The following is a 72,089-nucleotide window of genomic DNA, read 5'->3' on the forward strand; positions in this document are numbered from 1 at the left end:
AACTTACCCCACATGGATACCTTGCGATAACTACCAAAATTAGTCAAGTTGGCTTTGGCCTTGTGGAGTTAGACTTCAAGAGCTCATACATACACCCAAAAATAGTGAATATTGGATGGAGTTGAGAGGATTCTCGGCCTCAGAATGCAGAGTTTGATAGCTCTATGGAGAGCTCTTGGTAAGCACTTGTTCACAATGCAATGAGTTGAAACACAAATAAAGGTTAATTATGAAGCAAAACTTGCACAAAATTTATCACAAAAATGCAATGCAAAAGAAAATTAATTGATTATTAATGGAAGATGACTTAATGATGCTCCTAATCTAGCATGCCCTCTTTCTAAAAAACTTTTAGCAAGGGTAGTGGCTCGAGGTTCTTCACCAACAACATGCCCAATCACTAGAGCAATTAGCATAGAGGAAAATGCTAACCTAAATGCGTATGCATGGGAAATTGATTCAATCTTATGAGGGAGAGGAGAGCTCACAAGATCTAGCATAGAAAATAATGCCTAGGAGTGAACCGTCGGCTCTGATACCACATGAAAGGTATGATGGTTATGGCGGAAACGTAAACAAGCCATTCATGATGTGATTAGAGAATTAATTACAAGAGAGATTAGAGAGAGAAGTTGACACTAATACAATTGAAAAATCATGATATCAAACTAATATGCAAAGATGGATACAAAATAGCTAATGATGGCATTGAATGAGTAGGTGCAAAGTGTGTAACTTGGCTTCTTATATAGGCTAGAGGGAGAGCATTTGATGACCTACATAGTGATGTCAAATTTGTAGGCTTCCAAGGTAGAGGGTGTTCTCACTTGTGGTGGTGCAGATGTATCACACACCCCAACACTTATCCCCTTCTCGAGCAGAGTGAATGCTATCAATTCGTTTATGCTGTCATATATAGCTTTCACTGGTTTGTTGCTTAAGCTGGCTAAATGCAACTAGAAAGAGTTTTTGAAACCAGTAAAGATATTTCTTTGGAAGAACACACTAAAGACACAACACCCTAGCAGTGGGCAAAATGGGAGATGGTTGCGAGACCTGCTGAGCAGGGCGGGCTTGGGATCCTTAACCCTAGCACTCACGCAAAGGCTCAATGTGCCAAGTTTGTGGTAGCCCTCACTAAGCAAGACAAGGCATGGGCTATTATGGCCAAAGATATAATGAACAGCTCCAGAATACGCTCGCAAGGTGGTTAGTGGAAAGGGCTTGACGTGCATGATAAGTTGATGGCCCCGCAATGGGCCATTCTTAAAGTTGGGGGTATAGTAGGAGAGCTTATTTGAAAATGGAACAAAGAAGCGATGACTTTGGATTGGGGAGAGATTTTGAGATACTTCCACAACTCTATATCTCAATGGTCCCCTTGGCTATCCAAGGCTAGAGAAGTCCTTCTCACCCCTTTTTGGAGGAAAGTGGCAAGAAAGGTCAATAACAAAGGTATTTAGGCATATAGGTCAATTGTGGGACTACAACAGAGGCTATTGGACAGGAATAGATCAACTAGCCTTCGAATTTAGCCTCAATGGGTCAGAAAGATTGTTGACCAATAGAGTCTTGAACACCTCAATAGGTGGTACTTACCTAACTGTGAGTCCAAGCTCGAGTGGAAAGCTTGGCGTTGGCCTGTGAACATACATCATTTAAAACCCAAAACTAAGATCATGTATCTCGCCCTCATGGATTCATAGGATTGGTTCTCTCCACTTAATAAGAAATGGGAAAACTTTGGCGATGGTCAAGATGGGATACGGTCATGAGGAACATATGGTGCCAACAATGGCCGCTTGGGATGAAGATCTTTTTATGGAAGGTGTTATGGGGAGCAATGCCAACTAGTGTGAAGGTCCTTGCAACAAGAATTGGTCCAGATAGATGTGTGCAATGTATAATGGCTTGTGAAGACCTCTCTCACATGTTCAAGGAGTGTCCACCAATCTATGGTCTTGCAGGCAAGATTTGCAAATAAATCCCAAAAACTTGGAAAATAGGATTCTTCAAGAACGATCTCTTCTTGGGAGGGAAGACGTTCAAGAGTCAGACACTGCTCATTTCTAAATTGTGAGGTGTTTCTACCTCAAACACATTTGGAAGAAAAGGAAATGTCGGATCTTTGAGGACTCCTTAGAAGTAGCAAAGTTCATGGAGATAATCCAAGAAAGCAGGGTAACGATCATCGACATTGGTAAGCAAAGAAACTCAGAGGAGTGAAACAAGACCCTAGGTGCCATATTAAAGAACGTACAAAGGTGAAATTATGGACTCATCTATAGTCGTGGGGTGGCTCCCCTATTAGCCGATGTATCTATGATGTGCTGAAGTGGTCATGGCTCCTGACGAGCATGGCAGGAATTTGTAATTTTTGGATCTCTTAATATAATTCACTCACCATTGTGAGTTTTGAAAAAAAAAAGTAGAAGATCTTTAACGTTTTCACAATTTGACACTCAAAAGCCAAAACTAAAGGGTCTTTTTTTTTAATAAAAAAGCCCATGAAAAATCTTCCCTCGTCACTCTCTCTCCTAGGGTAAAGGGGCTCATTTTGTGTTTGCTAATCCATTTGAGGCATGGGGGGGTGCAATCGATAGTGGCAAGAAAAAGGTATTTGAAGCATAAGCCTTGATACAATGGTATTGCCCAATGATAGATCAATTGTAGAATTTATTGTCTCATGTATCAAAACGGAGGGCGAGTGGCATAATTGTACAGGGCTAGTTTTAATACTCTGTTGCCAGCAAGAATAAGATCAGCATTAGGATTTGCTAAGCACCCCTTATTTGCAATGGACAACTTCATTTTACGATTGCCATTCCGCATGGCATGGCAAATTTTCAAAAGGCTAGACACAAGCCACCATTCCAAAATTTTGCATGACAGAAACATTTTCATGACAATTATACTCTAGGATTAATTGCAAAAGATCAAAGTAGCAAAAAATTTTAAAATTTGACAAGACTTGATTAGATATGGCGTCATTGGTCAAGTAGTCCACATGTGACCCAAAAATTGAAAACAAAAAGCTAAAGGAAAGCGCTTGAACAACCTTGGCAACACCATGTAAGTGAGAAAACCATAATTTCACAACGAGAAAACCCAATAAAAAGATACATCATCTTCACATCATGTTGTCTTTACATATCCACTCCTCCTATTCTGCATGCCCTTCCAAGCCTCAAAGCACTCATCCCATAAGACATTTTCTAGATTTGTTATAGCCTATTATCCTTCAAATTAAAATTTGGGTGTAAGTAGGTTTCAAATTGATGTACGGACTTTGTAGCCAAGCCACAAGGCACCTTGGTCCTTGGCACTTTCCCCTAAATCGATTTTCCCTCTACTTTCCAAGTTTCCAAATTCCCTCTCGTCCCCATTTTGGGCCCAAACCCTATTGAGCTTTAGCCTTTGACTCTTTGAGGGACCACGAACCAAGGTTGGACATCTGAGCACTGGAGCACTGAGCTTTAACCCTAAAATTTGAAGTTTGTAGTGTCTTTTATAACTATTTAACATATATATAAATATATTTATCAAAATTTGTTTTGGACAAGCTATTTTTGTGGATGCCATTCCGTAGACAATATACTCAAAATCCTCCCAATCCACGTGGATGGGCGATTTTCCATTCCACCGTGCTGTGGACATCTTGGTTCCTTCTTTGCCGTTCCTATGACAATTTGAAAGCCTTTGGCATGGTAGATGGCCGTCAAATCCTAACGTTGAATAAGATCCAACCTCGGTTGAGCTAACCAATGAATCGCTCGCTTTTTGATATCCAAGAAGTGACACTTATGTATATAGTCCACACAAAGGGACTCGCCCCATTACTCGAACCCATTTCCTACATGCTTTTGGTCCAAGGTTTTCATAGCTTCCTTCACCTCATGTCTCGCACTTTTTGCACCAACCATTGGCACGCCCCATGCTCACCTAATGAACCTCAACAAATACTCGGCTAAAGATTTTCTATTATCAAAAATCGAGTAGGTGCCTTGTGAGAGAGTCCAGAGTGCATCACGCTATAGAGCACTTCACCTTGGTTGTCTACGAGCTAGGCTCTATGGAGTCTTGCAAGCTAGCCCAATCACTTGGGAGTTAGATTGAGGCAAGCCAATAGTGTGGCCACATTCTAGGGTGCCATAGGCATCTGTAGTGGCTCCAACCACCTACCCTAAATTTTAGCCTAAAATTTAGAAAACCCCATTTTTGCATCCATACATGCCTGTTAATTGCTCTAAGTCAAGTGGAGCACGTTTAAGAAGTCCTCTGAAGATTCATCACAGACGTCACTTGTATTGAGTTCCTTCTGCCACCTCGTATGCACCATTGCCTCTACCTTTGCCCAATCCTTGTACTCAAAAACAAAGGTCACCTTCACCATCTCCACCATCATCTCCCTCTCAAACCTCTTCTGTGAAACCACCTTCCACCTCTCTCATCAGGCTTGTGGCGGAGGAATTGACAACCCTTCTCTCGAGGGTCAGCATTATGTTTCCTACTTTTAAGGGACTATCTCCTAAAGATGGCGTGGACCAATTGAGGTGGTTCTTGTCACTCTCCCAAAGTCGTGGGCTCAATCAAGAAGATGCATATAAGGTGCTTTTTCCCTCCCTTCTGAAGGGACTGACCAACAAGTGGTATAGTCAGCTTTTAAAGGGCCACTTCACCAATTGGAATGCCCTCAAAGTGGCCTTCACTGTTGAGTTTTAATCGGATGACTCTAGGGAGAAGGCCTTGGACCAGCTGGAAAGCTTGGAGTTGGGACCTAGGAAAACCTTCATAGGTTCCTCGTAGCAGGCTACCCCAACAACCACGAGATTTCATGATCAAGAAGTGGGTGGAGAAAGCCTTGCTTGCTTCGACTCAATTGAAGCTTCCAGAAACCTTGCGGGTTGAATCTACAATAGATGATTTTGTTGCGGCTGCCACCAGAATTAAAATGCTAGACTACAATTTGCTGGCTCACCAGGTAACTCTTTGCTTGATGTTCTTATGAATGACCCTACTAATAACACCCTGTTGGCAATCAAAACAGAGTTAGAAACCCTTAAGCTATAGAGGCACTACAAGATGAAAATACCTCATTAGCAACATCGGCTCCGTCATCTTAGCAGACAAAAATGGTGGCACAACTCAAAAGAGAGCTAGAAGAACTGAAAGCACAGCAAGAGGCTGGGGCCTAGGTATGGTGTAGAAATTGCAACAACCCCGGCCACACACCCTGAGGAATGCCCCACGATGGTCCACTATCATTTTTGTGGTAAAGAAGGCCATGAGGCCAAGGATTGTTTCCATCTGAATCATCTGCACGAAAACTTGGCCTCAGTCATGCACATGAGCACCACTCCCATGGGCCCCTCTCCCAATTCACCTTGGGCTACCCACTTAGTCCCTAGTACATCCCCGCAATTGTTACCATATTCCATTGTACCTAATGTGTCCCCTTATGGTGGCACATTGATATAGAGCTTTTACACCACCCCTAGCCTAGACCAAGTTGTTGCTCCAACTGCACCTCGCCCTCCACTCTCCACCAACCTTCGGCTAGCCAACCGACTTGTGATGTGCTATAGGTGTGGTGAGTATTTTCACTTCCAAACCAATTGTCCCCTACCAAAAGGATCTCCACCATGCAGACATTGTCCAGATGCCAAAGAACACTACACTAGAGATTGTCCAAAAAAATGCATGTCTTCTTCTTTCAACATGATCTTGGTAAGTTCTCTACTTAATTCACAAGATCCCACTGTATCCACTTTACCCTCGCTGTCCATTCATGTCCTTAATCCTCACCCTTCACCTTCACCTACTACCTTGGTCAAGAAATCTCAGGCACTACTAGAGTACTCACAAGAGCGCAGAGAATGCCCCAAAATGTTCCCTTGCCCATATAAAAACCTCAACCTACGAGACAACCTAAGGAGTCAACTAGATTACAATTGATAGTAGAAGAAGAGACAAATCCACGAATGCAATTATGTCATTAGCATTGGAGCAAGACTACATAGAAGCCCTCTAAGACATGGAATCCCAAGCTCTGCCACAAGGACAGACTAACGACATTGCTAGCTGAGGAGATTTTGAAGACCACCTATAAAAGCGTCTCCCTATACAAAGTCCTTCAAATAGATCCTATCTTTAGGGGTGACCTTCACAGAGCAGTCCAGGTTCTCTATCCTTCACGCCCAAATAGTGGCAAGAACTTGTCCACGCTCACCTCTGAAGAATATTACATGATTTCCTACCCACCAATCCCACTCACTGGCTATAAAAGTTCTTGCCTCACAGTGTCCATTTACGGTGAGCACTTTATAGGTGCCATTGTGGATGGCGGCTCAAGTATTAACCTCATGCCGAAGTTCACCATGAGGTAGCTTGGCTTGGTGCCCACAAAGAGCGCCACTTTTACTGTCATTTTGGCCGGCTAGTGCAAAGTTTGTCCAGTAGGGGTCGTGGAACAAGTATTGATGGTGGTATAAGACTTCACTTTTTGGCTAGATTTTGTGATGGTTCAGCTACTAAAAGTAGATGGTAGCTTCCCTCTACTTATTGGCAAGCCTTGGCTACGACATACTTGTGCGCTTCATGATTGGGGTAACAATACATGTGGATCACCACACCAAGCACAAGGCATAGACATATATCCAATTTTGGAAAGTGGATCCAACCCATCCAGTAGAAGTTCTTCCCTCAATATTGCACAACCTGATGACCCGAAGGAAGAATCAAAATAAACCCCACCATAGGAGGAAGTGGTCTTACCCATAGTCCCTAGTGAAGATAGTGAGCTTCTGGAATGGGTAGAATAATCACTTGACCCTCACTGTTTTGCAATCCTCACAAGAATTGAAGGAGACATGGGCCTCAAGGAAGAAGTAGAGTCTCTTGGTCTAGGAGATTCCATCACTAATCACAGGCATGGTAAGAAGTCTCCCCTATAGGTGCAACAAGAAGAGGATTTGAAGCATGAAACTGACACAAAAGACTCTTCCAAATTCAAGGGCAAGGCTAGGTCCAATCCCAACCCACCAGAGAATGTAGGCCAGCTCAAAGAAAGGTAGAGATGATTTTCCTCTGGATGAACTTCTTCTCGAGGATGGTTACAGGAGCAGGCACAAGACTTTCCCATTGATCAAACTCCTGCTCATGATGTGAAAGCAATGAATAAAGCTGGCTAGGATGTAGTCAAAGAGTGGAACCCAAACAACTATTAAGATCCAGTCAAATAAGTTAGCCTAGGCACTGAAGATGAACCCAACCCAATGTTGATGGTTGCATGGCTCAAGAACCATCCCCGATTACTTGATTTGATGATTACTTTTATTACTAGTTGGAAGGATGTCTTTGCTTGTTCATACAAGGACCTCAGATGACTCGAACTGGCTTTGCGAGTTCACTCCATATCCCTCTAAGAGAATGTCAAGCCTGCACATTGAGCCCATTGAATACACACAATGGCTCTCCCTGATGGTCATCGCCCAAAGAAGAATTCAAACAAGATCAAGGTTGTGTAGACTTCAGAGCTCTAAATAAGGTCACTTTTCTAGATGGCTTTCTGACCCCCTTTTCTGAGCATGTCTTAGAAGATGTAGCTCGTCATGCTTTGCTCACTTTTATGGATTGTTTCAGTGGCTACAACTAGATGGCAATTTTGGGAGATGATCGGATCAAGACAAATTTTATTACTCCACGGGGAATCTTTGTCTTCAAGCGCATGTCCTTTGGATTAAAGAATGCACCAGTGTCCAGGAACAGAACAGCCTACTCTGTGTTTGAGCCCTTCCTCAACAAGTTTCTGCAAATTTTCATGGATGTCTTTTCTTGCTTCTCGGGCCGAGGCTATTTCCAAGAATAATTGGAGCAAATGGCGCTCATTTTTTCTCGATGTAGAGAGGTAAATTTGAAACTTAACCCTAATAAGTTTCATTTCATGGTCCCCCAAGGCACTCTATTGGGCCATATTGTCTCTGCAACAAGACTTGCCCTTGACCCAGAAAATGTTATAGCCATCTTACGCATGCCTCACCCAATTAATGCCAAAGAAGTGTAGAACTTTATAGAGCACATCAACTATCACCAACGGTTTATTAAAATGCATGCTAATGTTGATAAGCCTCTTCTTGCCTTGCTAGTTCAGCCCAACCCTTCCAATGGACCTCTATAGAAGAGCTAGCTTTCAAATATTTGAAGAAATGCCTCACACATGCCGCCATCTTAGTCACACTTGATTGGTCACTCATTTTTTTATGTGCACATTGATGCTAGTATCACAGTTGTAGGAGAACAAGCTAGAAGGGCTATCTGCTATGCAAGTCGGCTGCTCACAAAGGCAAAAAAAAACTATAGTACCACTGAGAGACAAGGCTTGGCTATTGTCTACACTCTACAAAATTTTAGGCATTATCTTTTGGGTGTCCACTTTGTAGTAGTAACTAACCACCATGCTCTCAAGTATCTCCTCAAAAAGCCTCAACTACTCGGACGCATTTGGAGGTGGTTATTGTTGGTTCAGGAATTTGACTTTGAGGTTGTCCTCACCCCGGAAAAGAGCACCAAATGGCCAACCATCTCTCGTGGCTTGAGTTAGGGGAGCTAGCCACAAGAGTAAAAGATGACCTCCCTGACAATTTTCTTTTAAGGTGGACATTGTCACATACTCGTACTTGAATGCTATGCATCTTCTGTCCACAGGTTCTTATCCACCAGATTTGTCAAGTTTGAAAAGAGGAGACCGTTGATCAAAAGTAATCCCTACACCATGATTGGTGACACGCTCTACAAAAGTGGTATGGATGGAGTTCTTCACCGATGTGTCCTGCCACATGAAGTCAAAGCCATTCTGGAAGTTGCTCCATCTGGTAGCGTCGATGGCCACTACCCACAACACATCACCACCCATCGCAATCTACACATTGGGTTGTGGTGGTCATACATGTTTCATGGTGCAATGCAATATGCTCGATCTTGTGATTCATACCGAAAGTGTGCTCCAAAGCTAACTCACCAGGCTAACCACCCCTTGCTGATCTCTTTGGCATGGTTGTCCTTTGAAAGGTGGGGTATAGATTTTTTTGGGCCAATCAAACCTATTGGTCAACCAGGAAATAAAAGGTATCTTTTGGTCACCATAGGCCATGCTACCAAACGGGCAGAGGTGGCGACAACTTCTGATTACACCTCAGACATAGTGGAAAACTTTTTGTATGAATACGTCTTTTGTTGCAAGTTTGGATGTCCTTTAGAACTTACTAGTGATCAAGGCACCCACTTTATCAATGAAATGCAGGCCAATCTTTTTGATAGATACAAAATCTTTACAGCAAGTCATGCTCCTACTACCCTCGGGCCAATGGCTAGCAAGCTGAGAGTACTAACAAAGTACCCTATCACTGCTTCACAAAACCTGTCACCTTCACCCGACGTCCTAGACAACATCACTTTTGGGTGCTACATGGGCATTTAGGACTGCTTTCAAAGCCACAACTCAACACCCTCCATTCCAATTAGCCTTTGGCCTAGAGGCAATGGCACCCTTTGAGTTTTACTTTGGTTTGCCCAGGGTCATTTTTCCTAGGGTCATAGCAACCAAGGTAGATTGTCCCAAAACCCAACACTTGGCTATGGCAAGTAGGCTCACCAAATTAGAAGAGGAGCATCTCTTAGTATCCAAAGCCTTGGATATAGAGCAGCAAAGACGAAAGGCTTGTCATGCTTGGCACCTGAAGACCACAAAGTTTGACAAAGGCTCACTCATTCTCTTATATCAAGCCAAGTACTTAAAGAACCAAAGAAGTTGCTACCCGTCTGAAAAGGGCCATTCGTGGTGACCAACATTCTTTCCTAATTGCACAATTTTATCCGGGGAGTCCCTTCCACTAGTCAATGGCTCTCGCGTGAAGCCCTACCACATGTAGCTTTTCTCGCTAGCCTTAAATTTTAGTTACATGAGCTTTCCTAATCATCTAGGCATCAGCTTCTCTCAGTAATTTCTCCTAGCCATTGCTCCTCTGTCGGCTTCCCTTTCTACTTCTTTGCCACCTCTGGGTAGTGCTTTGTTTACCTCCTTACCACCAAGCCATAGTGTGGCCCCTGCATCTCTTCCATTCATGCAGTTTCACCCACTTCCAGCTCACTGTGCACTTTACTCATTTCCCTACATGAGCGTAGCCACTCCTCCCACTTACCCTCCTCACAGGTCACCCACACCCTCCTACTACCCATCCCCACCGCATGATTACCCTCTCCATTTTCCAAAGTACCCTCACCATTTTCCACCTCCATACCCGTCCCACCATACTCCATGCACCCACCACACGCCCCACCTCCATGTACCTCTCCACCTCAAGACACCTCCTCTTCATAGTCGTTTGATCACCCATTGCAGCACCCTTAAGCCTCTTTCACCATTGTGAGGCCTATTGTACATACCACCTTGCAATTGTTTCAGATTTTCATTACTTTCACACAGTTGCTTTGGATTTTCACTTTTACAGTGGTTTTCCTTTCTTGTAGTACAGTTTTAGTGCAGTTCTAGTATAGTTTTTCTTTGCAGCAGTTCTTGGAGTGCCACACCACTCATTGGATTTTCACTTTTACAGTGGTTTTCCTTTCTTGTAGTACAGTTTTAGTGCAGTTCTAGTATAGTTTTTCTTTGCAGCAGTTCTTGGAGTGCCACACCACTCATTGGACCACTCATTGGGATGGTGAGTGGAGTAGTGGCGGGCATTTGTAGCACCTGGCTTGGGAGATTGGAGAGTTTTGCTTTGGCGATTCCACTTGGAGGTTGTGCGGCCAAACTTTGGAGTGCACAAAGGCGAGACCACAGTCTCGGAGTTTGCAACTTCAACATGGCCCCCCCGTGTGCAACCGCCATTGGCAAATTGAACGAAGATAACCATGCCCATTGGAACTTGATCATGCAACTCTGGTTTACTTGAAAGGACTTATGGGAGATTGTCGATGGCTTGGATCCGTGTCCTATGAGGGATTCCAACAATAAGTACACCCGCCTTCAAGACAAGGAGCATGACACCTCGAGTGTCGATTGGGATGATTGAAATTTGAAGGCAATGTTGGCTATTGCGAATTTTCTCACAAAGGAAATTTCTCCATCCATTGAGACTTTGGAAACTTCTAGTGAATTTGGTTCAAGCTCGTCGAACTATTTGTTCGGGATTCCATGATGCGAGCAGTCACCCTTCTTGGATAGTTATTTGCCATCAATTTTTCAACCGAAAGTTCCAAGAAATCATTTCTTATGAAGGCGAAGGTTATACATGATCAACCAAAAGCTATAGATAACGGATCATCAACCATCCATTTAGCGGGCTATGCATTGGCACAGTTCCCAAGGAGCCCGGCAATTTGTTTGGCTCAAGTTTTTGAAGTCAAAAGCAAATGGCAAAGTCTGCTAGAGAACAACGGCAAACGTCAGTTGGACAAGGATGGAAGAACTTGGGAGGTACGACCACAGTCATGATTGTGATTTGACGTTTTGTTTGGCTCGACAGTCTGAAGCCAAAGGCAAAACCAGGAACTCACAGATAGACAAGGATAAAGGCAAGCTGGACAGAGATTACAGTAATAAAGATTTGACAGAGGAGATCGGCATGGCACTTGTGACAGTGGCCACAATGGCCTCGACGTTAGATTTCTTGTCAAAAGACAGGTGTCACCACTAGCTTCAGCCCTAGCTTCAGCCAGAGAGAGGCTTGTGAGTGGTAGAGAGGGGAAAGCAATGCTCCCTATAATTAATTTGGACCCTTGTGTTGGAGTTCAAGTTATTGGTGTTTGGACCCGTAGGTCGGAGTTCAATGCACGTGCATCTGGCAGGGAACCATTCAGACGTCTAAAACACTATGGAGGAGTGCACCAATCCATTTTTGTTGGCCGGATTATGGATAGGATGTGTTCCAACAGTTCATTATCTTGAAGTTTTATATTTTGGATGTGGTGTGTTCACAGTTCACAAATGGGGATTATTGGACGTAGTATGGTCTACAGTTCCAAGTTTCTACAAAGGCAACCGATGCTCAAGATGAAATTACTTTCAGGTACAAAGTTAAGGAGAGCAACACCAAGGTGTATCCAATTGGTGGCCACTTTCTGGGGTGTCCATGGTAGCTTCTTCATCAACTTGGTCTCACTATTGATGCCCACTATGAGCTATAGAGAGGGTGTTAAAGTTTAGGCATTTCAAGTGAACTGCCCAATGTGATCCCATTATTTAGTTTGGCTTTTAGGTATTTATTTTACTTATTTGTCAAAGTCTTGGGTAGGGCAATTTACTGGGCTTGCTATATAAGCAACCCATTGCCTCCATTGTATATACATTCAATTATTCATTGCCAAGGTTGATTGGTTCAAGAGACTCTCTCGCTCTCTCGTGCTCACTCCCCTTGGTCTCTACGCTTCCGCATCGTCGACTTTGACAGTTGTATGGTTATTTGGTTATGTACATGGTGTTGCCTTGGAGGGCTTGTGGTTGTTTGGTCTATTGTTTCAGTTCTTGTTCTTTGTTCAGTTCATTGTTTAGTTCTATTTCCATGTTTTTGCATTGCCTATTGGTTATAAGCTAGCTTGTGAGTCTACATGCATACTGCATCCAGAGCACCCCACTACTAGAGAGCAATGTGCGCCATTTTCATCTACACAGGGGAAATCGATGAATGGGTTTTATGCAACATATGAATGGTATGGGACTACTTATTCGAGTTGTCCAGCTAGTAATGCACAAGTAATGCACATTATAATTAACAGTTGCAATAGCAACATCACATGAGTTCGTTGTCGAGTAAACGATAAAGCTTCCTTACTCAAAGTTTGATCGATGAGTCCACCCCTCTAGATGTCAAATCCAAGCTAAATTAATTTGAAAACAACCTTTCAATCACTTCTCAAGTTGATCATGGGGTGTTAGGAAGCCTTTAATAAAATTTATAAAGAGGATGGAGATACAGTTTCAAGGCAAGCATGGTTGCATGGAACGGTAAAGTAGTTGAATGCACAAACTTGTGAATTTTATGGAGCTAAGCAACATTCCCACTCGGTGGTGTGTCTTCTTCTAATGGAAATTGTAGCCTTTTGTGAGTTTGCAATCCTAAGATATATTTAAAGTTTTGCTATTTCTTGCCCCTTTTGCTAGTGATAATGTCAATATAGCCTCTGTGGACTATTAGGCAATTCAACATGCATGTTTATAATGTAACAAATTGTAAGTAACTAAGTCCCTTCATGTAAGTTTTTATTGTTCCTATAGACACCTTCCCCCTTGTTCTTTCTACAAAATAAAATTTGAATATCTTCATGCGTAACAAAAGTGAAGTGTTTGGTCACTTTCAGGACTTCAAAGTCATGATTGAGAAGGAGACAGATATGCAAATCAATACATTGAGGTCAGATGGAGGGGGAGAGTACTTCTCCAACGATTTTGTAGATTTTCTGCGAATGCATGGTATACGCAGGCAGTTTACATGCAGATATACTCCACAGCAGAATGGGGTCGTAGAAAGGGAAACCAGGCACATTGCAGAGGTTGCACGTGCATTGATGAATGAGAAGAACATGCCTCATCATTTCTGGGCTGAAGCTGTAAATACAGCTGTGTACATTATGAACATGACACCTACAACTGCGGTGCATGATGTAACACCTGAGGAAAAGTTTACAGGTACAAAGCCTGATATAGATTCGATTACTTGGTCTACAAGTTTGTGTGTGTGTGTGTGTGTGTGTGTGTGTGAGTCTCTCTCTCTCTCTCTCTCTCTCTCTCTCTCTCTCTCTCTCTCTCTCTCTCTCTCTCTCTCTCTCCCTCTCCATCATTGGAAAGGATTATTATCATGATGCTCCTACGGATCCCAAGCTGGATGCTTACAAGTCATCCACACACCCAGCCAATTATCCTAGAGAGAATTCATACTCTGCAAGTATCCCTCTCAAGAACAAAGTCAGCTTCAAGGGTTATGTGAGTAGATACCTTAATGCATATGGTTCAACGGCTTCTGCAAGCGAAAGGAGACCATCATCATCATGTCAACTGCATAACTATCGAGATTCAAATTCTACTGGAATTTATGTCAATTATGTTCTTGACTGTCACTTGGTGGTTTATGGAGTCCATACAAGCAAAGAAAGTCTACTAGATGATCATGACTCTCTTGAAGCTTTTTTGGGTTATGAAGGAATGACACATATTTCTTACCTCCAAGACACTCAGACTAACAAGACGCAAGAGGATGAGCATAATCAAGCCCTTCATTCTAACCATATAACTAAGAAGACAATGATTAATGGTCGATTAGTAAATGCTTTTGAGACATCTAATAGTTTTGATTATGCACTCTGAACATAAGTCCGGAACAAAGGAGACTCTGTTTGGGCGCGAAGAAAATATGGGCATGACACAAAAGAGCTTTGTGACGATTTTCAGTCTGTTGAAGTATGCAAACAAATGGGATAGGCTAATAATGACCCTAGGTGCCTACCATTGGTGCTGTAATTAATGGTTCCTCTCTTCCCATATTCTCCTTGCTTTTTCGGAGATGGTTGAAAGATTGGGTGCAAATCAAAGCGTCTCCATGTTACAGGAGGTTCTCTCTCTGACACACAATTACACCATATGTGTGCATAGATGCAGTTGCTAAATAGATATGCTTCAAATTTCAGAATCTCACTATTCAAAACGTATCCCATAGCACATCTGATGACATGTCATTAGTATGGGTGCATGAACCTGTAATACATGTTCAGATTAGTCATTGTGCACACAAGGGGCCTCATATCCTTTATAGCACGATATTCTTCTTCAAGTGAGATCCAGTTTCAAGAATTTTATTGTATGTATGTAATTTTCATGTATTAGTTAATGTTTGATCACTCATTTTATCATCATATGTTTTGTGGTTTCCAACGCAGGTATGCATGTGGATGGGGATCTTGGCTATCGTCACTTTGTTAAGCACTTACATTGGTGAGAGCAACAATGGATTACCGATTTTCTTAGCATTAACACATTTAACACTAGTTCTGTAATAATTGGACATTTAAGTGTCCTGAGACACTAAAGTGTCTTGTTTTTCTACCAAGTTTTGACAATTTATTTGTCAAGCTAGAAAGAAGTTTTTTACACCTTGCTTCTACCATAGATTGGTTATGAGGGAAAGAAAACACTGGATTTTTCTCCATATCAAAATACAATCTGTATGGAGAGAATTTTGGTAAGTTCTGAGACATAAATTTTAGTAAAATTTCAAGCTATTTTGCCAAAAAAAATCATAAAATTATTATATCTTTTTGTAGAGATAGCCTTTTTTATGTTTATAAAAGCCAAGTGTTAGCACTTAGTGTTACAAAACAATGGAATGCACTTCAAAGATAGGTTTTCAAGTCACATGCAAGATATAGACATAATTTCATACTTGAGCACGTGCTGGATAACAGCATAATTTTGGTCTTCCAAAGGTCCCCTCATGAAATTGGTACTATTCTAGTGCAATTTGACAACTAAAAATGACTTTATATGTTTAAACCAAGAAACTACGTATTTTTTGGGCTCCCTAACTTAATTAAATCTCGTTGCTTGAACTCTATCTTGAATGTTTTATCGTGAAAAAACTCTTGAAAATCTTGAGTTCTCCATAATAACGTTGAAACCAAAGTTTTAGATACCCCAATTGTGTATGTACCACATAGTTTGATACATTTAGTTGATCTACATGGAAAGTTTGATATTATTTGAGGTTTTGAATGCTTATGTCTCAAGAATGAAGATATGAAAGTTTTCTCTTATGCAGTTTTGAATATTTACAATGATCCAATAATTGTTGCATACCAAAGCCCTTCTACTTGCCACCTTGAGTGCTCAATGAAAAGGGCAAGCAATGTATCACTTTTTGAAAATAAAAAATACATCAGAAACATATTTTCTTTGAAATGACCATATCAAACACATGGAAATTTCCATTATTTTATTGTTGAAGATGATGAAACAGGAAACAGAAGGAAGATAGCAACTCAGAGTAGGAAGAAGATGGAGAAGGAGAAGACACAGAGCTTGTGTATGAGATCTCTGTAGTCTATCTCTCTGTATTAGAATAATAGAGTATATACAAACTCAGAGCTACAAAGCTTATATGAGACCCTAAGAGATAAGGTGTCCTTTCACACCAGATGTACAGGGGGAAAAACCTAGTGGGAGAAAAGTGCCCCTGGTGAAGCGCGTATACACACTAACACTACTACATGTCTACAAATCTCCCCTGTAGTGATAGTGTGAATCCGTACAAGGTAGAAGATCATCATGTGTATGAGAGTAAGCCCAAATATTTTCGGAAAGCTTCAAACTTTTCTGGTGATAACGCCTTCGTAAATAGATCTGCAATGTTATCTTGTGTAGGACAGTAAGTTAGTGTGATCTCCCCTGCATGTAGCCTTTCCCTGACATAGTGGTAGTGAACCTCTATGTGCTTTGTTCTTGCATGAAATACTGGATTCCTTGCAACTGCCATAGCACTCTGACTGTCAGTGAAAATGGTAGTGGGTGCCTGTTGACACTCACAAAGATCTGCCAATAACCTGTGTATCCATACACAATCAACTGTTGCCATGAAAGCTGCCCTGTACTCAGCTTCACAAGTTGATGTATCCACTGTGGGTTGCTTCTTTCTTAGCCAAGATATACATGCATTTCCAAGGAAAAAACAATTCCCACTTGTGGAATGTCGTGTGTCAAAATCACCAGCCCAATCTAAATCGCTGTAACCAAGAAGCTGCATAGAACTGTGCTTTCCATACATATCCCCCCTTGGAAAGAACATGGAAAGATTAGGGGTACCTGAAAGGTAACGAAGTATGCGCTTCACAGCCTGCCAATGATGCATACCTGGGCTGTGCATAAATCTGCTTGCTTGTGAAACCCCAAATTGAATGTCTAGATGAGTATTGCCTGCCAAATATATCAAGCAACCAACCGCTGCTGCATATGTATGTACATCAAAAGGTTCTCCGGCATCGTGCATGCTCAACTTTGATCCAATTTCTACGGGTGTAGAGATTGGTTTACAATTTTGCATACCAAACTTGTCCAAAATTTTATGCAAATATTTTGCCTGCAACATGTATATGCCATCCTCTGATTGCACAAACTGAATACCCAAGTAATAATGGAGCAAACCAAGATCAGACATCTCAAAGGTTTTTCTCAAAGCATCTTTAAACGCTTCAATTTCATCTGCAGTATTGACTGTAAGAAGCATATCATCCACATAAAGTGTTAGCATAATAAGAACTCTACCTCTCTTTTTGACATACAAAGTACTTTCTGTTGGACTATTCTGAAATCCCTGGCCAATCAAATAAGTATGTATCTTCTCATACCATGCTCTTGGAGCCTGTTTGAGACCATACAAAGCTTTACGCAATCTACATACCTTTTGCTCTTGACCTTTTACAACAAAACCACTTGGTTGACTTACATAAACTTCTTCCTGCAAATCACCATTCAAAAAAGCAGTGTTGATATCCAACTAATGCACTTTCCAACCATGATGAGTAGCAATTGCAACTAGTGATCTAACTGTGGACGCAGGAGAAGTAGGAGCAAAGGTTTCATCATAATCTATGCCTTTCTGTTGCGCATAGCCTTTTTCCACAAGCCTTGCTTTGTACCTGTCAACAATACCATCTTGTTTTATTTTTACCTTAAAAACCCACTTTGTACCAATAGGCTTTTTACCTGTAGGCAAGTCCACTAGATCCCATGTATGATTCTTATGAATAGAATCAATTTCTTGCTGCATAGCATCTTTCCACTGAACACACTCTAAAGCTTGTTCAAATGAATCAGGCTCATCTGCATCACAAAGAGTGCTAAAGCAAGCCAAATCTACTTGCTCTCTGCCAAAAGCAGTACCAGCACGTGTTTTTCATGGCAACGGTGCATCCAACTTGCTATCCTCCAAAGTTTTCTGAACCCATTTAAGCAAGGTTCTTTCTTCCCTGAGAACTTCTTGCTCTTCACGCACAATTTCCTCTACATCATGAGGTGTCACATGCTGATCAAAAGATTGATCAAGATTATCAACCTGTTGTGATTCTTGATTCTCCACAAAAGAAGGAAGCAAATCTTCAAATACATCATGTGTCTGTATATGAGGTACATCAAAAGCAACCATAGGTTGAGCAGTAGTTTCTGCAAAAATTACATCACGACTTTCAAAAATCTTGTTTGTAGCAGGATTGTAAAGTCTATAACCTTTACTTCCACTACTGTACCCCACAAATATACATTTGATTGCCTTATCATCAAGCTTCCCACGTAACTGCTGAGGGATGTGAGCATAAGCAAGACAACCAAAAACACGAAGATAACTGACTGAAGGTTTTCTGTCATACCAAGCTTTATATGGAATAATGGTCATCAAGGCACGAGTAGGACACCTGTTCAAAACATGTGCTGCACAAGCAACTGCCTCCATCCATAGCGTATGAGGCAAACTCTTAGCCTTGAGCATACATCTAGCCGTCTCCATTAAAGAACTGTTCTTCCTTTCTGCAACACCATTCTGTTGTGGTGTGTATGGCATAGTGCATTGGTGTTTAATTCCTTTCTTTCCCAAAAAATCCTTAAATGCACCTGACATGTATTCACCTCCTCGATCGGTACGAAGAGTCTGTACTTTGCAACCTGTTTTATTTTCAACCATGACGACATAATGTTGAAAAATTGCAAACACATCTGACTTTGCTTTGAGTGGATACACCCAACAAATTCATCAATGAAGGTCATAAAATAAAGGTTGTTTCCTATAGATGGCGTCTTCATAGGACCACATACATCACTGTGTACAAGCTGCAACTTTCGTGTCCCTCTAACTGAACCATCCTGCGAAAATGCAAATCTGTGCATCTTTCCAAGAACGCAACCTTCACATACATGTCTTGGTGACATCTCCAATAAAGACAAATCATGCACCATATTATGACGTTGTAAAGTCATCAAACTGCCATAACCAACATGCCCAAATCTAGCATGCCACAACTCAACATCCTACATGGCCCGAGTCTTTGTTTCTGCAATACATACCTGAATCTACTTTTCATAACGATCTAGCACAAATAGTCCATTTTCCAGCGTACCTGTAGTGATAAGAGAATAACCATTCTCTCGATCTCGTACAACACATCTGTCATCCTCAAAAATGACCCGAAGACCATTTTTTGCAAGAGAGGATACAGAAAACAAATTCTTCTTGATCCCTGGAACATATAAGACATATGGCAAGCATAAATCTGAACCATCTGAAATGGTAATCAAAATCTTACCAACGCCTTTGATTGGATAAGAAGCATTATTTGCACATGTCACCTTCTTTCCTGCTGGAGCTGCATCCAATGAACAAAACAAATCCTTCCTTGAAGTAATATGCCTGGATGCACCACTATCAAAGTACCAAATCATTTGTGTCTCGTCAACATTGTAAGCAGAAAAATCTGAACATACTACGAAAGCATAAGAATCCTGCACAAAGTTTGTAGACTCTTCTTTAGCTGTAGAAGAATCACCAAAAGCTGAAACAACCAAACTTGACTCTTTCTTCTTTTCTTTAGCAATTCGCTTTTTACACTCACTAATGTAGTGACCAGGTTTCTTGCAGTAATGACATTTACCTTTCTTCTTGGACTTGTTGGAATCACCTTTAGACTTCTCTGAAGACTGTCCTGCACCAGACTTGGAGTGATGAGCACTCTTTTTACCCTTGTTTTTGTTATGTACAACAAGAGCATGATCCATACCATCCACCTGTAAAGACTTATTCTTACGTGATTGATCCTCCTGCAATAGCAAAGCCACTAACTCTTCAAAACGAAGAGGCTCAGAATTAGCTCGCAAAGACAGAGTCAAAGAAGTCTGAAAAGTCAAATAAGATGGTGGTAGTGAATTGAGTGTTTTTGAAACCAAGTCCTTCTCTGGAATCACTTCATCAATGCTTAGCAATTGCTCTTTAAGATCCCTGATTTTTGTAAGATGCTCGACGATATCGTCACCTTCATCCATCTGTGTTTTGTCAAGTTGTTTCTTCAAAAACTCTATTCTGGCAGCGTTTCTTCCTCCAAACATAGCTTGCAGAGTGTCCAAGCATCCTTAGAAGTTCTGCAAGATCTGATATGTGGTGTGATTGTCCTCTTTATGGTTAAGGCAATCACAGCCATAGCTTGAGCATCTTTAGTATCCCATTTCTTTTGCTCTGGAGTGACTTGTGAGGGTCCTGCACCAACAGTTGCACCACGACCAGGTGTGGCAGGTGTAATGCTACCTGGACGAACTTCATCTCCAGATACATAATCCCACAATCCTTTACCAACCAAAATATTTTTGGCCATAAAAGACCAAAGAGAATAGTTGGTACCATCCAATTTGTCTTCAGATGTAAACGCACCAAAAATCTCTTTCTCCGTATATTGAGCCATACTGTGGATGCACACAAGAGAGCAAAAGAACCTCCAAGAGATTCACAAATCTCCTCTCCAATGTAAGCAAAACTCTACACAAAATCTCAACACAAAGCTAAGACAAGCTGCTTCCCAAAAGAACTGTTTACTTGAAGAAAATCTGTGAAAAAGCACACCCTCTTGATGTAAACGCCTCCGAAAAGTAACTTCTGCTACGCTGCTTAGAACAAAATTCTGAGGGCTCGAACGGCTTCAAAAGGGGGGTAAAACCGCAGGTTGCCTTCTGAGAATACTCCCAAAACGTCGAGTATGCTCCCACGAGAAAATTTTTCGAAAACTGCCTGAAAACTGCGATTGCGCGCGTGCAGACGCGAAAACGCAAGTAGAGGCTCTGAAAATCACCTTGCTCTGATACCAATTGTTGAAGATGATGAAACAGGAAACAGAAGGAAGATAGCAACTCAGAGTAGGAAGAAGATGGAGAAGGAGAAGACACAGAGCTTGTGTACGAGATCTCTGTAGTCTATCTCTCTGTATTAGAATAATAGAGTATATGCAAACTCAGAGCTACAAAGCTTATATGAGACCCTAAGAGATAAGGTGTCCTTTCACACCAGATGTCCAGGGGGAAAAACCCAGTGGGAGAAAAGTGCCCCTGGTGAAGCGCGTATACACACTAACACTACTACATGTCTACATTTATATACTCCAAAGTCAATTTTTTTGCACATGAAACTTTTAATTATCTATAGCTAAATTGTGGAAGAGTCACCTAAAATTTTCTACAAGGTCGCTTCATTTTTTCTTGAGCTTATAAAGGCGATTTCTTCAAAGTGTCAATCGCAGTCATACGAGGGTTAACTTGATGAGTACAGTTCTTGATCATGATAGATTCTAAAATGCAAGGTTATATTTTTAAAAGACCCTCTAGCTAACATATTTAAGCATATCAAGAGGATTTTCTTAAATAAACCACCTAATACAAGTAGCATTTAATTTAAATTTGTTAAAAAGGACACTTAAAGTGTCCTTTTTTGGTACCAAACTAGTGTTAAGGATTACTTTGTGGTAGCAAATAAGACACACACGTTGCTTGCAATTGAACTACCCCATGGCTTTACGATCTCACTATATATTGCAAATGCAGAGGTTTTTGCCTGGGCTTTTGTAGTAGGAAGGCAAGATTTGAGGATCAAAACATGCTTTCTGACATCAGTCCTAAGACAAAACGTGGATTTCCATGCAGAGACAGGGCAGGGCTGGTTGTATAGAACTTCGGCCAATGTTGACTGCATCCGAGATCTTGTTAGCCACAAGGTTGGTCGGACTGAAAGTATCAACCTCTTTATTGTTTTTGTGATTGAATTCAAAGCACATGAGTCAAAAAATAAGGTGCAAACCCAAAAATCAAGATATCGAATTAGTTTTGATTTTATAGACCAAACTGGATTTCTATCTTGCATTCTTCGTGGACCCATGATTATGAACAACGATGATTGTACCTATTTTGATACTTGCTCAATAGACATCACCATTGGTGAGGCACAGCGTTTATGGTTATTTATGAATTTAGAAAGTATGGTTTCACCACCTTCCTTATGCTAAAGTGAGAACTAAGGGGTATATTAAAGAAGTACATGGATGACATGTCTTGTATTCTAGACAAGTGGTTTTCTCCATCATTGTATGATCTTCCCTGTTGGATATATTGTGGGCTTCACAAATTAGTCATGGTAGATCTCTCTCATAGTGTTGTTCAGCAGCCTCTTCCTGATTGCCATCGGAGTCTTCCAACGTGACGCTTTAGCCAAACTTGGAGCAGAGGAAGAGATAATGTCCCTTTGTAAGTACGGCTTTCGTTGAAAATGTGGAACCTTATGTAAGCATTGTGCACACTTGTAGGAGTTGTCCTCAGGTTGCACTGAACTGTCAGGAGGAATCGCATTAGCGTCTACATCCACCTTACCTTCTTCCTCCGCTAGGGTATGGGGAGGAAATTTACTAGCATGACCATAGGGAGGCTAATCGAGAGTGGCCATGCAAGGGTTTGTTTTTAAAGTGGACGGCATGCATGGGATTGCTATTTTTGCTGGGTCAACACGATAGATTTTGGGTGTGAAATGTGTGCAATTTAGAGGTTCTTTTGTGTGGAAAGGCTATGTTGCAAGTGAGGGAGAGATGGAGAAAGGAACTGCACTAACGCAAATGGGCGGGTGATGCTGCTGATTGTGTCCTGAATCATATATGTACTGACTAGCGTCAGCTGCAGGTACATCACTATTTGAAACACCGCCTGTGCGCAGCGTCAACCAGCTATACTGCTCGCCAGCACTATTAGTACGTCCGCCGTAAAAGATGGGATGCACCATGCCCTGTTGCTTCCACCTGGCCCCCTCATTTGTCATCTTGTTTCTTGTCATGTTTCCCCTCTTCGTGTACTTGGTGTTACAACAAAAGTATAAGCTGGACAACCCCCCCGCTGCACCGCAGTATAAGCTCCTCCGTTCCATTTTCCACTCCCTTGCTGATGATGCCTGCATTAATTAATGTGATATCGATCAAATATACGTCTACACGTCAACAATTCACTTAGTTCTTACTAGGTATATGCAATTGCAATTACAGGCCTACCTGATGCAAAATGCCATGGATGACTCTGGTACACATCCTCATTTACAACCACCTTGTCAAGGAAGTGCTCTTAATTTGTGATGCTTCTTAGCATGCAAGAACTCCACTAAGCTCTTCTCTTGGATGTTCGGAATATTATCAAGACACCTGATCATGTTGCTGGCTTATATACAGACTGTGGTATTGACCGGGAGTCTCCTCGGATGTACTAGGATCTCGGACAATTGGTCGGCTGGGATACTGCAAACTATTGAGCTTAGGGCTCTTACTAGTGCTCATGCAGGGGATCTCAGGTGGAAACGCTGCTTGAAGGAGCAGGCTATTTGGCAAGAGTTCTATAGGATCCTCAGCACATATACCTGATGTTTCATATACTAGCAAATTTTGTTCGAAGCTGAGCACTCGTCTTTTTGACGAGAGAGTTGATGGGACAGATGGATATTTTAAAACTATTACAACGTACAACACACAAAAAATTGTGGATTCAATTTTTAAATAAAACAAGTGAAAGGGTCACGACGGCTTTCGAAAACAATAAAAAGTGATAAAATTGTTAGGTTGAATTAAACTAGTATCAGTGTTTGCGAAAGGATTGTCTCAACTTAATCTTGAGCCGATTGAAAATCGAGACTAGCTAGCTGCAAACCATGGTAAACAGAAAAAAAACCGATGAAATATGTGAGAAAGTCGTCCAAAAATTTTACAAATCTCAAAAAATTTGATTGTATTTCCGGTTTTCTTCTTTGTGAGGAGGAAACTCGACCAAAAGCCGCTTAATAAAAGAGACTTTTTTGAACGTTAACACTGACTAGAATCAAGCTATAGAATGCAAGAAATGTAAAGCCATGTGAAATTGTAAAATAAAGGTAAAATAAAAAGAACTAATTAATATGTGTGTGTGTATAGAATTCATTAAAATTTTGCAAGGTGAAGCTTCACTTAAGCATTCTAAAACAATAGAATGCAAAAAAAAAACATATATATGTGTGTGTGTGTGTGTGTGTGTGTAAAATTTACTAAAATTATGTAAGGTGAAGCTTCACTTTAGCATTCTAAAACAATAGAATGCATGAAAAATAAAGACATGTCAGGATGTGAAATGAAAGGTAAGTCTCCATCATGCACTAAAAACAATGAAAGTCTCCCTAACCCAACACAACACTAATGTTTTCTTTTAGAAAACCAAAAATAGGATAAGAAACACGAACAAAATATAAATTCCTCTATAATTCTACCATGGATCCTACATAGACATGCATATTTCCAACAACAAAAGAATTTCATTTATTTACATTCTCTCATGATGGGTAGTTTTTTAATCAAACCCCATCATACCAGACTTTTCTCTTTGGCCTCCCATGGCCACCGAGGACCCTTCCTTTCTACAATCTCTTTTTTGGCTTTCTAAAAGAAACCCTTAGTGTTGCGTTGGGTTAGGGAGACTTTTACGGTAAGCATTGTTATATAGATGTTGAAAATTGCTTCGATTTATAATGCAGGCATATGTTCTCATTCAACGCAGCAAAACTCTCGTAAGATCATTTCTTCATCACTTATTAATAATATAGCGTTCGGTTCGGTCATCTTTCTTTGGACCATACGCAATAATAGTGTCACTCACTAGCCTTACATGCATACATAATTCATGCATTTGATGTGCTCACCAGCATGCATACTTCATACATGCATGTGTTATGGCATCAGTGAAAGCAGTATTTTGATGATCTATATGCTTTGCAGGCTAGCTCATTGATCAGAGTGGAGTGCCTTGTTGAATCTTAATTAGCTATGGCCAGGATGGAGCCCTACAGTCAAGAGTACTTAAAGGAGGAGTGCGCAGGTGATATGCGGAACACTGAACCCATCTCGCCCGACAATGGCATCTGGCAAAGCAAAGAGTCCTTGCTTTGCTTGCATTTCCCCCAAGGATACTGGTGGGGAGATCTTGAAACCAATACAACCCATCACCTCACAAACCATCATCCTCTACAAGATGTTTGGCATCACCCACTGAAATCCCGTGCAGAAAATGGGCAACTACCTTAAACTGCGGCAGTGTGATCATGGTGGGTGGGAGCTTTACTATGGTGATGGAGGCCATCTAAGTGCCACTATAGAAGCCTACATAGCATTGTCTCTTGTCCATGTCCCAAAAACAGATCCTGTTCGTCAAAAAGCTTACACGTACATCATCAGTCGAGGAGGTATCTCTAAAGCCTGCAGCTTCACCAAGATTTTGCTAGCTTCAATACATATCTATGATTGGAAAGGAATTCCTTCTCTGCCTCCATGGGTTGTGCTCTTCCCTGACTGATTTTCCTTCAGCTTATGCAACATGGTGTGCGGGGCACACGGATGCGTAGTGCCTTTGATGACCATTTGCGACAGAAATCCCGTGTTTAAGCTGAAGCCAGAGGTGTCCTTTGATGAGCTTTATGCTGAGGGGAGGAAGAATAGGGGAGTTGGACTGAAAAACTCTTTGTAGGGATAGACTATACTTTCAAGGTGATGGAGAAGATGGGGCTCGTACAGTTCCAACGATGGGGTTTGAAGGAAGCAGAGAGGTGGGTGCTAAAGAGGCAAGATCAGGATTCTAGAGAGTTTCTTGGTTACTATCCTCCCATGTTTTATGCGATGGTTTGCATGAATATATGGGGCTATGATGTGACACACCATGTACTTCAAAGACCTCTCTCTGCTTTCGAGATGTTCTCAATAGAAAGGAAAGAACATTGTGTAATTCAATCTACCATATCACCTGTCTGGGATACAGCTCTTGTGGTAAGAGCTCTTGTCGAGTCCAGGCTTCCGCTAGACCATTCAGTCTTGCAAAAGGATGGAGAGTGGCTCCTAGAAAAGCAAATCACCAAGCACGGAGACTCGTCCTACAAAAGCAAAGCAGGCTATGTGCCGGTGGGAATTCCAATTCTTCAATAGATGATACCCAGATGTTGACAATACTGCCACTATCACAATGGCCTTACACTCCATCGAGCTAAAGAAGGAAGATGTCAAAATGGGGCTATTGCATGTGCTGTGGATTGGATTAACACCATGCAAAGCAGCAATGGTGGGTGGGGAGCCTATTGACATAAACAATGATAAGAGCTGGCTGAACTCTATGCCCTTTGCGGATTTGAAAGCCATGAATGATCCACCCACTGTAGATGTGACTGCAAGGGTGATGGAACTGGTGGGGAGGCTGATGGAAAGCGAGCAGGGTGAGGGGCTGGCACAGCGGATGCCGCCTGAGGTGTTGGCGCACTACGGAATGAGTAGGAGGAGGATGGGTGTTGGTGGGGGAGTGTGGGGTGAACTACATACACGGGACGTGTGGGGTGCTGATGGCGATGGCATTGACGGCATCGACGACGTATGGGGAGGAGATCGGGAGGGGGGCAAAGTGGCTGGTGAAGATGCAAAACAAGAAGGGGAAATAAGTAAAGTGTAGTATGACGAGGCCGCACCACAAGCATGATGAAAATTACCAGCAAATTGTGTTAATCACTTGTCTGTCGAGGGACGAGACTTGGTATCTTCACAAGCTCTATGAGGCCTCTATAAAGCCTTGCATGTCCTCTACAAGGCCTCGCTGCCGGTATGGCCTCTGATCTAGCCAACAAATGTGATTGCCAAGTCCTGCAATATACTGTAAGGAAGGCATCCTAGGATGGTCATTAGGATTAAGGGGTCCCTCCAAAACCACTTTCCAAGGTCGTGTCACAAAGTGATGACGTGGCTGTCTGCTATGTGCAAACCCTAATTCTGTGGAAACCCTAACCCTAAAATCAAAAACCCTAATTCTGTGGAAACCCTAACCTAAAATCAAAAACCCTAATTTTGTGGAAACCCTAACCCTGAAATGGAAAAGCTGACATGGTTGGCCATAGAGTAGTCCCGGAATTTGCGGGGAACTTGCCACGTGGCAGCAGTACAGAATCCCGTGATTTGCGATGAGAATTGCGCTGGCAGCTCTTGACTGTTTTTTTGGCATTGCTTTTTCTATGCATTGCTGAGAGGGAGATAGAGAACCTATTTGCTTTATTTTATTAAAGCATAAGAAGAAGAGAGAGAAAGAGCCTTGCTTTGTTTTTATGAAGGCTTTTTAGAACCCAAGCTTTTGATTTTGATTTTCAGCTTTTGGGGCTTTGCTTTTGGCAACCCTTGTACCTTTAAAATGTGAGCAGGCCTCTCACAACTCAGAGCATCTGGACGCAGAGTCTGAGTGTGAGCGCCTGCTCGCACTCTTGTACTTTGAACTTAGATTAATACGAAAAGAAATACCGAAAGGGGCGCCAGTCTTTGGGGCCAATACTTCTAGGCACGAAACTCCGCCGGGTCAGTGTTGAATCAATTGTGTGAACTGTGAATTGTTTTTGAAGTGGTTATTTGTGCTATCGCGGTAGATTCTTGACTTGGAGTGTCCAAGTCTGTTACAGGTCCCACTATAGATGTGTAAGAGGCTGTGAACACAAAGGTCCATAGCCATTAATCCTTTCAATCTGTCTCATCCGGTGCTACGTCTAAGAGCCACTATTGCGGAGCAGCAAGAACTCTGATCTGTTAAAAAGTGCACTTTGAGGTAAAGGAAGACTCGTTGCACACGTGAGAGAGTTTCCTCTCGTTCTGTACCTCAAAGAAACATTTTCTCCCTCTATTGTACATGCCTTGAAAGTAATCAACAGCTCTAGGTGTGTAAAAGCACACATTTAGGCAAGGGCTTGAAGCTCAAAAGGAATGTGCCAATCCACAAGAATCACTGCATGTGTATCCTTTGCATCATCCCTCCCATGACAAGGCTTGAATGTTATCCAATCTCAAAGCTCCAAGCTCAACGGCATAGTGGATGATAAACATGGCACAAGGATTAGATATTACACTAATGCAAACACCCTTGTTGTGCTACTACTTAGGTTCTTGTAAAGTGTGAGCTTTGTCCTAAAGTGTAAGTCAAGGAGAGAAGAGTGTAATTATCCCACAGCTGTGGTGAAACTTTGTAGAGCTACTTAAAGCTCATTTCATGAATGAATAAACACAAGTCTATTTTGCATTACATCTCTCTCTTTTTTATGGTGAGCTTGTGATGGCTTAGCAACAACTCAAGGTCATGCTTATAAGTCCAAGTTAATTGATCTTGGAAACTAATTTGCTTGAGTGATAATCTAGCCAACACACACTCGCTTGTGATGTGCACGATGTTTCTCTTTCATCCTCCCTAGCTAGCACAATCCCATTCCCTTCAGTTCTTTGCTTAGGAGATGTGAGGGGCAGTTGGTGACTAATGAAGGGATTTTGCAATTTCTCAATAGGCTCTTTTCTTTCAAGGGTCATGGCACCATCATTTGCCATCTCTAAAGGATCTAGAGCACAAGATTGGTGACCTTGTTGAGGCTCTCTCGCAGAGTCTCTCAAACAGCAATGACTTCATCTAATGCTTTTGTCAAAATATCTGATGTCACGTGACACATCCAACCCTATGTGTTCGTGGACAAGCTACAGCATAACAGGGTTCCATCAGTCCAGTCAGTCTAGATTAGAAGTGATCTGGCACTTTTGTGAGTCTATTCGTAGACCGTGCATGCCCACTCACTTTGTTAGGTGCAGCGGAATGAATGTTTGCGCTTTGCTCAAGATGAGTGCTCCGAACTGTGCTCAAGGTTCCTTTTGTTCTTGTGGAAGGTAGAGCCTTCCGTTCTTAATGAGAGAATGCTATGATCACAAACAAAGTGAATGGACACTGTGCGTGCAAGTGTATGAGACTGAGAGATAGAGAGAGAACAGAGATACGACACCAGAGAATGTTGTAAATCCCTCCTCCGAAGACCCCACTCTCGTCGGTGAGAGTGGTCTACTTATGATTGCACAATATGGTACAATGGTGATGCATGAGACTGATGCAAGTCTAGGCTATGTCGGCGATGACGACGGGGATGACGAGACTGACCTAAGGGCTGAAATCTGCAATCTTGTATCTGCTGTCCAAAAATGCTATGGACTGAAATCTGCTATAATCCAAAAACGCTGATTTGGGGGGCTGTTTCTGTGGGTCTTTGTCGCTGAAAATCTACAGGGTTAGGGCTGAAAACTGAGGTCCTTACCAGGCTGAATATGTTACTCTTTGAGGGTTGGAAACTGCAGGTACTTCATGGCTGAAAAACGCTGCAGGCTGTGGCTGAAAACTTTTAAAACGCTAGGTATGCTGAGCTTTGCAAAAATGCTAGGCATAGGGAAAAACGCCTGGCACGAGAAGATCTTGCGGTGAAGAAAAACGCTAAATGATGGGATCTTTGTGGCGATGATGTTGAAGCAAAACGCCACGCTGATGCAGCTTTCCAAAAGCGCTAGAAGAAGGGATCTTCAAAAACGTTAGGGGATGCTTCTTCTTCTTGCTTGGAGGGGGAAACCGCCAAGGTCTTGTTGAGAAGTTGCCTACTGAGCTTGACTCCTGTTGCCTCTTCTACCATTTAGTGCTAGCTCTAGTTTGCTTATATACAAACTTAGTATAATTGCCCTACCTACTTTCCAACAAAAGTCACTTAAAAAGAATAAGTCAAAAATGTCAAAAATAGGGAAAATAGGCTAAATGCACTGAAAAATTCCCTTAACTGATTCTGACGGGAATGCTTCTGATCATGCTGTGTGCAACCAGAGGATATGCATCTACACTAAGTGACTGGGCATGCACGGTCTACGAATAGACTCACAAAAGTGCCAGATCACTTCTAAATCTAGACTGACTGGAGTGTCTGAACCCTCATCATGCTGTAGCTTGTCCACGGACACATAGGGTTGAATGTGTCACGTGACACACTTAGTGTAGATGCATATCCTCTGGTTGCACACAACATGATCATAAGCATTCCCATCAAAATCCATCAGAATGCTTCAAGGGAATTTTCCAGTGCATTTAGCCTATTTTACCTAATTTTGAAATTTTTCACTTATTGATTTAAGTGACTTTTGTTGGAAAGTAGGTAGGGCAAATTGGGTAAGATAATATATCAGCAAACCAAGCTTAGCACTATTTGACAGATGAGCAAGGAGAACAACAGGCTTCGGCGAGACAGGTTCCCTCTCTCTCAGCAAGACTCCCCAAGCACCTTGGGCGATTTCCCTCACACAGGCACCCTAGCATTTTTCCTCATCATCGCCAGCAGCTTTTTCCCCTTGGCGTTTCAGCAGATAGATGATCACCCTAGCCTCTTGCATCTAGCGTTTTCCAGAGCCATAATCGCCTACTGTTTCCTGACGTTTTAAACACCAACCCACAACACAAAGGCAGCGTTTTCAACACCAAAATGCAGCAGACATATCAGCGTTTTCATCAACCAAATCAGCATTTTTCAAACAGCATACAACCAGCCCCGAATTCAGCGTTTCATTCGCAGTAGATTTCAGCCTTGAGCGTTTTTGGACAGCAGATACATACTTGCAGATTTCAGCCCCTTTGTCGGTTTCGCCATCCCCGTAGTCATCACCGAAATAGTCTAGAGTTGCATCAGTCACATGAATCATCATTGTACCAGTTTGTGCAATCAATAGTAGATCACTCTCGCCGACGAGAGTGGGGCCTTCGGAGGAGGGTTTTACAACCTTCTTGGTGTCGCATTTCTCTTCTCTCTCTCTCTCTCTCTCTCTCTCTCTCTCTCTCTCTCTCTCTCTCTCTCTCTCTCTCTCTCTCTCTCTCAGTCTCATACACTTGCACGCACATTGTCCATTCACTTTGTTTGTGATCATAGCACTTTGCTCATTAAAGACGGAAGGCTCTCCCTTCCATAAGACAAAAAGGAACCTTGAGCACATTATGGAGCACTCATCTTGAGAAAGAACAACATTCATTCTGTTGCACCTTACATTGGTATCAGAGCTTTGGCAGTGTTCTGTATCACTCAAGGAAAGAACCACAAGAATCACAAGAATTTTTTTTGCTTGTTGCGGTCGCACGAACCCAAGTTCGCTTGGGCGTGTCGATTCCTAATCGTGTTTTTGAAGAGTGACAAGGATCCCAAGAAAGAGGGCTTTTCCAGTCTCCCCTTGTGCCTCTTTTCACTCATTGATAGCGGACCGTGCACTTAGCGGCCGGCCAATCGACGTGAGGTGAAAAAAAGCAACAGCGCAAGGCCGCGAAGGGGTGCGCCCGCGGAAAAGAGAAGAACTCGGGTGAAGAGAAGATCCTTCTCAAACACGGATTGCAAGCAAAATAAGACCCTCAAGAACCTCAAGACCTCAAGCACCCAAGAACCCAAGACCCACAAGAACCCAAGTTCCTCGTGAACTTAAGAACCCAAGATCACAGTGCATGGTCATCACCCGAAGCGGAATGGATACTTTGCATACAAGTGATGAGCATGGGAGTGGCGAAGAAGAGTTTTCCCCACCAGGAGTTTTTCCTGACCCTCTCCCTTCTCCATCTACGCCACGAATTGCACCAACTCCTATGGACGCGATGGTCAAGTCGATGATGGACATGATGGCACAACAACAAGAAGCGAACCGCAAAGCGGCTCGCGTTGCGCTGGCACAAAAAGAAGCGACTCACATTACGCTGTCACAACAAGAAGCGACTCGCATTTCTTTGGAACGCGAGCGCGACGAACGAAAAGAAAGAAAAGCACAAAGAAAGGAGGAAGCCGAAGCAAGATGAGTGGCCTTTGAGGCCGAGCGTTAGCTTCAAAGAGCGGCCTTCGAGGCCGATCGTGAGGTTCAAAGAGCGGCCTTGGAGGCCGAACGAGAGGCTCAACAAGACCTTCGCACTCAAGAATTGGTTCGACACGTACTTGCCTCGAAGTCCGAACCAATCAAAGATTGTGGGAGTTCCTCAAATGGCTCAAGCCACGATGCGGATTCCAACAACCCAGTCACAGAGAAGTTGACTTTCAGTAAGTATGATGGTAAGATGGATGCTATGGTTATTCATTCTTGGTTGCATCAATTTAATGCTTATTTTGCGACAACTAAGAAGATAGGGAATAGCAAGGTTTTGACGGCAGCTATGTACCTTGCCGGTGATGCCATCAATTGGTACCACGCGTGGCAAGAGGCACAGTTAGCCGCGTACCTAGAGGAAGCCGACAAACTCATGTCCCTTTCCTTCAATTGGGCTGATTTCCAAGACAAGCTCAAGGCGCGGTTTATGCCACCTCAGTACCTCGCACGATTGAAGGACGATTGGCACGCTCTCAAGGAAAATGGTATACCGGTTATGTCTTTCTCTAATCATGTTTTGCAACTCGGCACTCAATTACGTAAATCGGATTCGGAGCGGAAGGAGGCATTTCTTTATGGATTGGACGAGTGTATCAAGTATGATGTCGAGGTACTTGATCCAATCGATCTCAACAAGGCGGTAGTGATTGCTCTCACACAGGAGATGAAGCACAACAAGGGAAAGCCTAAGGAAAACAAGACTTCTCAAGGAACCCCTCAAAATTCTCAGACCACTCAGAATGGTAAGAACGATAAGAATGGTAATTCTTCTAGCCCTTCTTCCTCTAATTCCTCGGAAAAGAACTCTAACAATGAATCTAAGGGTTAAGCTAAAGCACCTGCAAAACCTAAGCTAACCCCAGATGAAAAAGCTGCACAAGGAATTGTAGGACGATACATCACGGCTGAAGAACAAGTGATTTATGCTAAGGAAGGAAGATGTTTTCAATGTCACGTCAAGGGTCACATTAAGAAGGCTTGTCCTAAGACAACCCCACCTAAAGAACAAAAGGCGCCCGCAACAACCACAAGCACTATAACGCACCACGCTGAATCTTATCACGACTCTGACACACACATTGATGAGTCTCTCATGAAGTGTTATGTTCATGTAAAGGGTCAACGTTTTATCATATTGTTTGATCCAGGCAGTATGCATGATATGATTAGTCCCTCTCTTGTTGAGAGAGACCGTTACTCAGAAATCTCCTCTTGAGGTTTTTGGCTTCGCTCCTGGTATGGACTCTCCCATCATGAAAGAGTGCCTTGATGTAATGTTTACCGTTCAACAAGCTTCTTTCAGTAGGAAATTTTTGTGTCTGCTCTGTGTTGGGGTATAAAGCCCAATGTGGTCGCCCAGGTAAGTGGGCAGGCCGCCAGGTATGTACACATATTCTTTTGTAAAAACCTAATAAGAACTCACTATGCTCTACACATTACAGTATAGCGAGTTCACCATATCGTCGTGCTCTTCTTCTCGCACTCTCTCTCGCGTCGCACTTTCCCTCGTACTCCTTCAACTGGTATCAGAGCTCAGATCGAGGCTCGGGGCAGCACTGCAGGAGGCTAGAGTCACCAACTCGGTTTGGAGTGAAATTCGACAGGCAAAGACACGGCCCCAAATCTCGTTTCATTCCCTACGACTGCAGGTGCTGAGGATATCGACACTCCCAGAGTGTTGATTTGTGGCTGTCTACACATCGAAGGACGGCTCACAGTTCTTGGAGGCGTGTCACATACGACACGGGCGCATCTACACACAGACTGTAGGCGACATCCACTAGTTCATCAGGTAGCTTGTGTTTGCTGCTTGATATTCCAGATTTCATCCTGACATTGCAGGTACTTCCACATGGGATGTATTGTCAGAGATGATGTATGTCTGTTGAGGGTTTGCTGGCTGTGAGTCACGCAGCAAACAACCGCCGCAGCGGTTACAGCATACAGTGGGAAATTTGTGGATGTATGACTTTGTGGGAAGTCAATGTACTGTCAGATTTACTACAGCCTTTGTTGAGGGTCGAGTGAGGTTTTATTGAGCTGGGGGATTCTCGAATGTTGAGATCTTTTCGGTGATACAGGTCTTGGAGCGATCCCTCGAGCACCCTTAGATAGGCAGCTAGGATGTATTGACTGTGAGTTAGACAGTTGGGATTGCATCTTTGCTTTACTGCCGTTGAGGCATTGTCGCAGTCTATGCTTACAGGACAGTGACAGGACAATCAGAGACAGTACAGGTGCAGGACAGGTTTACCCACAGCTTACAGTGTTAGAGAGACAGTGGTTTTTTGAGTTGTTTTTTGGTCTGTTTTTAGTACACCGGAGCCATTTTACAAAGGAGACTCTGCCAAAATTTCTGCAGAATCTGAAGCTTTCTTGGTTCATTTGACAGGTTGATATTGGTTCAGAGGTCAGTTTACAGGGGAAACTCTGCCGAATTTTTCCCAGGAAAGTAAACCACTGTGAAGCGTAGCTATGGCTGGATCACAGGACACTGCTCTTTACAATATCAAGAAGCTGGATGGAACCAATTTCCCATTGTGGAAGAAGCAGATTTGGCACGTGTTGGTACAAAAGAAGTAGATAAAACCTATAAAGCTCAAGGGGATAAAACCAGAAGATATGGACGAAGATGAATGGAGCGAAATGGATGAATTGGCACTTTCTACCATTATGCTGACTTTGGCAGAAAGCGTTTACTTCAATGTAGCAGACGAGATGTCGGCTTATCAAGCATGGTTAAAGCTGAGTGATCTTTATGAGAAGCAGAGTGCAGCTTCACAGGTATACTGGCTTAAGAAGCTTGTTGACTTGAAGATGAAAGAAGGGACACCTATGTCCAATCATCTGAATGAATTCAACACAATCTATAGTCAGTTGTCAGCTCAAGGTGTCAAGTTTGATGAACCTGTTAGAGCTATGTTCCTGTTGATCACATTGCCGAAAAGTTGGGACACTTTTCGCACAGCTTTGAGTAATTCTGCACCTCCAGATGGTTTGAACATAGCAGGTGTAGAAGGAAGTCTGCTTACTGAAGAAACCAATAGAAAGACAATGGACAAAGGCAAAGGAACAGCCTTAGTTGTCAGGGGAAGGACCAAAGAAAAGTACAAAGGTGGAAAGAGGAATCAGTCTCGTAGCAAGTCCCGCAGTGCTAAAGGCAAGAGTGACATAGAATGCTACCATTGTGGCAAGAAGGGTCACATGAAAAGAGACTGCAGAGAATGGAAAGCAGAAAAAGGCAAAGAGAAAGCTGAAGACCATGGTGAGAAGAACAAGTCCTCAGTGAAGATTCAAGAAATAAATGTGACAAACACTGTTGCAGAGGATGACAGTCTAGTGTCAGGAGACATCTACTTCTTGAAGAATACAATGGACTCACCTCTTCTTACAGCATCTGATGGAAATGCACTGAGTGACTGGATTATAGACTCAGGGGCATCACTTCATGTGTCTCCAAACAAGGAGTGGTTTACCTCTTATGTGACCACTAAAGATCATGTTCGGCTAGGAAATGGGCAGACATGTGAGATCTTAGGTGTTGGAGATGTTCAATTGAAGTTTCAGAATGGCTCTTCTTTCACGCTGAAGAATGTGAGACATGTTCCCGCAATTACAAAGAGCTTGATCAACACAGGTTTACTTGATGATGCTAGCTACGTCACCACTTTTGGACAGAACATATGGAAGATATCCAAGGGTTCTATGACAGTAGCACATGGAGTAAAGTCTGGAGGACTTTACATGATTTATGTATCAAATGTCTCTAAAAATGTAATCAATGTAACCGAGCAGCCGAACGTTTCTTTGTGGCATAGCCGGTTAGGACATATGTCCAAGAAGGGAATGGAAATCTTGTCTCGTTCTGGTTATTTTCCTGGCTTTTCATTTAATGATTTTGAATTCTGTGAACATTGTCTGTATGGTAAGCAAACACAGTAGCGACATAAGCATAGAAGCAGTAGAAGAGATACACAGTTGGCACGTGTTCATAGTGATTTGTGTGGACCTATGCCTAACCTATCTCTAGGGGGAGCTTCTTACTTTATGACATTTATAGATGATTACTCGAGGAAAGTATGGGTTTACTTTCTCAAGCACAAGGATGAAGCGTTTAGTGTTTTCAAAACGTTTGTGACACTTGTGGAGAATCAGAGTGGCAAGAAGCTTAAATGCTTACGCACTGACAATGGTGGAGAGTATGTTTCAAAGGCCTTTCAGGACTTTTGTGAGTCAAAAGGTATAAAACGTGAACTTACTGCTCCTTACAATCCTCCTCAAAATGGTGTTGCTGAGAGGATGAATAGGACCATACAAGAGAACGTCAGAAGCATGTTGTCTAATGCACAGCTGCCAAATGGGTTTTGGGCTGAAGCTGTATCAACAGCTGTTCATCTTGTAAATAGATCTCCTAGCAAGGTTTTGCAGAAGGATTCAGTGCCAGAGATGGTATGGTCAGGCAAAATGCCCTCATACAAGCATCTCAGAGTCTTTGGCTGTGAGGCATATACTCACGTTCCAAAGGAATTTAGGAACAAACTTGAGCCAAAGAGTAGAAAGTGCATCTTTCTAGGCTATGGTAATTCTGGTGAGATGGGGTACAGACTTTGGGATCCCGAATCCAGAAAGGTTGTCCGCAGCAATGATGTTCACTTTAATGAATCCAAATATCATTCTAAACCAGAGAGGGTTGAGGAGATTAGAAGAGTTGTCTTCCAAGAAGATGGACCTGCACGTGCAAGACAAAATGTCAGGGCTCAAGAGGAGCAAGGACAAGATAGAGTGGAACCACAGGTTGTGGTTGAGCCTGAGCCACCTATTGTGCGTAGATCTGGACGTGTCACGCGACCTCTTGATAGGTTTGTTCCATCTATGAACTATGTCATGTTGACTGATTGCAATGAGCCTTCATGTTACAAGGAAGCAGTGCAAATGAAGGACTCCGGGAATTGGCAATTGGCCATGCAGTCAGAGATGACAGCTCTGCATAAAAACAAGACATGGAAGCTAGTTAAATTACCACAGGGCAAAAAGGCTCTACCTTGTAAATGGGTTTACAGGTATAAGATCACCGCTCATGATAGTCAGCCAAAGTACAAAGCAAGGCTTGTTGCCAAGGGCTTTAAGCAAGAACAAGGAATTGACTTTGATGAAGTCTTCTCTCCGGTGGTCAAGATGACTACATTGAGATGCTTTCTTGCATTGGTTGCCATATTAGATTTGGTGTTGCACCAAATGGATGTCAAGACAACGTTCTTGCATGGTGATTTAGATGTGGAAATTTACATGCAGCAGCTAGAAGGGTTTGTTGAGAAAGGCAAGGAAGATTGGGTATGCCAGTTGTTAAAGAGTCTTTATGGCTTAAAACAATCACCGAGGGCATGGTACCATAAATTCCACAAGTTTATGCTTTCTCAAGGCTACAAACGTAGTGAGTTCGATCACTGTCTATATACAAAGAAGGCTAAGGATGGTAGTTGGCTGATCCTTATTTTGTATGTGGATGACATGTTGATTGCTGGCAAGCACTTGGAAGAAATTTCAGCTTTGAAGTCAAAGATGGCAAAATCGTTTGACATGAAAGACATGGGTGAGGCAAGTCATATACTTGGTATGCGCATTGAGAGAGACAGATCAAAGAAGTTGATTTGGTTATCTCAAACAGAGTATATTGACAAGGTTTTGCAACGTTTCAATATGGAGAAGGGAAAGGCACTGAGTGTTCCATTGCCACCATATGTGAAACTTAGCAAACAAGATTGTCCTGTGTCTGAGGAAGAACAGGCTGAAATGGATAAGATTCCATATGCGTCTGCAGTGGGTAGTTTGATGTATGCAATGATTGCTACCCCCCCAGACATTGCATTTGTAGTGGGAGTAGTAAGTCGATACATGTCAAACCCAGGCAAGAAACATTGGGAGGCAGTGAAAGGAATATTGAGATACCTGAAAGCTACAAAGAGTATGCGTATATGCTATGGGAGTCAGGAGCTAAGTGTAAAGGGTTTTACAGACTCAGATTATGCAGGTGACTTAGACAACCGAAGGTCTACGTCAGGGTATGTCTTTACATTGGCTGGTGGAGCAATATCATGGCGTTCTAGATTACAAGATTGTGTTACTCAGTCTACTACAGAGGCTGAATATGTTGCAGCATTAGAGGCATGCAAAGAATCAATTGGGCTTAATCGACTAGTAACAGATTTGGGAATCAAAGAAGAGATGCCTGTGTTATATTGTGATAGTCAAAGTGCTATACAATTGGCTCGCAATCCAGTTTATCACTCAAAGACAAAGCATGTGGATGTGAAGTATCATTTCATCAGGGAAATTCTCGAGGATAAGCAACTTCAGCTTGTCAAAGTTCACACCACAAAAAATCCTGCTGATCTACTTACAAAAGGACTTCCCTCAGAGAGCTTTGCGCATTTTCGCAAGCAGTTAGGTGTAGGGTAGTACATCACTTCTCTACATCTCTTGTATATTAGCTTGTATAGTAGCTTCTCTCACACTTAAAGTACCACATTGGACTTTAAGTGGGAGGTTGTTGGGGTATAAAGCCCAATGTGGTCGCCCAGGTAAGTGGGCGGGCCGCCAGGTATGTACACATATTCTTTTGTAAAACCTAATAAGAACTCACTATGCTCTACACATTACAGTAGAGCGAGTTCACCATATCGTCGTGCTCTTCTTCTCGCACTCTCTCTCGCGTCGCACTTCCGCTCGTACTCCTTCACTCTGTCAGGATGTGATATGATTTTGGGCATAAGTCGGTTTTGTGAACTCAACCCTCTCATTGATTGGGGGGCTAACACTCTCACTTTACATGCCAAAACTGACTCCCCCCTCATCATTTGTGTTGAGGAGGGTTTGCATTCTTTGCCTCTCATCTCTCATGTGCAAGTAAAGCAAGAATTACGACGAGGAGCACAAGCGACATTCATCTATGCTGCTCCAGTTTCCCAGAGCATTCAGGCTCCAGCTAAGTATTCAGATTTGTTTACCAGGTTTAAACATTTCTTTTTGCACGATGATCTTCCACCTCGTCTCCCACGCGAGCGGCCGAAGGACCATTGCATCGAGCTTATGGAGGGGTCACAGCCTGTCAGTAAGGCTCCCTATCGTTTGAACAAGACATAGGAGGAAGAGTTAGAGAGACAACTCACGGAGTTGGTGGCTAGAGGATTCATACGTCCTAGTGTAAGTCCTTTTGCTGCTCCTATTTTGTTTTTTCGCAAGAAAGATGGTTCGTCTCATTTGTGTGTTGATTACAGAGCATTAAAGAAGATGACCGTCAAGAACAAGTTTCCGATGCCTCGCATTGAGTATATCCTAGATAGGCTCAATGGGGCAAAGGTTTTCAGCAAGGTCGATCTCAAGAATAGATACCATCAAGTACGGGTATTCAAAGGCGACATCTTCAAGACCACTTTTCGCACCGAGCGAGGGCAATGGGAGTATATTGTTATGCCTTTTGGATTGACAGGTGCCGTGTGTAGATTTAATCGTCTCATGGTAGGTCGTTTCGGCGATATGGTCAGTGTATGTGTGTTCATCTTTTTGGATGATATTCTCATTTTTTCTGCATCGTGGGAACAACATGAAAGAGATGTCGAAAGGGTACTAACCCGTTTGGATGAGTGTCAGTTGTACATTACAGCTAAGAAGTCTGAATTTTTTCTTACTGAAGTCACTTATCTGGGTTATATCATTTCTGCAGAAGGCGTCAAAGCTAGATCCCGCGAAGGTGGAACAGGTTCGTAATTGGGATTTTCCCAAAACTGTATATGATGTGCGTTATTTTCTTGGTTTATGTCAAGCATATAGTTCACACATAGAGAATTTTGCACGCATTGCTGCACTTATGACTGATGTTTTGAAAGGGGTAAAAACTCACCGTCAGCACGTAGACTTGCCCGAAGCAGCCATTCAGGCCTTCGTAGCTCTAAAGGTTGCGGTGCAGAAGCATCGTGTCTTATCCTTTCCTCTTGGGATGATCCCTTTGCGGTATGGACGGATGCGAGCAATGTCGCCATAGGCGTTGTGCTTCAGTAGCATGATCGTCCTGTAGCTTTCCTTAGCCAGAAGCTCAATAGTGCAGAAAAGAATTATTCAGTTTATGATAAAGAACTTTTGTTTGTCATTCACTCTCTTAAGCACTGGAAGCATTTTCTTTATGGTAGAGAGTTTACAGTTCGCACATATCATCAAGCCCTCAAGGCTCCAGTCTATGCCTAGTGCACATTGGAGTGATCGCCAAGTGCGGTGGTCACAATTTTTTGAGCAATTTGGAGGTTTGATTGAATATATGCTTGGAAAAGCTAACCCTGTTGCAGATGCTGAAAGGCATAAAATGGTAACCATCTTTTTGCAACATTTTTCAGCCTACTCAACGTCCTCTTCCTCATATGTGTATATATTTTTCTACGCTATTAAGTTATCTAGAGTAAATTCCCCCTCTTCGTGGTGACACATACATTGTACTCTTCCCAAAAATGTCACCTTAGTCATATATTTATATTACCACCCTTTTATTTTTTGCTTTGTAAATAAAATTAAGCATACAATAACCAACTATCTACCCCCAAACTTTCTTACCTCTTGTGAATTAGTAGTAGAAAAATAATATATCCATCTTCCATCCCATATAGATAAATTACCATGTAAAATCAACTCTCCACTTGTCTTTACCAAAGATTATGGTCCATCTCTACAAGTCTTCTATGCCCCCTACATAGGTGGCCCAATATCTCTTAAGAATATACATATAGTTTTTGTCCTTTCAAAAAGACTCAAATTGTATATTCTTTTCACAATCAAATAATATTGGGCCCTCCTCTATTTGTTTAAGCATCATACCCTTTTGAAAAAGCATGATTCCCCTTGGATGCATAGAAGCAAAGGGCCCATACAAGAAGACTTGGAAGCAAAAGGTTCCCTAGCCTAGTGTGGACCTTCCAAAGCGAATTCCTTGGTGCATGGGTGTGAATAATAGTCCAAATTCATATCAAACATGTTGAGAAGGTCAAAATTGCCGTTTGAAGCATGTCATTCCGAGCTACAGGTAAAAAGTTATGGTCAAAATAGTGTAAATCTGTCAGATTCGCAGCAGAAGGGAACTGTAAATCAAGTAAATCAAGAGGGTGAGATCTTATTTTTCCCCTATTCATCTTCTAGAAGAGCAATGAGTGTTCAAGGTCACTTGCATGTGATGGGACCAACCTAAAGATGCTTTCTACATGTCAAGACAGACAAGTTGAGATACCCCGCAAGAGCCACCCGTAGGGCCTCATGGTGGGGCCCACCTACATTATGCACCCCTATGGAGCCTTCACGGTCTAAAATGATATTTTTGGTGAATAAATAGTCCCTTTTATGTCCAATATTCAATGAGTGGTCAAAGGACACTTAATTAGGGCTAATCACTCACCTTAATTAAGTGTAGCATAATCCCACTCCTACACAACTATAAATAGCCCCCCTTGGAGAGACTCAAGGACACACACCTATATTTTCAACTTCATGTTGTTCTTGATCAATAGTAGAGAAACCCCCAACTCTCCCTCTTTCACATCCTCCCTCCTAACCCTCCTCTTTGGAGGAAGTGCAACTCTATCTTCCACTCTTTCTATTCTACAATCTCTTACTCCATCAACCCAATAAATCATTGTAGCACCTCAATAACTTATAAATACATCATGATCTCTCTCATGGTTATGTTAATGATCATTAAATCATCTTCAAACAATCAAGTGTCGCAATTCGTGATGGTTAGCCAGCGTCTATCTACCCCTTAAAAGGTGTGCGAGAAATCAAGTGTTCTAGTCTCAATTTACCATTGGTTTGTTTCTCCACACTTATTCAATTAGTCTAAAGAAAATTCTCACTCCAACTCTCTTTTGCTTCATTACATATGCATGTGGCTACCTCTCATGGTGATTTTATTTGTCATGGCATTGCATAGATGGAGATGAGCTCTCTATGCAAAGTGTGTTAGTTCGATGTAGGTGATTCTCTTGTGTGTTTGAGAGGCAGGTCTTGTGCGCATGATTTTTTAATGAGTGCTTGAGAGAGGAGGAGTTTGGATGTATCATGGGTATTCTTATGGGGAGAAGGTTAATGCTATTCCACAAATTACATATTTACATTTGATGCACGGCATTGGGTTGCATAATCGTTGATGGTGTCAAGTGTCCAAAGTGTACATAGAGTAAGGGTTCTCAAAGTGTTTTGCTTGAGTGGGTGAGTGCAAATGCTATTTTGATTGGTTTCCTTCTCCACTCCCAAAAGAAGGTGGTGCCCCAAGTAGTGTGCGTACCTCTTTACGAACATTTTGTGAGGGTAGGCCCATTGGTTTGGGTTTAGAGGCCCCATTTCAAAAAACTCGCCCTCATAAAGTGGTGCCCCCACTGAGGACATATTTCCAAGTTACCTTCAAATTTTTAGTGACGAACAATGGAGTCCCTATCTATCCATTTCATTTTGCACAACACATTAGAGTAAATGTTCACATAGATAGAAAAGTCTTTTTCCAACAACGCATGGTTTTTATGTTTGGTGCAGAAAGACTTAGAGAAATACTGGCATCACCCAATCCAATTATACTTCCAATCATCAATTATGAAACTTCTTTTGATGTTCACGTGTTCATTTTGTTTTAAAGGCAGGAACAAGGAGTGGTCAAGGGGTGCTCAAGGGCCATATGAAGGAACGAGGTCTTCAAACCAACAACGAGGAGTAGCACATGAATCATGATCAAAACAATGAACCTTTTAGGCCTATTGCTCGGCAATCCATTCATATAATCATTGCAACTAAGTTTAGGTTTCAATCTATCATAAGGAGGATATTTGGATCCACTCGCCTCAATGAAATCAATGCTTCAATTAATCCATTTATTCTACCTATGATAAAGTACGCATTAACAATGGATGTGTACATCTTCATTTTAATGTAATCAGATTTATAGTGTCAACAATCTTGTGCGGCCCGTAAGAGAAAAGTTTCTTTTTTTTAAAAAAAAAATCAAAAAGTCTAAACAAAATGTCAAGTTCTTTTCCCACGTTCTATGCAAGAAGTGGGGAAGATGCGCTAGAGTTTCTTGACAACTTGGAGATGGCACATCTCATATCCGGGAGAGATGAAGAGGAAGTAAAGCTACGAGCCTTCCCGTTGGTTCTAAAAGAAGAAGCTAAAGCGTGGTATGAGACCTTGCAACCCCAAATCAAGTCCAACTAGGAGAGACTGCGAGCAAGCTTCCTCTCCAAGTTTGGGCAAGGTGATACTTCTGAAGGACTATGGAAATGTCTTATTGGACATAAGCAGGTATCACTTGAAGACTATCCCTCTTATGAAGCAACCTTTGTCAATCTATGGGGTAGGTGGGAGGCTACATTAGAAAATCATGGTGGTGCACCTAAATTTCTAAAAAAAGAGAGATTCATGGTTGGCTTGTATCCACTTTTAAAGGCTAAAGTAGAGCTAAAATTCCCATCCACCTTCGAAGAAGCACGTGAGGTAGCCATCATCAAGTTTAGAAAAATACACTTCCAAGCACATAGAGCAAGGGGTTTGAATGAAGTGAGTGAGGGGGAGTCTTCACAAACCATGGAAGCACCAATTAGGGCCCCTCTTGCACAATCTTCACAAATAGGAGATAACTCTCAACAAGAGGTTTTACAAAGGCTAACACAACAGCTTGAGAACCTCACTCTGAATCTAGTATAGGGCCTACCTCAACAACGACAACCAAGAGAAGGGAATCGCAATCAACGAAGACAAGCTCAAGAGTTGCGATGTTGGAATTGCAATGAGATGGGCCATGGAATGTACAATTGTCCACATCCAAGGCGACTTCCGGGAGACATATACCCCCCTAGATTTCCTCCTCTCACTGTGCAGCAAGAACTAGCTCAAGGCCCACAAATCCTTCGTCGACTACCACCACCAGCAAATATACCTCTCGTCCCACATGAGGAGGAAGAAAGAGGAGTCAACATCATCAAGTTAGAAGAGGTAATAGATGAGCATACTCTAAACTTTGATGTTATGCCGGCAGAAAAACGCACAAGAGCATATGATTAGGATGAAGACATGAGAAGTGAAGGAACAAATTCAGCCAGAAGGGACAAGAAGAAGAAGTCAAAGATGGAAGAAGCTGAAAGTAGCAGGAAGAAAAGATCAAGGCGAAGGGAAATTGGTATCAACGACTTCCCATTGGAAAAGGAGCTAGAGCCCTACAACATCCTGGAGGATTTACAAACCCAAAAGCCAAACATTTCATGGCCTCAACTTCTACACCTATTAGCTAATGTAAGAAGGCAATGGCCAAAGTTGGTAAGTACAAGAATTCCAAAAAAGAAAGCAAATCTTTCCATTAAGGTTGTGGCCTCAAAGCTACAAAAAGATGTGGAACCCATCGTGGATGCTTACACAAGGGGTAAAAAGGTGTCTAATGTATATGTTGACGGTGGAGCTCAAATGTGTGTGATCACGGAAAAATCAATGAACAAGTTAGGGCTTGAAATTACAAAGTCCTCTAATTGTCAAGCTAGGCTAGCCAACAACTCAAGTGTGAAGTGTTTGGGGATCATTGAAAATGTAAAAGTCTCTGTATGTAACATAGATGCACGAGTGGATATGTATGTCATGCCAGCTAAGGGGGAGGGCTATCCCATCATCCTAGGGAGGCCTTGGCTCATTGTTGTGAATGCAGATCAAAAATGGGGAAGTGGTCGTTTGATTCTTAAGAAGGGTCAACCGGTGGTGTATGATTGGCGAGAAGGAAAGCAACTAGATATCAACTATGAAACCACGGCAGATGAAGAGAGCGAGGAGGAGAGTCCTTACTCAAGTGATGAGGAAGCATCAACCAATGCATCAACCAGTGAAGAGGAGTCTTCTTTGGAGGTAATGGGAATTGTATTTAACACCAACGCCCAAGATGTTTCTGTAGAAGAAAAGCCAACAGACAATCACACACGAGGGGATGAAAGATGCCACCACCTTGAAGAAGGATTTGAGAAGATTCTTGCAAAAGATCTTACTTGTGAGGAGAAGAGGTCCTACATCAATATGTTAAGGAGGTATCCCAATTTGTTTATCACTGACTACTCACAAATAAGAGGTGTAGATGTAATAGAGCATCGAATTGAATTGAAACCAGGGACCAAACCCGTGGCTCAAAAGTTAAGGCGACTAGGGTCTGTGCAACAAAAGGCCCTTCTACAAGAAGTGAATCGACTCTTGAAGGCTGGCTTCATCTATCCACTATCCAACTTCGAATGGGTATCACCTATTGTAGTCACTCCCAAGAAGAATGGTAAGTGGAGGGTCTGCGTGGATTACAAACCCCTCAATGCTGCGACAAAGAGGGACCACTTCCCTCTCCCTTTCCAAGATGAAATTTTGAATGAAGTAGCAGGTCATGAATGCTACACTGTGTGTGATGGGTATTCAGGATATTTTCAAATTAGAATAGCAGAAGACGACCAACCAAAAACCACCTTCATCACACCTTGGGGATGTTTTGCATTCAGAGTAATGCCTTTTGGGCTCACCAATGCTCCTAGCACCTACATGAGATTCACAATATTTGTATTTCAGCTATTCTTTGGAAAATATATAAGAGTCTTTATGGATGATTTCTGTATTTATAGTTGTAGATCACTTCACTGCCAAAAGGTTGAAGAGGGGCTTAAGAGGCTCCATCAATTTGGGGGACAACTCAACCCAGAGAAGTGTCTTATCGGTGAATCTCAGGTGGTTTTGCTAGGCCATGTGGTTTCTTTACAAGGAATTCAAGTGGATCCCTCTAAAGTAGACGCCCTTTTGTCATTATCTCCACCAACAACAACTAAGGAGCTAATGACCTTCAATCACAAAGTGAGGTACATGTCTCGCTTCATCCATCTCCTAGCAGAAGCCATCGCCCCTTTGCATAGGTTGACAAACCAATCTACATTTGAATGGGGGAGGGAACATGCAAAATGTTTTGAGGAAGTGAAGGCATTCTTAGCTCTCTCCCAATTCTAATGCCACCAGATCCAAAGGAGACCTACTATGTCACTCCAAGTGTAGGTTTCAAAGCAATTGGTGTTTTTTTGATGCAAAAAGATCCTAAAACATCATACATGAGGCCGATCTATTTTGCAAGCAAGGTGATGACTCCGGCCGAGAAGGGATACACTGAAATGGAGAAAGTGGTCTTTGCAATCTTGTTTGCGGTAAGGAAGTTTCGATCGTATCTTCTCCCTGTGACATTTGTTTTTCTCACCTTAGAGCACAATCTACCATATGTAGTACAACACATGAGCCTCTCATCTAGAATAGCAAAGTGGGTGCTTGAACTCCAAGAATTTGAATACACTTTCCTTGTAGAAGATAGCACAAGAGGAGGACTTGCAGACATTCTCACCTACAAAGTGAGAGAAAGGGTATGCTTTGACGGAGCTTATCAACGCCAACAAGACAAAGCAGCAGGGGGGATCATCATTTTGAACCCACAAAAGGAGGTAATGGTTAGAAAAGGTATCACTCTACCCAATGTTCACTCCAACAAGACAAAGCAGCAGGGGGGATCATCATTTTGAACCCACAAAAGGAGGTAATGGTTAGAAAAGGTATCACTCTACCCAATGAGGCTGAGTATGCTGCTCTAACCCTTGGGTTAGAAGAATGCAAAGAATTAGGCATACAAAGACTTATTATAAAAGGTGATTCTTTGCTAGTGGTCAGGCAAATCCAAGGGACTTGGAGGTGCAAGAATCGTACATTGTTTGAGTGGCTTAGTAGTGTAAGAGCTTTGATGAAGGGTTTTAAAGCAACACAGGTACAACACATTGTGAGAACTCATAACAAGGAAGCAGACTTACTCGCAAATGAAAAGCTTCAAATGGCGGTAGGAGGTGTGAAACTATATGAACCCAAATATCAAGGTCAAGAGGAGCTAAAAGACATTATTTTCTTTCTACAAGCAGGTGAGTGTCCCAAACACTTAGACAAGGTGCAAAGACATAGACTAGTTAAGAAGGCCACACCTTACCAGTTGATTGGGGACAATTTATATCACAAAGGGAAAGATTTGGTCTTGAGGAGAGTACCAGGTGTACAAGAGATAGAGAAAATTCTTCTTTCATGTCATGATGATGTCTGTGGTGGTCACTTTTCTCAAGATATTACAAGTAGGAAGATTTTACAAGCAGGGTTTATTTGGCCGAGCTTACATCGTGACGTCCAACATTGGTGTAAGGCATGTAAGCAATGCCAAATTGATGGGGATAGACGACTAACATATGAGCCTCGAGTCCCAATAATATCTTATGGCCCTTTTGAAAAGTGGGGTGTGGATGCAATAGGTCCCCTACCTCGTACTTCTTCAGGGAAGGTTTTCATCATCATGGGTGTTGACTACATGACACGATGGGCGGAAGCAACAATCACAACTGAAGAGGTATCAAAGTTTATTTTTGATCATATTTGTAGTAGGTTTGGAACACCCCTAGAAATCTTATCAGATCGAGGCCAGATCAAGGCCCGGGTTTTAGGGCTGACCTTCTGAATGATCTCTTGAGGAGTTTAAAAGTGAAACACCTGCATTCCACACCCTACTATCCTCAATGCAATGGATTGGTGGAAAAAGTGAATGGAATGATATGTAAGATCATTTCTAAGCAGGTTGTGGACCGGCCTAATGATTGGGATCGCCATTTGACGGCTGCTCTTTGGGCGTATAGGACATCTTTCAAGGTATCTACCCAATTCACCCCTTTTCATCTAGTTTATGAACAGGAGGCACTTCTCCCCATTGAGGTAGAGCTCTCAAGCTTACGAGTTCTTGCAAGAGTGGCAAAAAAACCAAAAGAGGTTCTACATTAAAGGATCTTAGATCTCCAACGACTTGAGCTAGATAGAGAAGAGTCCATTGATCACTACATCACCAAAGCGACAAGCCAAAGGGACAAAATCAACAAGAAGCTCAAGGGGAAAGGATTGAAGGAAGGTATGTTGGTTCTTCGCTATGATAACCGACTTGATACTCGACTTGACAAAAAGTTTTTGCAAAGATGGGAGGGACCTTTCATGATAAAAACAAAGTTTGGGAATGGCAGTTATAGATTAGCAGATTTATCAGAAAAACTCCACAAGACCAGAGTCAATGGATGGAGATTAAAGCCTTACTTTCAACGTATCAATCCGTTGATAGGAAGTCATCTACCTACATCGTCTAAGCTCCAAATTGGCATGGCTCCCTTCAGCTTGGCAAATGCTCCACCTATTTTTAAAGCTTTGATGTGCAAAGAAGAACCCGCCTTGGAATCTGAACATAACCAAGGCAACCCTCCCATCTCCGATTTATGGGATTGAGGTAATGAAAAGCAGGTCTAATGGAGTAAAAGAGTGCATGTCGCTCCTCCTATTTTTTTTATAAAAAAAAGACAAAAAGAAAAGAAGAAGAGAAAGAAACAACATCGTCCTCCTAAAGATATGAATATCTCTAGGCTTGGGGGAGGGCTAATATGAAATGCATAAAATGGTAACCATCTTTTTGCAACATTTTTCAGCCTACTCAACGTCCTCTTCCTCATATGTGTATATATTTTTCTACGCTATTAAGTTATCTAGAGTAAATTCCCCCTCTTCGTGGCGACACATACATTGTACTCTTCCCAAAAATGTCACCTTAGTCATATATTTATATTACCACCCTTTTCTTTTTTGCTTTGTAAATAAAATTAAGCATACAATAACCAACTATCTACCCCCAAACTTTCTTACCTCTTGTGAATTAGTAGTAGAAAAATAATATATCCATCTTCCATCCCATATAGATAAATTACCATGTAAAATCAACTCTCCACTTGTCTTTACCAAAGATTATGGTCCATCTCTGCAAGTCTTCTATGCCCCCTACATAGGTGGCCCAATATCTCTTAAGAATATACATATAGTTTTTCTCCTTTCAAAAAGACTCAAATTGTATATTCTTTTCACAATCAAATAATATTGTTGCCTCCTCTATTTGTTTAAGCATCATACCCTTTTGAAAAAGCATGATTCCCCTTGGATGCATACAAGCAAAGGGCCCATATAAGAAGACTTGGAAGCAAAAGGTTCCCTAGCCTAGTGTGGACCTTCCAAACCGAATTCCTTGGTGCATGGGCGTGAATAATAGTCCAAATTCATATCAAACATGTTGAGAAGGTCAAAATTGCCTTTTGAAGCATGTCATTCCGAGCTACAGGTAAAAAGTTATGGTCAAAATAGTGTAAATCTGTCAGATTCACAGCAGAAGGGAACTGTAAATCAAGTAAATCAAGAGGGTGAGATCTTATTTTTCCCCTATTCATCTTTTAGAAGAGCAATGAGTGTTCAAGGTCACTTGCATGTGATGGGACCAACCTAAAGATGCTTTCTAAATGCCAAGACAGACAAGTTGAGATACCCCGCAGGAGCCACCCGTAGAGCCTCATGGTGGAGCCCACCTACATTATGCACCCCTATGGAGCCTTCACGGTCTAAAATGATATTTTTGGTGAATAAATAGTCCCTTTTATGTCCAATATTCAATGAGTGGTCAAAAGACACTTAATTAGGGTTAATCACTCACCTTAATTAAGTGTAGCATAATCCCACTCCTACACAACTATAAATAGCCCCCTTGGAGAGACTCAAGGACACACACTTATATTTTCAACTTCATGTTGTTCTTGATCAATAGTAGAGAAACCCCCAACTCTCCCTCTTTCACATCCTCCCTCCTAACCCTCCTCTTTGGAGGAAGTGCAACTCTATCTTCCACTCTTTCTATTCTACAATCTCTTACTCCATCAACCCAATAAATCATTGTAGCACCTCAATAACTTGTAAATACATCATGATCTCTCTCATGGTTATGTTAACGATCATTAAATCATCTTCAAACAATCAAGTGTCGCAATTCGTGATGGTTAGCCAGCGTCTGTCTACCCCTTAAAAGGTGTGCAAGAAATCAAGTAAGTGTTCTACTCTCAATTTACCATTGGTTTGTTTCTCCACACTTATTCAATTAATCTAAAGAAAATTATCACTCCAACTCTCTTTTGCTTCATTACATATGCATGTGGCTACCTCTCATGGTGATTTTATTTGTCACGGCATTGCATAGATGGAGATGAGCTCTCTATGCAAAGTGTGTTAGTTCGATATAGGTGATTCTCTTGTGTGTTTGAGAGGCAGGTCTTGTGCGCATGATTTTTTAATGAGTGCCTGAGAGAGGAGGAGTTTGGATGTATCATGGGTATTCTTATGGGGAGAAGGTGAATGATATTCCACAAATTACATATTTACATTTGATGCACAGCATTGGGTTGCATAATCGTTGATGGTGTCAAGTGTCCAAAGTGTACATAGAGTAAGGGTTCTCAAAGTGTTTTGCTTGAGTGGGTGAGTGCAAATGTTATTTTGATTGGTTTCCTTCTCCACTCCCAAAAGAAGGTGGTGCCCCAAGTAGTGTGCGTACCTCTTTACGAACATTTTGTGAGGGTAGGCCCATTGGTTTTGGTTTAGAGGCCCCATTTCAAAAAACTCGCTCTCAATGCGTTAAGTCACAAAGGACAGACTTTGGCTCTTGAGTCAAGATCCACATTTTCTATTCAGGGTGAGTCTTTTGACAGCATGAAGAATCAGTATGCGGATTCCAAGTTTGGTAAGCATTGGTTGTAGGCTCTTGCTTCCCAAGGGCCAAGCAACTATCTCATTCGTGATGGTTTGTTGTATTTTCGTCAATGTTTATGTGTGTTGCCCTCTCTCAGGCCAACCATATTGCATGATGCACATGATTCTCTCACGGGTGGACACGGGAATGAACACCACTTTGGAAAAAATAGAAAGATTCTTTTATTGGCCTAAAACGCAAAAGGATGTGTTTCGTTATGTCACACAGTGCACTATATGTCAAAAAGTAAAAGCTCCTCAGGGTAAGCAGCAAGGCCCCTTGCTTCCGCTGCCTATTCCCGATGGACCTTTTCAGGATAATTCTATGGATTTTGTGACTAACCTACCACCAAGTTTGCATTCAAGGAACACTCAATGTTTGACAATTGTCGATCGTTTCAGCAAGTTTTGCATGTTGATTCCTTGTAAAGCCACAGTTTTTGCACAAGATGTAGCACGGTTGTTCATTAAGCATTGGTACCCCCTCTGTGGTTTGCCAAAATCAATTGTTTCAGATCGGGATGTTAAGTTCACGTCCAATTTTTGGCGCGCACTCTTTGAAAATTTTGGCACTAAGTTGAATTTTTTATCGGCTTTTCATCCACAGTCAGATGGTCAAACAAAAATTTACAATCAATTGGCTTTTGATGTTTTAAAGTCTTATGTACATGATCAGCAGTCTCAGTGGGAGCTCTATCTCCCATTGGTTCAGGCTGTTTTGAATGACTCTTTTTCTTCTGCTATTGGTCAAACTCCGTATGAGGCAGCTTTTGGCCGTCTGTTCCAGTCACTTTTGACTCGCTCGATTAGTCAAATGCCTGATGCCAATGCTGAGAGTCAGTCATTGGATGGGATTTCTGAGAGTGTGAAGCTTCGGCTAGGCAAGGCTCATGAATCTTATTCACGGCAGGCTAACAAGCATCGTCAGGATGTTTGGATCAAGCAAGGAGATAGGGTATATCTAAGATAACTGAGGTTTCAATGAAATTGCAGTTGCCTAACTCATGGTCAATACACAACGTTTTCCATGTTTCTTGGTTGAAAGTGTTTCAGGGAACACCTCCAAAGGACATTTCGAAAGAAGAAGAACCGGGCATCATTGATGAAGCTGAAGTCATGAAGCCAGAGCAAGTGTTGTTGCATCGGTTTCGACATGGTTCGAAGAAGCAAGTGAGACAGTACTTTTTGAAGTTCAAGGATCGAGAAACCTACGAAGCGATGTGGGTCGACGAAGAGTTTTTCAAGGATTATCCAGAGTTGTTGGCGGACTACAAGGAAGCCATGCAACTCGGTACCAGTACCTTACTTTAAAAAGGAGGGGATGTCACGTGACACATCCAACCCCATGTGTCCGTGGACAAGCTACATCATAACAGGGTTCCGTCAGTTTAGTCAGTCTAGATTAGAAGTGATCTGGCACTTTTGTGAGTCTATTCGTAGACCGTGCATGCCCAGTCACTTAGTGTAGATGCATATCCTCTGGTTGCACACAGCATGATCATAAGCATTCCCATCAGAATCCTTCAGGGAAATTTTCCAATGCATTTAGCCTATTTTACCTATTTTTGACATTTTTCACTTATTAATTTAAGTGACTTTTGTTGGAAAGTAGGTAGGGCAAATTGGGTAAGATAATATATAAGCAAACCAAGATTAGCACTATTTGACAGATGAGCAAGGAGAACAACAGGCTTCGGTGACGGGTTCTCTCTCTCTCAGCAAGACTCCCCAAGCACCTTGGGCGATTTCCCTCACACATGCACCCTAGCGTTTTTTCTCATTGTCTCTAGTAGCTTTCACCCCTTGGCGTTTCAGCAAATAGATGATCGCCCTAGCCTCTTGCATCTAGCGTTTTCCAGAGCCATCATCGCCTACTGTTTCCTGGCGTTTTCAGCACCAACCCACAGCAAAAAGGCAGCGTTTTCAGACCAAAACGCAGCAGACATATCAGCGTTTTCATCAGCCAAATCAGCGTTTTCAAACAGCATAAAATCAGCCCCGAATTCAGCATTTCATTCGCAGCAGATTTCAGCCTTGAGCGTTTTTGGACAGCAGATACATACTTGTAGATTTCAGCCCCTTTGTCGGTTTCGCCATCCCCGTAGTTATCACCGACATAGTCTAGAGTTGCATCAATCACATGCATTATCATTGTACCAGTTTGTGCAATCAATAGTAGACCACTCTCGCCGATGAGAGTGGAGCCTTCGGAGGAGGGTTTTACAACCGTCTTGGTGTCGTATTTCTGTTCTCTCTCTATCTCTCAGTCTCATACACTTGCACGCACAGTGTCCATTCACTTTGTTTGTGATAATAGCACTTTGCTCAATAAGGCAGAAGGCTCTCCCTTCCATAAGACAAAATGGAACCTTGAGCACATTATGGAGCACTCATCTTGAGAAAGAACAACATTCATTCCGCTGCACCTTACATCTGAAGGTCTTCATAGGATATGCCACCTAGGGATTTTAACAGAGCTTCATATGGTTTGAAAATGTCGGGTGCAATGTCTGGCAAGGACACATCAACAACAAATTTGGCAGCACAGCATATAATTCTCAAAGCAGGTACAAGTATCGATGCTACCTTGGTGAGAATTCCCTCCTCTAAGAACGCCTCCTTCCCTATTTTCCCATCCACTTTGTGCGGGCTGTGCTTAGGTGACTTGCATAGAAAATGCAACTTAGCTGTTTTCTTCACTACGTTCTTGCTTCTCTTTAGCTTCCCATCTGAAGCTCCAATCAAGGGAACATGGGGACCGTGCCACTTACAAGCACTTTGGAGATAAGCCGAGAGGAGCAATTTGTGACTCTGTTTAACTCCATTTGGTGCAAACATTGTTTCATCTCATGCACATTCTTCCCAATTGCATTCACAAGCAGTGTCAAGTGTCCAAATGTTCCATCCGTTTTCGAACATATGATGTCATAGACGAGTTTAAATGGGCCATCTGGAAGTTGTTCATAAAGCAGCTCAGCTTTGCTTTCATGTTCACTTGTTGAACCACTTATCGTAGCTAATTGCGTGAGCAAGTGAATGCCTCTTGCCATTTCCAGCTCTAAGAACTCATCTTGTATTTTGCGCATGGCTTGCATCTGGCTCTTTGCATAACCTTTGAGCTCTTGTGGAATTAGAAGCTGTAAGGTGCAGCGGAATGAATGTTGTACTTTTCTCAAGATGAGTGCTCCGTAATGTGCTCAAGGTTCCTTTTGTTCTTATGGAGCCTTCCGTTCTTAATGAGAGAGTGCAATGATCACTAACAAAATGAATGGACACTGTGCATGAAAGTGTGTGAGACTGAGAGATAGAGAGAGAAGAGAATACGACACCAGAGACGTTGCAAAACCCTCCTCCGAAGGCCCCACTCTCATTGGCGAGAGTGGTCTACTATTGATTGCACAAACTGGTACCAAGTGGATGCATGAGACTGATGCAATTCTAGGCTATGTCGATGACGACAACGGGGATGACGAGACCGACTCTAGGGCTGAAAACGGATGCACTTTATCTGCTGTCCAAAAACGCCAATGGCTGAAATCTGTTGCTGCCAAAAACACAAGAAAAAACGTTGTTTTGCTGCAGGTTCTTCGTGTCTTCGGCTGCCCCAAAAAACGCTGATTTGATGAGGCTATGCACTGCTAAAAATGCCAGGGAAGTGGGCGATAGTGTCTTGCTGAGAAACGCCAGCAGAGGGGAGTCTATGGCGATGAGGCTATGGATGAAAACGCTAGGTGCTGGGGTCTTATGGGATGCTACTGTGGGCTGAAAACGCCAGGGTGCTGGATCTCCCTGGCGAGGTTGACTTTGATGAAAACGCTAGGGGTTCTGGAGTCTTGCTTTAAGGAAATCGCCACCAACGGGGAGAATGTCCTCCTTGAGAGAGAGAGGGGGAACCTGCTGCCTGTGGCCTGTATTCTCCTTGCTCTTCTGCCAATTAGTGCTAGCCTAGGTTTGCTTATATATTATCTTACCCAATTTTCCCTACTCAGTTCCCAACAAAAGTCACTTAAATTAATAAGTGAAAAATGTCAAAAATAAGGAAAAAAATTTAAATGCACTGGAAAATTTCCCTTAAGGATTCTGATGGATTCTGATGGGAATGCTTATGATCATGATGTGTGCAACCGGAGGATATGCATCTATACTAAGTGTCTGGGCATGCACGGTCTGCGAGAACAGACTCACAAAAGTGCCAGAACACTTGCTAAACTTAGACTGACTGGACTGACTGAACCCTTGTCATGCTGTAGCTTGTCCACAAACACATAGGGTTGGATGTGTCAGGTGACATCCCCTCCTTTTTAAAGTGAGGTACTGGTACCGAACTGTATGGCGTCGAGGGATATCGCCAACAGCATCCGGAATCCTCGAAGGGACTCTTCGTCGGCCCGCTCTGATGTGTGGGTCATGCAGTACTTGAACTTCATAAAGGTCTGCAACGCTTGCTTCTTTGGGCCGCGTCGAAAGCAACACAAAGTCTTCCGTGGCTCCTTCGATGCTTCAACTTCGTCTAGAGTCATGCTTCTTCCGTCTTCAAAAATCTCCATGGGTGAAAATTCATGAAACCACTTCCAACACAAAAACATGAACATACCCATTCCATGTAAAGTGAGTGGAAAAAATCTCATCTTCCTCAAAGACTGTGCATGCAATGTAGATGAACAAAAAGACGGAGTGCCAAATTGTTCACCACACGCACGTAAACAATGAGATCGAATCTTTCTCTTCTGATCTAAATCAATCAACTGTGAAAATCACTTTGAAAACTGCCGCTCGCTGCTGCTGCGCACGCCATCGCTTCCCCTCCCCCCCCCTCCCTCACCTCAGGCCCCTGCCTCCCCCCCTGCCCTTCTGCCCCGCTGCCCACCCCCGCGCTGCCTACTGCCTGAGCTGCCCCCCTGCCAGCCAGCCCGCTGCCTGCCCCGCACTGCCGCCCCTGTCACCCCCTCCTCCTACTGCCTCCAGCGCCTCCACCCTCCCCAACCCGCTACCTCCCCCCCCCCCCCGGCCCGTCCTCCCGTCCGCCTCGGTTTCTCCCCATCATCCCCTGCAATTCGGCCTCCTCGGCACTGCTTTATTTTTTGGGGCAGTGTCTCGTGCGCCTGATTGCAGCATCCACCCGTCGCCCTCTTCTTCGACACAGCAGTAGAAACAGATGGAGGCTCTAGCTTTGCCACAGAGGGACTCGTTAGAAGCCCCCTCGCCCGACCCCGCTGAGCCCACCATTCGACTTGCTCTCTCGCCGACAGAGCAAGCGAGCCTTGCAGCAGAAGTAGAGCGATTGCAGGCGACTTCGATCATCTGCAAGATTCTCGGCACCCGACCTAGCAGAGGAGAGCTGCGAGACCTTCTCCAGGCCCGCCTTCTCGCAGAGGTCGGCAAGATCTTGGATGTCCAGATTCTCGGACGGGGGTACTATCAGATCGAGTTTGAGACCTTAGAGATGGCGTCCAAGGTCATAGCTATGAGTCCACTGGCCATCCGAGCATCACGCGCCCACTTTCGACAGTGGCGACATGGTTTTGACCCGACTTCGGATGTTCTAGTAGAGGAGGCAGACATCCCCATCTCAGTCTGCTTCCCGGGTTTATGGAGGGATTACCTACCACTTCTTTCTAGGATTGGCTCCGCCATCGGGACTGTCCTGGAGACACCTCGTACGGCAGCATAATAGGGTTGTCCTCTTGCCCCCTTTCTCTTTCTGTTCTATGCGGAGGCGATGAGCAGATTTTTGGTGTCACAGCAGGTTGGTCTACAGGGCTTAGCACTCCCTACACGGGGAGATGAGCTACTGGACGCTGAGTTTGCCGATGACTCAGCCTTGTACTTAGAGGGCCAGGAGGCCAATCTGCACAGATGTGAGCAGGCTTTGGAGACCTTCTGTTGTGCATCGGGCGCACTGATCAACTGGAGAAAGACAGTGGCTTTCTCGGTTGGCAGTGCCCCTGTGCCAAATTGGATGCCAGGAGAGGGTTTCAGGTGGATTCCCCCAGGGACTGCGGTTCGGTACTTGGGTTGTCAGGTTGGTTTGGACTTGTCCCCCGAGCAGCAGATTGCTCCTCTTCTCCTGTCCATCAGGAGAAAGCTGTTACATTGGAGCTCAGCACGACTTTCGTTGGCTGGTAGAGTAGTAGTTGCCAACGAGGTGTTGTTGGCGACTATGTGGTACATCACTTCTTGCTGGATCTTCTCGAGTTCTTGTATCAGCAAGGTAGAGAGGCTGATCAGGAACTTCCTTTGGTCAGGTCGTGACACTCAGATTGCCCGAGCCAAGGTGGCTTGGTCGGTCATCACACTTCCTTGTTCTCAAGGAGGGCTTGGGATCATTGATCCAGCACAACAGAGCAGAGCCCTTCTTGGGAAGTTCGTAGTCAGAAGACTTCTTCCAAGAGAGGAGCCCTGGAAGGAGTTCTTGCTGCAGAGGCTTCGTACCAGGGTGCCTCACTCAGGAGGCCCTTGGCAACCTTCGACCAGATGGATCTTTACAGAGTTGCGCAGAGTTGGTTTGAGCAGGAGACTGGAGGACCGCTTCATTGTAAGTTTTCTTCGCTCGTGGGAGCTCTTACGGCGTGGCCTGGAGCAGAGACAGCCGACGTGCACGGAGGAGCGCCTACGGCAGCCCCTCGTCTAGAACCCCATGGTTAGCACTAAGAGAGGCCACTTGGTTGGTAATCGGCCTCATGTTTCTTGGGGTCCCATGGCAGCAGGTCCAGTGCGCTCTCTAGGTTACTGGCTAGAGTTCACAGGTTTGTCGGAGGAGGTGTAGGGTTTCCAGCTACAGGGCATGAGAGGGGTGTAGAGCATGTGTCAGGACATCACAGAGTCAGTTTCAGCTGAGTGGCTCACGCCTCTCGAGCCAGTAGCACCCCGGTGGATGGGAGCCTTCACACGACTGGAGGTTCTCATTTCAGTCAAGGCCTGCTCAGAGTCTGTCTCAGCCCTATTCTTCGAGCTTCAGGGTGGGGGACGACTACAGCGAGTTGCAGTACAGGCCCCGCAGGTAGCAGAGTGCTGTTTTCAGAGGATCCGAGTAGTGGGCATCTGTGGGAGGACCTGCGTCATAGACCTTGACCTAGCAGTCTTGAGACAGGACACTGGAGGCTATGGGCTTCGGAGTGTTGTCCGCTGACACGAGTACAGTGGGATCCTGGTGAGTGGCTATGGAGGGACCCCTTCTCTTCTGCAGACCACCCAGGAGTCCCGTTCTTTCATTACATTGTTCGACTGGGACGTCATATACTAGCAGCACAGAGAGAGGCCCTCCCCGCTGCAGCACGTCATTGGCAGGAGAAGGGTCTCACAGTCGAGTTCTTGGCAGTCTTTTGGGAGAGGTTGTGGGACTCCAGACAGCCGCGGCGAGTCACCTTGTTTCAGTGGCTGGTCGCACATAGAGCCACAGCAGTAGGGAGCTGGCTAGTGCATAGTGGTCTCTCGGCCACATGTGCAGCTTGTGACCATTTGGTGGAGAGTCGGCGTCACTGTCTTTGGGACTGTCCCGCGGCCCAGCAGGTGTGGCTACGAGTTCTTCGGCTGATGCCTGCTGCTCTCTCCACGGCTCAACAGTACACTTGGGGGGCAGCGGCTTGGTCCACCCTCACGGGCCCGGCACTTCAGTTTGAGATATCTTCCACGAGCAGGATGACAGTGATGCAGGGGGAGCGTCCTACACTCCAGCCTGCTACAAAGCTTACTCCACAGGGGTGGTGCAGTGAGAGAGAGGAGTGTTGGGAGCTCATCAGTGGCCTGACACTTTGGTTCATCTGGCGGGCCTGCTGTTTCCGCATCTTTGAGGCTCGCCCTGTGCCACCAGCAGAGACTGTTTGTGACTTTTGGCTAGAGCTGATCCATACTCTCAGAGGATAGCTTGAGGGACTACAGGGCAGCTCCGACCACATGCGGGAGCGCCGCGAGGCTTTCCTTCAACTCTGGCGCCCTGGGCTTTTCTACACCATAGTCCAGGGGGTGCTCAGATGGCACTACTGTCCACCTGTGTGGCTCTTCCCTCCTCCCATATCTTGATTTAGCCTCATTATATATATGCTGTTTTTTCATTGGGAGAGTCTCCCCATCATGCTTGTTGTAGCCCTCTCTTGCAGAGGTGGTTGTAGCCCTATGGGCAGTTTTTATTAACTAATAGAAGAATCTTTTTCTCGGAAAAAAAAAAATCAATCAACTGTGGCAATCCACAACGGAAATGCCCATGCTTGGTGCTCATACTTTCTTGTGCTCTTTCTACAACTGTGTAGTGCCAAGGAAGAGACGTGGAATGTGACTTCCTTGAATGTGAACATTTCATCTTTCCATGAGAAATCCGCATACATCCGTGCTCATTCATGAGTGAAACGTGCTCAACGTACAATATGTCATGCCTCAGATCACATAAAGACGTTGACTAAAATACAGGAAACAATCACGAATGAAACAATCGTATAATGCGTGTTGACTAATCATGCGAACACATAATACTTCCTGTGAGGGTTCTTTGGACCTAGGCTCGAGAGCCAAGATCGGTTCTTTGTGGTTGATCGAATCTTCCTGTGGGGGTTCTATGGACCTCGACTCGAGAGCCAAGATCGATTCTTCGTGATCAATCGAATCTGCAACGAGTTTAGCTTCGCTAGAAAAAGCATCAACTAAACCATCATCCTTGTGAACAATCACATCATCTTTATCTTGCAAATCATCATGCTCGTGAGAAATCACATCTTAATCATCATGAAAATCATCATGCTCGTGAGAAATCACATCTTGATCATCATGCTTGTCATGCAAAGCTTGTGTATCATGCTTTGGAGAAGATGAGACCGAGAGAGTCTCCTTCTCCTGATTCTGTTCAAACTGCGCCTGCACAATAGAGAAGAGTCGCAACAACTCTTGGATGTGTCGCGCTTGCTCATGCTCACGCTCTATAGCTGCCTTTCTTTCTGCTTTTCTTTCTACGTGTCTCCGATCCATTTCTGCTTTTCTTTCTACTCTTCTTGTTTCGCGTTCTAACTTCCTGTCCATAAACATCTGCTCCAACTCCTCCATAGGAGTTAGTGCAATCCTTGGCGTAGATGGGGAAAGAAGTATTCATTCCGCTTCGAGTGATGACCATCCACTGAAGTCGCAGGTTCTTGTGGTCTTTGGTTCTTAAGTTCACGAGGAACTTGGGTTCTTGGAGATCTTGGTTCTTGGGGTTCTTGAGGGTCTTCAGGTTCTTGAGGTTCTTCTTTTGCTTGCAATTTGTGTTAGAGAAGGATCTTCTCTTCACCCGAGCTCTTCTCTTTCCTGCGGGCGCACCCCGTGGCGGCCTTGCGCTCACACCAAGGTTGCTTTTTTCCACCTGACATTGATTGGCCGGCCGCTAAGTGCACGGTCCACTCTCAATGAGTGAAAAGAGGCACAAGGGGAGGCTGGACAAGCCCTTCTTTCTTGGGTTTCCTGTCACTCTTCAAAAACACGATTAGGAATCGACACGCCCAAGCGAACTTGGTATTATGTGGTTCTTGTGGTTCTTTCCTTGAGTGATACATAACACTGCCAAAGCTCTGATACCAATGTAAGGTGTAGCAGAATGAATGTTGTACTTTTCTCAAGATGAGTGCTCCGTACTGTGCTCAAGGTTCCTTTTGTTCTTATGGGAGGGAGAGCCTTCCGTTCTTAATGAGAGAGTGCAATGATCACTAACAAAATGAATGGACACTATGCATGAAGTGTGAGACTGAGAGATAAAGAGAGAAGAGAATACGCCACCAGAGACGTTGTAAAACCCTTCTCCGAAGGCCCCACTCTCGTTGACGAGAGTGGTTTACTATTGATTGCACAAACTGGTACAAAGTGGATGCATGAGACTGATGCAAGTCTAAGCTATGTCCATGACAACGATGGGGATGACGAGACCGACTCTAGGACTGAAAACTGATGCACTTTATCTGCTGTTCAAAAACGCCAATAGCTGCCAAAAACGCAAGGAAAAACGTTGTTTTGCTGTGCAGGTTCTTCGTGTCTTCGGTTGTCCCTAAAAACGTTGATTGATGAGGCTTTGCACTGCTGAAAATGCCAGGGAAGTGGGCGATAATGTCTTGCTGAAAAACGCCAGCAGAGGGGAGTCTATGGCGATGAGACTATGGATGAAAACGCTAAGTGCTGGGGTCTCATGGCGATTGTATTGTGAGCTGAAAACGCCAGGGTGTTGGATCTCCCTAGCGAGGCTAACTTTGATGAAAACGCTAGGGGTTCCGGAGTCTTGCTTGAAGGAAATCGCCACCCAAGGGGGAGAATGTCCTGCCAGAGAGAGAGGGGGAACCTGCTGCCTGTGGCCTGTGTTCTCCTTGCTCTTCTGCCAATTAGTGCTAGCCTAGGTTTGGTTATATATTATCTTACCCAATTTTCCCTACTCAGTTCCCAACAAAAATCACTTAAATTAATAAGTGAAAAATGTCAAAAATAGGTTAAATGCACTGGAAAATTCCCCTTAAGGATTCTGATGGATTCTGGCGGGAATGCTTATGATCATGCTGTGTGCAACCGGAGGATATGCATCTACACTAAGTGCCTGGGCATGCACGGTCTGCGAACAGACTCACAAAAGTGCCTGAACACTTGCTAAACTTAGATTAGAACACTTGCTAAACTTAGATTGACTGGACTGACTGAACCCTTGTCATGTTGTAGCTTGTCCACGGACACATAGGGGTGGATGTGTCATGTGACAGAAGCTCCACCACTGGTCTAGATATCCACTACCTCTCTTCCACTCTACCATCCGGGCCGTGTTTAGATGACATTCTTGATGTTTGCCAATGATATCATAGCATCCCGCACACCGTCTTTGTCTTTGAGGATCCATTTCTCTAGCTCTACTCTAGGGATGCTTCAGTATGTTGATTAACATATGTCAAAGATGGAGGTCTTCGTGTCATGCATGATTTAGTTCATTGTACGATCTAGATCTCTTGCACGTGTCAAATCTTTGGGATAACACAACAGTATGTCGATCCATTCTGGGTCTCCAGCAGCTAATTCAATTATCATATTGCTTGTCGATGTAGCTCTTGGACCTTGCAATAAAGTATCTTGCTTCCAAACCTCACTACCACTTGTACACCACCTCTCATGAATGAGCTCCAGCAAAATCCCATTCTACAGCTTTCATGGCTGCTCAGATCACAATTGTTTTTGCGTCTCACTTACAGCCTTGTAAACACTCCTGATGGCATCAATTGCTTCAACGGCAGAAACATAGTGTCACTGTTGACCCTAAGTAATGTTCCTTTTCAATGTGCCATAAAATGTATGTTGCTGATTTATTGCTCGTTATAATGGCAGGCCAACGTGAAGCGAAGCTTCAGTTTTCACCTTGTTAAGCATTCATATGTAGAACTCTAATTTTTTTAATTTTAAAGCGTGCATGTTAGAGGGGGGGGGAGACAGAGAGAGAGAGAGAGAGAGAGAGAGAGAGAGAGAGAGAGCGATTGCCTATGGTTAAGGTCCGAAGTTGCTAAGGTAATGAGCTGATGTCTGTAACAAAGCATAGTACATTCCACCATAACAATGAGGCCAGTGACGATAAGCACTATCGCGATGAGGCTGATGCGGGCAATGTAATGGGAACATTGGGTCAAGACTCAGATCAGTAGTCTACTTAGCGATCAGATCAACAACATATCAGACATTTGGCCGGCATCAAATCAGTTATATGCTCCAGAATAGCTTTAGAGGTTTGGTCAGGAGCAAATCACCAATCAGATCAAAATCTGGTCACATCAGCAGGTTTGGTTCGCTTCCAAATAAAAGTCGCCATCAGCATGTGCTCTATTGAAGACCTGACATCGCATGTAGAATCTCTATCTACCAATGCACCGGTACACATCAGAATTCGATCTGCATCAAACAATACTTTGGCACCACTAGTTGGTCGTGTTAACACTAGGCGAACCCGACGTTTGGGTATGCATTGGCCATATCATACGTCTGGTTGGCAGGCCAGCTAGAATTCGACGTCTAGGTATGCATTGGCCATATAATCAGACATCAAGTGTCATGTTAACACTAGGCAAATCCGAGGTCTGGATATGCATTGGCTATATCAGACATATGGTTAGCAAGCCAGCTATAAAGCAAGGGTGACGCACGAATCAGTGGATAATGTTTTGACCTTGTCCAAATCAGCATTCTCTTTTTCATCGTATTGGAATATTCTATTCAAATATGAGATATCTGGCAACTAGTTTCAAAGGAAACAATGATATGATCGACTGAGAATCATATCAGGTAAGGTCAGTCATCTGACAAGTGATGAACCAAAGGGCGACTTCACACATCAGCCAAATCTTCAGATATTGCGTTCATTTCCATCGAGCTACTTGTGACTTCCACCCGCCGATGTGAACCCAACCTCAAAAAACTTGTATATTGTGGACACAACTTTACTCATTTTCGAAGTAAACCCTTTAAATGGTGAGTTCAAATTCAAATCACACTCAAAGTTGCCTTCGAAACACTTAATTTGCAAGAAATCCAGATGAAGCCTTCAAATTAAAAAAGACAAGCCTTAGTTTGTAAAACAAGAAACTAGCAGAGTAAAACTTTAAAACTTGACAAAACAATTGGAAGCGTTGCTCTTTGACAAGTTTTGATATTAATTGCTACAATACAGCAGTGACACCTCACATGGGATTTTATGAGGAAACCCTTTTGTACACATACATCATGTATCGACTAGCAATCCAGTTATCTTGGGGGTACAGTTAACAATTCTATCATGCAAGAAATCCAGATGAAGCCTTCAAATTAAAAAAGACAAGCCTTAGTTTGTAAAACGAGAAACTAGCAGAGTAAAACTTAAAACTTGACAAAACAATTGAAAGTGTTGCTCTTTGACAAGTTTTGATATTAACTGCTACAATACAGTAGTGACACCTCACATGGGATTTTATGAGGAAACCCTTTTGTACACATACATCATGTATCAACTAGCAATCCAGTTATCTTGGGGGTACAGTTAACAATTCTATCATGGAAAGAAGAGCTGAGCTTGCGTGAAAGAGACAGGCTCCCATTGCTGTTACAGCAAACAAAAATGGAAATCCGGCATGAAAAGCCAACTGCGAGTAGGCTAGCATTAAAATGTCTACCTACAGCTTGTCAAAAGTGCGGGACAAAAACACTGCCAGTTCTCCTAAAAATGACAAAAAACTTGAACTATGACTACATTTTGTAACTGAGTGTAAAGTATCTTCTCTACCCAAACAAGTGGTATGTGACAAATTGTTTTACCAATCACATTGCAACAACATGGTTGGTGTGGCACCAACACATGCTTCAAAGGGGTCAGTAGGGCCTTCCACCAAAGTCCACTTTTTCTGACCAATTTTCTTTTTCAGTACCACAAAGCTTAACATCAATGCTGCATCACAAGGTATCACCTACAGACACAAACCAGATACATATCAATAGAAATATTAGCAAACACACTTTAATAAACAATAACATTGCCAATTTAGCTTTTAACATACCACAATCTTCTCCCAAGATAGGCCATCTTTGCATGCCATGTGAAGCGCCTTATTGGGATCATTGTTGCCAAGTCGTTGAAGGTTCCCAAAGAGACCAACCACGTGCAACAAGGGTACTTTTTTCTTGACAAAAAAGTAACCCTTACTGAGAGGACTGGCTCAGAAATCAGTCTGTTTATACTTGAAGTTGATGGAATGGAATGGTGTCCATCATCATCACTACCATCTTCAACCTTGCCATGCCTAAGTACGAAAATTCCTGCAGACACCAATGGAAATAGATCTCCTAAACCAAACTTCTCTAGTGTCACTTTCCCATACTGCTCAGTCCTTCTCAAAATCATCTCCTTTGTCTCCTGGTCTTTCACCATTCCGATGTGTGATTCAACATCACGGAGAGCTTTGCCATTTGCTATAAAACTTCTGAACATCATCCTTACTGCAGTTGTGCGTTGTGGAGAATGACCATCAATTTTTTTGAAAATTTTCACTGCTTTGTACTCCACTGTCCGGAGATACTCATCAACTTTTGCACAAGGCTTCTTGTCATGGTAATGCAAGAGATCGAAATAGGTGCCGCACATCCTCTTCTTATCTTTCCACATTTCAAAAGGACCTGAGAGCAAAAACCTTTTCTCTGCGTCATCTATATGTTGCAATGATTTACCAAGCATTTTCAACAACTTCTGGTTTAGAACACAAGCGATGGACGCATTCCACACAGTCCACTATTACTTTGGATGTACGTAGACACTCCACTTCTTCATGGAGATTTCGAAATTCCACACAGTCCACTATTATTTTGGATGTGCGTAGACACTCCACTTCTTCATGGAGATTTTGAAATTGCTGTTGGAGCTTGCTCAAATCTGCAAATACATCTCTCCTGCAATCCTTAATCTCCATTAAGGTTGGAGAGCGAACCATAGGCAGCAAGCTATTCACGTTCTGAACACATACAAGCTTTCATCATCTTCACAAATGTCTTTGCGAATATTGTGTCTTGATGTCTTCTGAAGAAATCCTTGGATAGACCATGCATCTATCTGCACAGAGAAGATGCAAGGTAGAACCGTAAGCTAGAAAGTTGGAAATGACCAGAGCGAGAGAACCAGAGGATCCTACAGCATCACAGAGTTCCACCTTCTAGTTGAAAACGTGCAAAGGCAGGGAAACAGGATTCTACTGCATCAGGAAGAGGAAAAATAAGCTAGAAATTTGGACACGCAAAGAGGGAGAGGAAGAGAGGATTCGACTGGAAAAGTACAGAGAGAGAGGGGGGGGATTCTACAGCATTAGAGAAGAGAAACACAGAAGTTCTACCTGCTCAGATAGGGTATCTGACTGCTGAGACGCTTCTGTCGCCATAGCTAACGCCGTCGAGGTTTCTGCGGGCAAAAGCCCGGGGCACAATAACTGCCCTCCCATGTGTTGCCCAGCAAGCTTTCCTCTCGGGACCAAAAGCTTTCCTCCCACGTTATTTTTTGCCCGAAAGCATACGTATGAGAAATTTTAGGCTGGGTTCACACTGCACATGTTCAGCTTATGTGGACCAACCAAGTAATCCGTCAAAGAGTCGGCAGTTCACACTGCTCAAGGTCGAAGCAATGTAAGGCTATCGTGGCATGCTGACTCATGGCACATAAGTGAGTTTCTTGTTCCGGCTGGTTGAGCCGCCCAAAGGTGGACATCTGCACCAGCGATCAATCGACTGCTTGCTCTTGCCTGCACAGAAGCACTTTTTGCAGGCGTTGTTATGCGTAGTGTGAATAAGATTGAAGCTGAGAGAAAGGGGCATGAAAAGCTTGGATGGAAAAGCGTCCAGTAGCTTATGCGCAGTCTGAATTAGCCCTTAGAGACCGTTTGTTTGATTGGGTGAGCCCAATATCTTCTTGAGCCCGCAAGCAGCCACATGGCGGTCATGGTCAATGCAGAAAAAAATACACCGAGCGTAATAATAAAAAGTGAAAGGGTCACGACGGCTTTCAAAAACAATAAGAAAGTGATAAAATTGTTAGGTTGAATTAAACTGGTATCAGTGTTTGGGAAAGGATTGTCTCAGCTTAGTCTTGAGCCGATTGAAAATCGAGACTAGCTAGCTGCAAACCATGGTAAACGGAAGAAAAACCGATGAAATATGTCAGAAAGTCGTCCAAAAATTTTGCAAATCTCAAATTCTCTGCTAGTATTTTCGGTTTTCTTCTCTGTGAGGAGGAAACTCGATCAACAGCTGCTTAATAAAAGAGACTTTTTCGAGCCTTAGCACTGACTACAATCAAGCTATAAAATGCAAGAAATTTAAATCCATGTGAAGTTGTGAAATGAAAGGTGAAATAAAAAGACTAATTAATATATGTGTGTGTGTATAGAATTTATTAGAATTATGCAAGGTGAAGCTTCACTTTAGCATTCTAAAACAATAGAATGAAAAAAAAAACATATATATGTGTATGTGTGTAAAATTTACTAAAATTATGCAAGGTGAAGCTTCATTTTAGCATTCTAAAACAATAGAATGCAAGAAAAGTAAAGACATGTTACGATGTGAAATGAAAAGTAAGTCTCCATCATGCACTGAAAACAATGAAAGTCTCCCTAACCCAACACAACACTAAGGGTTTCTTTTAGTTCTTTTAGAAAGCCAAAAAGCAGCGCCATGAAATGAAACGGTCTTATATGCAATTATAAAAACGCTTTGCAAGTGTGATCCTTCACAACATCAACCTGAATCCATTGGCAATGATCACTCTGCAGTCAGTCAGATAGAACCGGATGCTCAAAGTGTCTGCACGCACACATAGGTCTCTCTCTCTCTCTCTCTCTCTCTCTCTGGATAGACCTTTGGGGTCTCTTGGGATAGTTTCCTACTACTCTCTTCTTCTTCTTCTTCTTCTTCTTCTTCTTCTCTCTCTCTCTCTCTCTCCCCCCCCCCCCAAGCAATATGCTCTACTAGAGATGCTTATATCAAAAACTGTAAGATTAGCAAGCCCATGAGATATCAAACCTATTAAGCCATTCATGTCAAGTCTCAAACTGATTATCTACTTGTATTTGGCTTATATACCAGAGGATATCTTGCCAGAGAGATTAGCTCATGAGATATCAAACATGTTAAGTCGTCCATGTCAAGCCTCAGTCTAATTAATTGCTTGCGTTATATGTTGGATGATATCTTGCTAGAGGGATTGTTTCGAACCAGCGATATTGTTTTGCATAGGCACGTTGTAAATGAAATAAGCCTTCTGAATCTGTAACATGGGCCTCACAATAACTTCAGAGACTTGGAAAACGATTGCCGATCTATCAAAGCCACGAGAGGTGGTTGACAACACAAATTTTGGCATAGTTTGCAGCATCCGAACAACATGTAGAGCCCGAGACCGACAAGCGATGTTGTGTAGCATTGCCTGAATGGAGCATTGTTGCCCACTTCCCATCAACTTTGACCGTCTGTCTTTGCCTAACATGTGTCATAGTAGCCTCGCAGTCTTGCCTCTCTCGCCTACATTATCTAATCTTTGTACTTTCTTTTTGAAATGGTTGCAAGGGGGGAAACGTGACAAGAGAGAAGATGTGAGGGCAACCAAAACTGGAGGAAGATGAGGACATGTCCTCAATTTCAATTGCCTATCATGGTGAATGGAGCATTGTTGCCCACTCCCCATCAACTTTGACCGTCTGTCTCTGCCTAACATGCGGCACAGTAGCCTGGAAGTCTTGCCTCTCTCGCCTACCTTATCTAACCTTTGTACTTGCTTTTTGATCTGGTTGCAAGGGGTAAAACGTGACAAGAGAGAATATGTGAGGGCAACCAAAACTTGAGGAAGATGAGGACATGTCCTCGATTTCAATTGCCTATCATGGTGCATGGAATCGGATTTGGCATTGTCAAGCTTTTCTTGCTCGCAGCTTTGATACACGATGACTTTAAGCCTTGTACCTTGCGTGTGCACATAGTTACTTTGACACAGAAAAGCAGATAATCCCTAACGATTGGAAGTCTCTATATCATGCGTGAAAAGCAAGCTACAGGAGCTGTATGATACGCTACTTTGGTTGATGATGTATGACTGGAATTGGACGAACCTCCAAGCTCATTTGATAAAAAGACCTTAGGCCAACCAAGTAAATATCTGAATGTAAGATTCCCCTCAGTAGTTTCCATGAGAGATCTATCCAGATATGCCCTTTGCAATTTGCCAAGGTCGCAAGAACCAGTTGTTCCATAGGTAGAGCCCTTGCAGCTTAGAAGGCTTCTCAAGTTCGATAGATGGAACTGGAGAGTTGGTTGTGTTGATTGCAAGGAAGGATAGTTGAATGCACAAGACGTTGGGGAGGAGGATAGAAAGGAGAGGGCGTGTGGAAGAGGTATGACACCCTTCAGAATGGTGTATGAATGGAGGTGGTAGTTCCAATGGAGTTTGCAATTGCCAGTCTTAGATTGGCAGTAGAACACAACATGGATTTTAAACAAAATCCAAAAGAGAAAGAGGAGATTCACGGTAGGTTGGAGGAGAAGAAGATGGTTCTGAAGTCATTAATGGCAAACCATCACACCCTCAAGCAAGTAGTAACCAAAAAGTCTATCTATCAGTCTCTGGTAGATAACACATATCTTGAGGGAAACTTGGCATTAAATAAGGAGGATTTGTAAAATTTACTTGAATCTATGAAATGTGATCTTGAGGAGAAGTCTGAGAAATAAACCGGGAGCCTTGCTCAATCAGATCTTGGTTGAATACATCAAGAATCAAGATGTCGATAACGATGATGAAGAAAAAGAAGACCATGACCAAAGGGAGGACACTATTGTTGATCACGACGATGACGATGATGATGATGAAGACAATCAACCACCTCTTGACTCTGCAACAGGAGGAAACCAATCTTCTTATGGCACTGGTTTCGGTAGCCACATTGACCAACCTGATCATCAGATTCAACAACAATATCAGAATCAGTCTGGTCAAGATCAACAACAAGGGCGATCTTAGACACAATCAAAAGAGCGAGGCACATCTGCTTTTTAAGAGTTGGCTACACAACGGGCCATTGTTGTATATACATCAACGAAACAAGACAAGGGTAAGAGCATACAAATGGACTCCAGCTCAGACTCAGATTTAGATCAACATTACTCCAGTGAGTTGTTTGCACTAAACAGGAAGCTCAGGAAGGACAAAGCTATCCAAATCCAGGAGTTCCTTCATGATAAAACAACTTATTCTCATCTAGAGCGCTTTCAAATGCTCTTTGTGGGAGCCAAACACATGGTCGATGATTGGAAGTTTCTTAGCTACCACAATCAACAACTCTTTCAAGTGCCACCTCATGCTAGTTGTGTTAAAGTATTGGAAAGAATACTTGAATGGGTCACTACACAGGAGGACATTAGGGTTAACCCTCATCTAAAGAATCCTTCCACCTGTGAACCTACAAAGTCTTGGATTAGAACTAGAAATACTTTTAGGAGACAAGACATCCTATAAATGCATGAAGGATATCAAGATGTAGATCAAAGATATATTGATGCAGCTGCAAAATTCCATAAAGATATTGAATCACAATATCCAATTAATCCTTGATAGCCAAGCCACCAATAGCATGGGGCCACCGACCAGAATGACCTTGGGAGAGTAGGAGAGGAGTCTAAAAAGTCTATATCACCTGGTGTTAAGGCGGTTACGCCGCTAGCGGAAGCTAAATAGCGAGAACTCAACCAACAACAGAATTTGTCAGACGAGGACGGAGCTTGACCCGCAGGCGCATGGAAACAACTAGGTGGGTGTCAAATCACCTACTCGACCTTCTAATGACAATCACTACTAAGGAAATCAAATCTAAGTTCTAAAATACGCAAGTGACTGAAATCCGTACTACGAACGAATGCTATACGAAACAGGATCTAGAATCATTGAATCGATCTCAAACTCAAGGGGAAGTCTATACACTAGGTAAGAACAACACCCTAACGACTTGAACTGCAAAATCAACCTATAACCACTCCGTGCGGTAAACGCGTATGAAGACAGGCCGAAAATTATAGGTGATCGAAACTTGACCCCGATGGTACTAATGTGTAGCTCTACTCGTTGTGGTTCTATAGATATGCTGCATGCTCTATTCGGACACACGAGTTGGAAGAAAACTCACACCGAAGCTCGTAGAACTTACCACACATAGAAGCCGATAGCGCGCACTCTTGGTATCAGTGCGTAGCTCTCGCCGTTGCTAACACAATGGCGGTGTCGCTTCTCCAATGGCGGCTCCGTAGCTCGCGTAGCAAGTAGATAAGACTCTCTCTCTCTCTCTCTCTCTCTCTCTCTCTCTCTCTCTCTCTCTCTCTCTCTCTCAGACACAGTCACGGCGCTCAAAAACTCACTTTTATTAATAATCTGAATCTCCTTAGGTTACAAAAACTTTGGCTTATATACCTCAGCCTTGGAGGTGAGAACATCTCTAACTAATTACATCGGCAAGTGAAATTACTTCGGGATTACAAGCTGGAAACTCAATTGAGTCCCGTTACTTAATGAATGGCTCAATTCAAAATCGATGTCGGAAAGACATTTATTACAATCAATGGTTACAAAAATGATGAGTGTGAGCAAAAATGTGGGTGTGATCCTCTGCTGGCTCTGCTGGCTCAACACCCCCCCCCTCCGCGTTCATGTCGTCCCTGACATGACTTTTATGCTTGGTCAATAAAGTCCTGTCGTCTTGAGCATCTGCAAATGTGATTCGTATCGTAGGTTGCCGATGGTCAAGTTTGGGCCGAATATTTTGCTTTCGTGGGTGAAAAAGCCGGTGTAGAAAGCTTCTTCGAATGTTTGCATGTGGAAGCTAGGCAAAAACATAATCCTCTGGTATAGGAGGTGCAACACTTTTGGAGAAGGCTGCAATGAAAGATCATATATCATATCAGTCACTGTGTCGGCCGTCGATAGTAGACTCGAGGTCGTGGCTTTATCTGGCGCGAACACTTCAATGCAAGCTAAGAGAGTCCTGCAGATTTTCTTGAGCATCTGACACGAAAGGTCAGGAGAGCCAGTAAAGAGCTTGATGGTGCCCGTTAGGGTTTTCACCATGTAGGCTTTACCTATTCTCTCTCCCGCCTTTGGTCCTGGCATCCTGGGGTAATTAAGCCAATTTGGCTTCTTTTTTGCAATCCTGCCATGCTCTTTCCAGCTTCTGACTCTTGGCACCGGGCAGAAGGTTGCATCCTCCCGAATCTCCTTTGGTGCCTCTACCAAGTAGATGAGGTAGGCTGGGTATTTGTTCAGCCAACCTTTCCTCCATCTAGGCTGCGAATCTACAATCTTCTTTGATTGTTCCTCTTTTGTGATGTCGCCTTCGTAAAGAGCGACATACTGCTCCTCCTCTATTCTCTTTTTCGTTTTTATCACTTCAAACTTCATCAAAGGGAAAGGCAGGCTGGGTTGCATCCACTCTTCATGGAGCACTTTTGTGTCTAATCCCTGAAGTCTAATGGAGATTAGGAGTCTCCTCTCCCATTCCATTTCTGCCTTGGCACTCTCCTCTGTTGACTTTGCTATTTGGTCATGGAGCCTTTGTTCTTCTTCTTCAGAGATTCTTGAAGTTGAGGCCACCTCGTGAACTGGGTCTGGATCTTCAATTGTGGTTGCCTCTCCAGTTTCTGGTAGCTCTATGGCTGCTCCACCTGATTCTTCTTGTGGTGTCTCTGTCTCTCTTCTTTGTTGCTCTTGTAGATCTTGGAGCTGTTTGCGGAGGGTCTCATTCTCTGTTTTTAGTGTTTGATTTTCTAAAGTCAGCCTCTCCTCTGCTGCCAATGATCCCTCTGTAATGTGCAACCTTTGCACTTGCTCTAATCTTAGCTCTCTTTGTAAGCTTCGGACCTGGTCTTCCAGAGCTGGTACAAGAGCTCCCTCTTGTTCGTTTCCTGCTCTGCTAGCTCTAGGGGTAGTCTTGAGTCTAGTGATTGTTCTTTCTTGGAGTGCGACTCTTTCCCTTAGCTCAATGAGCTCATCTTTAGCTGCCTCCAAGTCGTCTTCCATCCGCTCCCTTGCTTCCTGTGCACTTGTTACTTCTCTTGAAGCCTCGGCTAGCTAGAGTATCAAG

General features: G+C 43.1%; 1 protein-coding gene and 3 pseudogenes across 2 annotated transcripts; 1 reads left to right on the forward strand and 3 right to left on the reverse strand.

The window, feature by feature from the left end:
- Positions 1–21,879: 21,879 nt before the first annotated feature.
- Positions 21,880–23,222, reverse strand: LOC147434264 (uncharacterized). Its single transcript, XM_086490819.1, has 2 exons — positions 23,092–23,222; positions 21,880–22,994 (listed from the first exon to the last, which is right to left on the reverse strand). Exons 1-2 carry the CDS (start codon positions 23,131–23,133, stop codon positions 22,617–22,619), a joined length of 420 nt encoding a protein of 139 aa, XP_086346945.1. The 5' UTR covers positions 23,134–23,222; the 3' UTR covers positions 21,880–22,616.
- Positions 23,223–24,879: 1,657 nt separating this feature from the next.
- LOC147434265 (dammaradiene synthase pseudogene) lies at positions 24,880–27,364 on the forward strand (annotated as a pseudogene).
- A 26,184-nt stretch (positions 27,365–53,548) lies between these two features.
- LOC147434266 (uncharacterized) lies at positions 53,549–61,715 on the reverse strand (annotated as a pseudogene).
- A 1,613-nt stretch (positions 61,716–63,328) lies between these two features.
- On the reverse strand, positions 63,329–65,416 carry LOC147434267 (uncharacterized; annotated as a pseudogene). The gene is made up of 4 exons (XR_015185240.1): positions 65,313–65,416; positions 63,990–65,174; positions 63,751–63,899; positions 63,329–63,535 (listed from the first exon to the last, which is right to left on the reverse strand). The product of XR_015185240.1 is annotated as an uncharacterized LOC147434267 (transcript).
- Between the last annotated feature and the right edge of the window lie 6,673 nt (positions 65,417–72,089).

Source organism: Adiantum capillus-veneris, chromosome 19 (genome assembly GCF_014529385.1).
Source record: "Adiantum capillus-veneris isolate H3 chromosome 19, ASM1452938v2, whole genome shotgun sequence".
Classification (NCBI taxonomy): domain Eukaryota; kingdom Viridiplantae; phylum Streptophyta; class Polypodiopsida; order Polypodiales; family Pteridaceae; genus Adiantum; species Adiantum capillus-veneris.

Excerpts from the sequence above, each read along its gene's own strand:
- LOC147434264 (XM_086490819.1), bottom strand. The coding sequence starts at position 23,133 with ATGAGGATGTGTACCAGAGTCATCCATGGCATTTTGCATCAG. Across the intron at positions 22,995-23,091 it reads TCCATGGCATTTTGCATCAG|GCATCATCAGCAAGGGAGTG; the intron begins GTAGGCCTGTAA and ends TAATTAATGCAG.